Below are 72089 nucleotides of genomic sequence, written 5' to 3'. Positions count from 1 at the left end.
AAAAATAGCCAAATTTACAACTGGTCGTTCAAAAATAACCCAATTTCAAAAGTAATCGAAATTTAGCCACTTTTCATGTAAAGATAAATCTGAGCGAAAACACTGTTCAAAACCCGAAAAATATGTCAGTATATTATACTGGAGTTCCTGCATAAGTATGCTTGAACTCCAGCATATTATACTGGAGTTCCAGGATAGGTATGCTGGAACTCCAGCATAATATGATGGAGTTCCAGCATAAGTACACTAGAACTCCAGCATAATATACTGGTGTTCCAGCAAGTATAATTGTCCAGTATAATATACTGGAGTTTGGAGCACCGGTGCTCCAGTCCCCAGTATATTATACTGGAGTCAGCAAGGTATACCGGTCCAGCATAATATGCAGGAGTTCATACACAGGTGCACCGAACTCCAGTATATTATGCTGGACCGGTCTCTGTTGCAGCAAAATAGTAGCTATTTTCATTGACTTCGTAAATGCTGACTATTTTTGAATGACCAGTCCGAAAACTGACTATATCGTGCTATTTTTACTAAAATTAAACTTTAATAATAGACCATAAAATTATTTTAATGGAAACTTTACTTTTTGGGCCGAACGTAAGGACTTTAATGGCCTCACCCTAGAGCCGGCCCTACTAATAATTAATCGGTTTTTTCAATTGTAATTCATATATATCTCTTATAAGTCGCTTTTTATTAGATTTTCACATACTTCAATTAATTTACTATCCATGATCAATAATCAAGGTGTCAATTAATTATAATTAATTATTTAATAATTAAATCAGTAATGCATATAAAAAATGGACTAAATTAAATTACCTTTGTTTGAGTTCTTTTGTTTTGAAACCAAAACTTGATCTGCTTAGGATCAAGCCCTATTTCCCTACTCAATTGACGTCGCTGGTTCTCATCTGGATGTGGACATTCCTTGAAAAATCTTCATTTTAATATTCAAAACAAATAAAAAAAATAAAAACATTATCAGTATTCAGTGGCGAAGTCAAAAATATTTCTTAAGAGTATTCAAGACTTAGTATACATGTATAAAAGTAATTTTTGACCTATATATACACAGTATAATTTTTCGACTAATGGTGTTCAACTAACCAAGTATTCACCAACTTTTTTCCAATAAACCTAAAAAAAGAAGAAGGAAAAATAACATTGTATAGCCGCTCTCAAAATAATAACCGAAAAAATAGTTGTTGTTGTTGTTGTGTGTGTGTGTGTGTGTATGTATATATATATATATATTGTATGTTATATACAAATTTTATACAATTTTTCAGCTACTGAATATAAATAGTTTCTGGCACTAGCTAAAAGTGAAAAAAGCCCGTTGCATGAGAATTTTCTAATGTAACGAGAAGAGATCAGAAGAAAATCACACCCTTATGTAAAAGTTAATGTATAAACCAAGAACAACCTGTTTTTCATGTATAAAAGAGGATTTATATGGTAGATCATCATCCAAATAAACTCTTTTTGAACCATTTTAGCAAGTAAATCAAAATATTAAATACAAAAATCAATTTTATTGATCTTTTTACTAAATTTTAATGGGCTTATAAGGAAAAAAGGACCAAAAAAGACATGAAATGAATAAGAAATAATATAAATGCACAAAAAAAAACATATAGAAAAAGAAAGTATTTAATTTTATAGTTAATCACTTTTGTTTTAACACTCATTTCTATCTACTACATTTTCCTTATACCAATTTATTTTTTTTGTAAATAAAAAAAATTGGCCATATATGAAGGTGCAATTTTTTTTATTTTTTTTTAAAAAAAAATCTTTCAAATAATTAAAATCTTACGTTTCAAGCTGCTGAATTTGTTCCACAGAATGTCTGTTGCACAGCTTCTGCCTCCTTGATCTTTTTCTAGAGCTTGAGGATTCTCCAATTTGTTCATTCCCAGAATCATCCATTTTCCTTTGCTTTTCTATTCAAAACAAAATTTAAAAAATTAAAAGAAAAAAACACAAAAAAAGTGTTTGTTTAATTTATTTTTAACACAATCCACTTATATATGAAATAATAATAATAATTGAACAAAGAGAAAAGAGATAAAAGAGATTTCTACATACCTGTGATATGTTAAAAGGATTGAGACTAAAAGAAAGAAATATTATATATGGTCTATTTTATAGTAGAAAACAAGTTGACTACACATGTAATAGACATAGAATCTGATATAGCAAAATATTCGGGGGTTAAGATTTTATAATGTGTAAACACAAGATAAGAATTGTGATAAGCTTCTCTGTTTATTTCACCAAATTTTGGTTTGAGATTAGTAGAAATTGTATGGTATTTATATATTGTATGTATAATTAGGCGAGAGTGAGATACGTATAAATACAAGATAAAAATTATGATACGCTTCTTTGTTTTTTTCACCAAATTTTGGTTTGAGATTAGTAGAAATTGTATGGTATTTATATATTGTATGTATAATTAGGCGAGAGTGAGATACGTATAAACACAAGATAAAAATTACGATACGCTTCTTTGTTTTTTTCACCAAATTTTAGTTTGAGATTAGTAGAAATTGTTTGCTATTTATATATTGTATGTATAATTAAGCAGGAGTGAGATACGTATAAATACAAAATAAGAATTGTGATACGTCTCTATGTTTCACTAAATTTTGGTTGATTAGTATAAATAGTCTACTATTTATGCATTGTATGCATGTATAAACAGTCGGGAGTAAAATTTTACGTGTACACACAACATAAGAATTATAATACGATTCTCTATTTCTTCACTAAAATTTTGGTTTAAGAATATATTAGTATAAACGATATGGTTTTCTTTACAGTATCTAAGCAAAATGCACGTGCATTATTATTGTTGTCATGTACGTGTCATGATAAAATAAAAAGTCGAGAGTGAGATTTTATGTACGCTGTGTAAACGAGATACGAATTGTGTCCAAATATATTAGCAAATATATATACTCCATATGTTATGATAAAATGAGAAGTTGGGATGAGTTATTAGAATGCATAAGCAAAAGATAATAATTGTTTTATGCTTCTTGATTTCTTTGCGACAATTTGGTCGGAAATTTGCATAAATAGGTTGTTATTTGTGTATTATTTATGAAAATAGTCGAGACTCGAAAGTGAAATTTTACATGTAAATCAAGATACGAATCGCGATATGCTTCATTATTTCTTGACCAAATTTGGGTATGAAAATATTAGCATAAAGGCCCGCTTCTTATACATTATCTATATAAATTACACGCGCATTATCATGATTATATACAAGTCATGATAAAATGAGAAGTTGGGATTAGTTCTTAGAATGCATAAGCAAAAGCTAATAATTGTTTTATGCTTCTTAATTTCTTTGCTACAATTTGGTCGGGAATTTGCATCAGTAGTCTGTTATCTGTGTGTTATTTATGAAAATAGTTGAGACTCGAGAGTGAGATTTTACATATAAACCAAGATACGGATTGCGATATGCTTCGTTGTTTCTTGACCAAATTTGGGTATGAGAATATTAGTATAAACGATCTGCTTCTTATGCATTATCTACGTAAATTACACACGCATTATCATGATTATATGCATGTCATGATAAAATGAGAAGTTTGAGATGAGTTCTTAAAATGCATAAGCAAAAGATAATAATTGTTATATGCTTCTTGATTTCTTTGCTACAATTTGGTCGGAAATTCGCATAAGTAGTCTGTTAACTGTGTATTATTTATGAAAATAGTCGAGATTCGAGAGTTAGATTTTACATGTAAACCAAGATGCGAATCGCGATATGCTTCGTTGTTTCTTGACCAAAATTTGGTATGAGAATATTAGCATAAACGGCATGCTTCTTATACATTATCTATTAAATTACACGCGCATTATCATGGTTATATACAAGTCATGATAAAATGAGAAGTTGGGATGAGTTCTTAGAATGCATAAGCAAAAGCTAATAATTGTTTTATGCTTCTTAATTTCTTTGCTACAATTTGGTCGGAAATTTGCATCAGTAGTCTGTTATCTGTGTGTTATTTATGAAAATAGTTGAGACTCGAGAGTGAGATTTTACATATAAACCAAGATACGGATTGCGATATGCTTCGTTGTTTCTTGACCAAATTTGGGTATGAGAATATTAGTATAAACGATCTGCTTCTTATGCATTATCTACGTAAATTACACGCGCATTATCATGATTATATGCATGTCATGATAAAATGAGAAGTTTGAGATGAGTTCTTAAAATGCATAAGCAAAAGATAATAATTGTTATATGCTTCTTGATTTCTTTGCTACAATTTGGTCGGAAATTCGCATAAGTAGTCTGTTAACTGTGTATTATTTATGAAAATAGTCGAGATTCGAGAGTTAGATTTTACATGTAAACCAAGATGCGGATCGCGATATGCTTCATTGTTTCTTGACCAAAATTTGGTATGAGAATATTAGCATAAACGGCCTGCTTCTTATACATTATCTATAAAATTACACGCGCATTATCATGGTTATATACAAGTCATGATAAAATGAGAAGTTGGGATGAGTTCTTAGAATGCATAAGCAAAAGCTAATAATTGTTTTATGCTTCTTGATTTCTTTTTGCTACAATTTGGTCGGAAATTTGCATAAATAGTCTGTTATCTGTGTATTATTTATGAAAATATATAGCCGAGACTCGAGAGTGAGATTTTACATATAAACCAAGATACGGACCGCAATATCCTTCGTTGTTTTTTGACCATAGTTGGGTATGAGAATATTAGCATAAACAATCTGCTTCTTATACATTATCTACGTAAATTACACGCGCATTATCATGGCTATATACATGTCATGATAAAATAAAAGGCCGAGAGTAATATTTTACATACAATGTATAAACACAAGATACGAATTATGATTTACTATTTACAAAATATATGCGTAAATAGTTTGGAGTTAGATTCTATTACATATAACAGAAGATAAGAATTATGGTATGCTTCTATTTCTTCACCAAAAAAATTTTGGTTTAAGAATATTAGCATATTAAGTAGTCTGCTCTTTATACGTTTACGTAAATTGCACGCGCGTAATTATTATGATGTCATATATATGTCATGATAAAATAAATCGAAGGAAATGAGATTTTATAATGTATACACACAATAAATTTTGTACAACTATGTGAGTCAGTCAATTCGCCAATAATAATTCAACTATCAATCAACCATCAATAAATGAAAACGCCTCCAATTTTTATTTTTATTTTTATGTATATATATATATATATATATATATATATATATATATATATATATATATATATATATATATATATTTGCATACAAGCTTACAAACTATTAAACAATCTTTTGTTTAATCAGATAGAGATATTGGGATATTAATAATTGGATTACAGGACATGGCCCCTATAACAAAATAAATCATCTCCTTATCTAAAAGAGCAAATAATTAAAATAACGTCGGATTTACGACAATTTGACTTCGAATTATATTCTAAACATCTACCTTCTTTTGCTATGGATATAAATTTTAATGATCTTATAGGGTCGAAGTACACTAGACGTATCACAATTAATATTAAGGAGTAATATTTAGTGTGTAAAAGACTCCGTTACGAAAAAAATAGAGATATTTCGTTAAAAAGAATATATTATGATTATTAGAGATAAAGATATTCAATAAATGGTTATAGTTGTTACAATTGTAATATTACTAGGATTAAGTAAATTTCAAATTATATTTTGAAATACGTAACAAAATTGATGAGAACACGTCAGCCTATAGCATCTGAAAAATTAGAATTAATTTCTTCTTGATTATAGTAATATAATTATATCTAATATTGATTTTGGCAAATTTAGTAAGTAAAGTTCTTCATAGGAAAAGAATTCAATAGTTTCTTTTAAAGTTTTATTAGCTAATGCACTTGATTTTCTTTCTTTTCTATTTGCTTCTAAATACGTAGTATTAACAAATAAAGTTAGTTCGTTGATATTTTATATTTTGATAAATTTTGAAGCGTTACTTAAGTAGGGATGATAAATGAGACGAGACAAAGCAGGGAGGGGCATGTAAAATTTTTGCCCGCCAAAATTTTGACTTGCCCCGCCCCGCCCTGCTTATTTAATTTATTTAAAAATTATAATGCAATGTTTTTATGCACTAAATTGTGATAGGTTTATTGCTTTATACTTGACAAAGTTGGTCTAATGAGTCTACTCGTTGACGGAAGTAACCATAACTAGTTCAACTCATTCTGTTCTTATATTGACCAAATTAGTTGAGTTTTGACTAACATATATTTTTTTCGATCAATCAATTACATAATGTAATTTTACATCATTTACATATATATATAATAGTCGTTTTAATTATTTTTCTTATATTTAAGAATAATTAGTTAATTATTTTCCTAATATTTAAGACTTCAAAATTAACTAAATTTTATGTATTAACGTTTTCTTATTTAAATTGTATAAAATATTTATAATTCAATCAATCGTTAATATCTGGGATTACTATTCCCAATAAGCCAAACCATATTAACTTGCATACAACTAACACAAATACTACTTTTATAATTATAACTTAAAGAGGCTTAATCTCCGGAACCAAAATAGGAAATATATTATAGAGGCGGATTCAGAATTTAAAGATTATGAGTTTATACTGCAATCACAAGTTAAACAATATACTTGGATTCACAATCAAATATTTATAAACATTTCGTGAATTTCTTAATACAAATATATAGTCGACGCAAAAAGGTTCATGTGAATCCATAAACTATACTCTCTATTTTATAACTCAAACATGACTATCAATATAATATTAACTCCCTCTGATCCACAATAAGTGATTTTTTACTGTTTTCACACAGAATAAAAAATTCACCTTTTAAAAAACTTTATTAAAAAAACCGTATTCATTGAGATGGCCACACGCGCAATGCGCATACCAAAGGATTAGTAATTTAAAAAATGTATATCTATCACGTGTGACACGTTCAATATTCTTTGGGTTGATTTAGTAAGAGGAATTTTACGAAAAGCAATTTTTTTGTAGTTTTTTAAAATTTTTAAAAAATTTAAAATTTATTTTTAAGTAAAGATTAAAAATTTATGGCCAAATACTAATTTCGAAAAAAAATAAAAAAAGTTAAAAAATTCTTATATCCCTCTAGTATTGCATTCTGAGTAAGGGTGTTAAGACCAATAATTGAATATTCATTGTGCCGTAGCTACAAAAATGTCCTCTTTTTTTGTTTTTATGTCAATTTCGCACTTACCTTCAAAACTTCGACCTTTCCAAAGTACACTGTCTACTCAAATTCCTAACTACAATTCAAACTTTTTTGGCCGACGAAGCTTTCTTTACCAAATTCCATTACACTTTATACCCCTTTATTTCCATACTTATCATATATCACCAGAATTTCCAGTTCTTAATCTCAATTCTTTACAAGAAATGGCTTTTCAAAAGATTAAAGTGGTTAATCCCATAGTTGAAATGGACGGTTAGATCTTTATGCTTCTTTTTATTTGATTATCTGATCTTCTCTTTGTATGTTACTTTATTAAAATTGCTTGAAATTTATTTGTACGAAGGGTATTTGACGTAATTGGTAAAGTTGTTTAGGTCACGTGTTCAAACCGTAGAAACATACTCTAATAGACCTTGTGCTCTAGCCCTTTCCGGACCTGCGCATAGCGTGAGGGTAGTGAACGGGATGCCCTTAAATTTATGTGTACAAAAAGCTGCTTCAGTCTCATTAAGCTGTGATATTCTAATTATGTACTGATTTTAGTTCAAGACTTGATTTTTATGCTGTTTCTTGTTTCTAGATATCTTAATTATGTACTAATTTTAGTTCAAGAATTGATTTTTATGCTGTTTCTTGTTTCTAAATATCTTAATTATGTATTAATTTTAGTTCAAGACTTGATTTTTATGCTGTTTCTTGTTTCTAGATATCTTAATTATGTACTAATTTTAGTTCAAGAATTGATTTTTGTGCTGTTTCTTGTTTCTAGATATCTTAATTATGTACTAATTTTAGTTCAAGACTTGATTTTTATGCTGTTTCTTGTTTTTAAATATCTTAATTATGTACTAATTTTAGTTCAAGAATTGATTTTTATGCTGTTTCTTGTTTCTAAATATCTTAATTATGTACTAATTTTAGTTCAAGAATTAATTTTTATGCTGTTTCTTATTTCTGAGGTAAATGGTTTCTTCTTAAGTACTAGAAAAGAATATCTCAGGAATCCTTTTTGCATTTTTATTCGCTATACTCATTAATTTTTAGAGGTTGTGATTTTATAATATTATGTACTGGTTCTTGTTCAAGAATTGATTTTTGTGTTATTTCTTGTCTGGGTGGAACGGGTGTAACAATTCAGTCCACTAGTGAGATTGTCTGTTTTGAGCGCAAAGTCTGAACGGCTTTAAAATACGTCAATAGGGGTAGAAGCTACTTGACTAAGAGTAAGGAAATTCAATTGGCTGGAGAAGTAATACTATAATACAACTGAATGCAAAAATAATGAAGAAAGGTAGAAGGGGATGGGAATACAAAGGAAGATGAGGAAGTAAATATCTCACCAAATGTATGTCTGTCGCACTACTCCTAGCCACTGTTTCTTTACTAACCATCATCTACAAATCGAATCACGCCTCCCAGGCTCCTGATCGCCATCCCATTTGTAATCAGCAAACTTTGTAGAGGGTTGTTGGATACACACGCTTGTTCTAACTGCTCGAGATTGACATTCATTTAGCTTCCATCATGTCCTTCGTCGTGGCACTGGTCCCTTTAGTTTACATCACTAGGGTCTAAGACTTGTTTCTTTATATATCAACATCTCTCTGTGTTTTGTTAATGTGGGATTGGCCCAAGGGGTTACATACACCTCGCGTTAGGCTCTCGCTGAGGTTTACCCCACCACTGCTTAAGGTTGCATGCGGAGTCCTTCTGATACCATATGTGATAGTCTAGTTCACTATATTGCCTATTTTGGGCCTATGCCCACACAACTATTAAACGCGTCACTAGGGTCTAAGGCTTGCTTCTGTATATACCAGTATCTCTGTTTTATCAATGTGGTATTTGCTTAGGGTGTAACAGAGGGTCTCTATATTAAGTTTTGGAAAAAATATATCAGGAATCTTTCTGCATTTTTATACACTATTCCGCTATTATCTGGTGGGGATTTTCGACCTTGTTGTTGCTCATGTGCATACTGATTGTCTAGAAGAATACAAGTGCTCTAATTCCTTATGAAAAAATGTTTAACTTCTGAACGCTTGTTAGTAATAATCCATCAAATCTGGTTTCTCATGGTAAATTTTGTAAGTGAAAACTTACAAAAGTGTGAATTCTTAAGTTAGAAAACTTTAAGTTCATCTCCAATGGGGCTGAAAATTTTGAGTATTGTCGTAGTAAAGGAGCATGGTTGAAATGATGATCTACTACCTACAAAGTATGATGAAAGTAGGAAAAAAAAATAAGAGTTCACATTGCGTTATATCTGATAAATTAGTTTGGTCCACCACATTACTCATTGGTTCTTCTTAACTCTCAAGAAATGTATATTTTCATTTTCTTATGTTTCTCCTCCTGGCTATGTGATGCAGGAGATGAAATGACCCGTGTCATTTGGAAATTAATTAAGGATAAGGTAACAAGTGGTTCTGGCTTATGTATATGTCCGAACAATATTCGTGTCTATCCCGTCGTGTTCATTTCACAGTTGCTGATGTATGAATTCTCTTTTATGCTTTAGCTCATCTTTCCCTTTGTGGAGTTGGATATAAAATACTTCGATCTTGGTCTTCCTCACCGGGATGCCACAGATGATAAGGTTACAGTTGAAAGTGCTGAGGCTACTTTGAAGTATGTATTCATTTCGTTCTTTCTTTTAATTTCTACTTAATGAAAGAATGTCCGTTTTAAGAGCAAACTCATATACTGACTTTTCCTAATCTTTCCATGGATTACTGAATGTTTACTCTTTATATATCCAGCCTTATTATTTTTTAACTAATAAAAATTGCAGGTATAATGTGGCAATTAAGTGTGCGACCATCACTCCAGGTGCTTACTTTTTGCCTGTGGTTTATTTCATGTTACAAATGGTATTCGGAGTACAAGGGTTAAACCATCTATTACAGTGTGATATCAGACATCTATTCTTTAATCTTTAAACTAAATTTTACGTGTTTGAGAAAATCATAGTTCACTTGATACTGTCTGAGGGCATATAAAAGTTTGAGAAAATCATTTGTTCTTTGCAGACGAGGGCCGAATGAAGGAGTTTAACTTGAAGCATATGTGGAAGAGCCCAAACGGGACAATTAGGAACATTCTGAATGGTAAATCTCCAACTTCACTTGCCAATTTTTGTAGGTGATATCATTGTATGTTAGAATTGAAGGTGGCGATGCTTATTGGTTTTTGTTGCAGGTACCGTGTTCAGGGAACCAATCCTTTGCAAAAACGTTCCCCGACTTGTCCCAGGTATATTATACTTCCTGCAGTCATATATTTGTTATTTGTTCACTTGATACTGTCTTCGACTTACATAGACTAAGCTGACATCAGGTTGGTCAAAACCAATATGCATTGGCAGACATGCTTTTGGTGATCAATATCGAGCTACTGATACAGTAATTCAAGGACCTGGAAAACTAAAACTAGTATTTGGTAAAGTTTTTGCTCATCTCTGTAGTTGCATAAACCTGTATGATTTCGGAGATTTGCTAGATATTTGTTTGTTCTACTCTAGTTTGGCTACGAGTAAATTGGTTCAAGTTCGTTTACAACTTTCGGTGATTCTGTTAGAAAATGTTGCTGAGATATTGTACTGAACCTGATTGTAGTACCAGAAGGGAAGGATGAAAAGACCGAGTTCGAGGTTTACAACTTCACTGGTGCTGGTGGAGTAGCTATGTCCATGTACAACACAGATGAGGTTTGTTTTTAGCGAAACTTTTGAGTGTACCTAAAATAGATAAGTAGATTATGCTGGAGTTACTCATCTTGTGCTGCTTTTTCTTTATGTGAAGTCTATTCGCTCTTTTGCTGAAGCTTCTATGAACATGGCGTACCAAAAGAAATGGCCGCTCTATCTTAGCACAAAGAATACCATCCTTAAGAAATATGATGGAAGGTACGGTTAGCCGTTTCTCTGATTCTATTTATTTGTACATTCACCATTTAAATAGATCCTTGCAGTCCGGCCCTTTCCCGGACCCCGCGCATAATGGGAGCTTAGTGCATCGGACTGCCTTTTGAAGGAGAGCCTTGGTGTAACTGGTAAAGTTGCTGCTATGTGACCTGGAGGTCACAGGTTCGAGCCGTGGAAACAGCCTCTTGCAGAAATGCAGGGTAAGGCTGCGTACGACAGATCCTTATGGTCCGGCCCTTCCCGGACCCTACGCATAGCGGGAGCTTAGTGCACTGGGCTGCCCGTATTTACCATTTAAATAGGATTTTTCTTTCCCCATCCCTCCCTTTTTATTTTGGTTTCTCTTCTTAATTTATGATCTTTTCTGAAGATTCAAGGACATATTCCAGGAAGTTTATGAGTCAAATTGGAAATTAAAGTTTGAGGAAGCTGGAATCTGGTAAGCACCCAACTTTTCATTTCCAACAACTGGTTCTTGTTAATGGTTGTAAATGACAGAGATGGTTAAATGCTTGAATTCGTAAAAATAGGTATGAACATCGCCTCATCGATGATATGGTTGCTTATGCTTTAAAAAGTGATGGTGGTTATGTATGGGCGTGCAAAAACTATGACGGGGATGTACAGAGTGATTTCTTAGCACAAGGTATGCTTGGCCAGCTTGCTAAAGGTTTATCTATCTAGTACGCATTTGGAGTTTCAATATGGAAACGGCGTGGGAAAAAATACTTTTTTAATTTTCCCTTTTGCTTCCTACTTTTGTGCTCGTATGAGCTTGTAATTATTCTTAAATTGTTTATTACTTGAACAGGATTCGGATCCCTTGGATTGATGACATCGATTCTGGTATGTTCTCTATCTGCTTCCACTTTTCCCTTCAGCCAGTTCCTTTGATTTTTAATGCTTTTTTACCTGTCGTCACTGCTAATGTGCGACCTTATTTTGGATTCTAATTTGGTTGGAATATTTGATTCAGATATGTCCAGACGGAAAGACCATAGAATCAGAAGCAGCCCACGGAACTGTGACACGACACTACAGGGTTCATCAAAAAGGAGGTGAAACCAGCACGAACAGCATTGCCTCGATTTTTGCTTGGACTCGTGGACTTGCACATAGGTAGGGACATGAGGTGGACTGGTGATTAATCTGCTCCACTGAGATTTGTAATGATAGCAACAACAACAATTACGCATCAACTCAAAACAAGTTGTGGCCAGCTATATGAATCCTCACTAACCATGTCGCTTCATTTAAGCTCATCTCATGGCAATATTATACAAAAATAAAAAATGAAGTACCAGAAATTCTCTATTATATAAATCTTTGACAGGACTAAAAGACTTCTAGAAAGCATAGGACCTAAAATCAAACATAGTATGATGACAAGAATATACTCAACTAATTAGTATTAGTACACTGAACAAATGGTCATGTATTTCGAACAGGGCAAAGTTGGACAACAATGCTGCACTCTTGGATTTCACCAAGAAACTAGAAGCAGCTTGCATCGGTGCAGTGGAGAACGGGAAAATGACCAAAGATCTAGCACTTATCGTCCACGGATCCAAGTGAGCTCATTTACTCTTTCTTATTCATAGTATTTTTCTGATCCGAAGTAACCCTTTTTGCTGTCATTGCTATAATTTTCTCTATTGAAACCGTATAGAGTTGCTAGACATCAATATGTGAACACTGAAGAGTTCATCGACGCTGTGGCTGATGAGCTGAAAGCTAGACTTCTGAAAGCAAAGATTTAAGTGTATGTTTTTCTGATCTTAAAACTTATCTTTTCTCTTACAGTGATTTAGTCGCGACTCCGTTGGATATAATCTAAGATGTTTTTCTTGAAGAACTAATTTCTTAAGTTTTTTTGTCTTGAATTGTTAAAAATACCCTATAGCACCAAAAATCCTTCTTGGCACCACTTCTTCTCACCGATCTTCACTCTTTACTAAGAAAAAGGGCAGCCCGGTGCACTAAGCTCCCACTATGCGCGGGATCGAGGGAAGGGTCTTACCACAAAGGTCTATCATACATAGCCTTACACTGCATTTCTGCAAGACACTGTTTCCATGGCTCGAACCGGTCACATGGCAACAACTTTACCAGTTACGCCAAGGCTCCACTTCGATCTTCACTCTTTACTACTCATGATTATTACCATATCTCATGCTCGCACCCCAACGTTTTGGAACCTGACTTCACCCCCCTTGCCTTTGGTCTGTATCCCCCTACAACCATCTAATTATCCCCTTCAATTATTAAAGTTTTTATATCGATATGTTGCTTTTGTAATCGTCATTGTTCTTTCTTTTACTCTTCTTTTGTTTTCCTGATAGTTCTGCATGTAGACGAGGAAATTGCGCCAGAACTTTGTGGATTGATAAATAAGATGCCATTCCATTGGCAGAGTTATACCATTTTACCTGTGAAATTTACTCAGGAACCGGATTAGGAGGACTATAACTATTTTATCCTCTCTTTTATTCGATTTTTTCTGCCTGGAATTTAACTCCGGCTGCCAGTAGAAAATATAAAGAACGACTAGTTCTTTTTTGTTATTATTGATTGTTATTAACTTATGTAATATTACACTGGTGGCGATTCAATAGCTGATCGTAACTTGCTTGGGATTAAGGCATAATTGTTGTTGTTTTACTTAGTCCATGACTGATTCTATATTCAGTTGATTCTAAAAATCTTTTAAAATCTATACATACGAAAATTAGGATAATGTTTCACATTTCCATTTTATCTTACCTGTTTTCTAAGTCACTGAATTTTCTTGAACTCTGTTGAACTCGACATAACTTACGCGGGGGTTTAATTAGTATCTCAAGTCTTAAGAAAAATCATTATTGCTGATCCAACATCATACATGTAACATATTAATAAAAAGACATATTAATAAAAAGAATTGCTATTTATTTGCGGAATAGACGGGTAGATTATCATGACTATGCTTAACAAAAAAAACACTGTGAAAAGTCCATATGGCGCAAACTTTTTATTATTATTGGAAAAAGAATAAGTCCTTGAAAATCAAAATAATTTTATTTTTATTGTTATTTTACAAATAATTTTTGTGAAAATTGTATATCAAGGCTTGACTAATATGAATGTGCATTCGCCCCCGTTACAATATTATTGTTTCATTATTAGTTGTTGTGGCGACTAAGTTTGCCACATAAATAATAAAATGCGCCACCAAAATAATTTTAGATACATATAGTATGATTTTGATTAATTTGTAAAATAAATAAAACAAATAATTAAATAATGCTAAAAGTTATGGTTAACAAATTTAGACAATGAACTAAGCTTATATATTGATTTGTTTTTCGTAAGTATTAATTATTATAAACTGTCGAGATGTCAAATATGCTAGAATTCTCTCATGTAACTCCTATAATGGAGTATCATTTTACAACAAGCTGTATCTTGAAATTGTTCAAAAAACTTGTATATTCATGATTACATTTATCAGTGATTAGTCGCCACAGAAATGTATCTATAGTCGTCATTCCTCATGACATATATAGCAGTAACTTTTGTATAAATTGTCACGAAAGTCGTCACTAAACACTTTGGTCGCCACTACATAAGGACGATATATTAGCTGTGCTTTTACTGGCGACAAAAGTCGCCAAAAATGGTCGTCACTAAAACTTTGGTCGCCACTATAAAGGGCGCCAAAAATAGTCGTCACTAAATCTTTGGTCGCCACGACAAAGGGTGACATATATAGCAGTACTTTTGTTGGCGACAAAACGGTCACCAAAAATAGTCGTCACTAAAACTTTTGTCGCCACTACAAGGGGCGACATGTGGTGGCGACCAAAGAGTCGTCCCTAAAACTTTGCTCGCCTTTATAGGGGTGACATATATAGCAGTTTTTTTGGTGGCGACTAATGTGTCGCGATAAGAAACCGTCACTAAAACTGTGGTTGCAATTACAAAAAATGCGTCATATGTAGTAATACATTTGCTGGCGACTGTAGTGGTCGCCACCAAAAGTCGTCCCTAAACTTTATTAGATCGCTAACTAGCATGACCTTTAGTGGCGACTATTAGCAATCGCTACGGAAAACTTTATTCACATAGTGCTTTAACAACAACAAATATGAAAGTGAGTGTTATGAGCTATACCTCTAGGAGTATTAGTCTAAGGGCATATTAGTCTTTTCACTATAACAAGTATCTGATAGTTGGTTATAGTTGTTGAAGTCGTTATGACTCAACTTGTTAATCAGTTAACACTCGTTAGAGAAGGGGATAAAAGGTTAAATACAGGAAGTGGGCATTGAATGTAATTACCTCTGGGAAATTGTGTATTCTATCAATAAATCATATTCTTCTTCTTCAATTCTTATTCCTCAGTTCGATTGTGCACATCTGTTCAAGGATTGTTCATTATCCCAATCCTTTAGGACTTCACTAATTGTGTTCTTCAGTGAGAACGTAACATTGGTATCAGAGCGAGACGATTCTTGGCCGGAAACCATGCTAGAAGCTAACACCAGAAAAGTAGAGGTGAGGCGCTTGATGGAGGAGTTACGCAAATAAGTGCGTATTCAATATGATGCGTTTGGGGAAATTAAACAGATATTAATTGCTATGACAACTAACAACGGAGTTCCGACAGTCCAAGCAGCTCCAAAAGTAGCTGAAAATGGGGAAAATCACGTTCGAGGTCAAAACCCTAATCCCGCGGGTCGATATCAAAGGTTCGATTTTCCCAAACTTAATGGGGAAGATATTAATGATTGGTTGTATAAGGAAGAGCAATTTTTTGATTATGAGCATATTTTGGAGGAAAATAAGGTTCAAATGTTTCTATTAACATGGAAGGCAATGCCTTTTAATAGCACAATATGTATATGAAGCCCAGAATGAGGAGATTCCCAAATTGGGAAGATTATGTTAGGGCAGTGTATTTGAGATTTGGTTGAACATGCAGATCCTATGGCTGACTTGGTGGCCTTCAAACAGAATGGGAGCGTTCAAGAATTTCTTGACAAATTCGATGAATTACTGAACCAAGTAAAACTACGGAAGAGCACTCCATCAGCATCTTTTTAGCCAATTTAAAACCTGAGATCGAGGTCCACGTAAGGATGTTGAGACCAAGAACATTAATGAAAGCTTATAGCCAAGCAAGATTGGCAGAATAATCTTTAAAATTACAACATGGTCACATCCAAGCATTGGTGAGAAATTCGAGATCAATACTGACTACACCTAGCAGTACGTGGGGGTCAAGTTCTAGAAGGCCCAATTTTAATCAAAGGCGTGAAGGCAACATGACTTCAGGGCCTAGAAAATTCAATAAGATTGACAGTAAACCAGTATTTCAAGGATCAAGGAGGTTGTCGACTAAGGAGATGGATGATAAGAGAGCAAATGGCCTTTGTTACTGGTGCGATGAAAAGTATACACCAGAGCACAAGTGTAGTCGAAGGAAGCAATTGTTTATCTTAGAATTGGGTGAGGAAATAGAGGAGTCTCTTTGGGAAGATGAGTTAGAGGATAATGAGAACTCTGAGAAATCAACCTTAAATCCTCAAGTTTCTGTTCATGCCCGTGACGGAACTAGTGAGTACAGGACAATGAGAGTAAAGGGGGCTGTTAAAAGGAAAATGGTTCATGTTCTAATCGATTCAGGGTCCACGCATAATTTCATGGACCTAGCAGTAGCCAATAAGTTGTGTTGTAGGCTCCAACCCTTCCCTCCTTCTCTATATCTATAGCAGATGGCAGCAAGGTTCACAGTTTTGTGATGACTGCAAGGGTCATTTGGAAGATGCAATGAGTGAATTTCAAAGCTGATATGTTGGTTATTCCCTTGGGAGGAGCTGATGTGGTATTATCTCATCACTTTAGAAGATATAAGGTAGAACTTCAAGCAGTTGAAAATGGAGTTCCAGATTAGAGGAAGGAAAGTTCCTTGAGAGGTAGTCAACCTGGGGTTTTCAAAGTAGTAGCTGATGTTCGAATGTCAAAAGTACTTAACAAGCCTAATCAAATTCACATGATGTCGATGGTGTTTATTCAACCCTCTCAAGAAGTAAATTCAGTGCAAGAAACAAAGGTAACATCAAATTCTCAAGAAGTGCAGTTCTCAGAGGATCTGCAGAAGCTACTCCAATAGTATGCACCCCTTTTTGGGACCCCAATAGTCCTACCACCCCATCTATCTCATGACCGCAATATTATTTTGAAGGAAGGAGTCTCACTCACCAATGTGAGGCCATACAGATACCCTGCCAGTCAAAAGGATCAAACTGAGAAGATGATTGCTGAGATGCTGGAATCTGGTGTCATCAGACCTAGTGTAAGCACATTCTTTTCTCATATTATCATAGTTAAAAAGAAAGATAGTACATGGAGGCTTTGAATTGATTATAGAAAGCTAAATGGCTGTATAGTGAAAGATATGTTCCCTATTCCAGTGATAGAAAAACTGCTAGATGAATTAGGGGGACCAAAATATTTTTCAAAATTGAATCTTAGATTAGGCTATCATGAAATTAGGATGGATGATAGGGATATTGAGAAGACAGCTTTTAGATCCCATAATGGCTATTATGAGTTTGTAGTAATGCCATTTGGCCTCACTAATGCTCCCTCAACCTTTCAAAGCCTCATGAATAAGATTTTTTAGCCCTATCTAAGGAAGTTCATCTTAGTATTCTTTGATGATGTTCTCATTTATAGTCCCTCATGGTCTGAACACTTAGTTCATCTACAAAAAGCCTTTGATGTCCTACAAGAACACAACCTATTTGTGAAGCTCAGTAAGTGTTCTTTTGGAAAACCTGAGGTGGAGTATTTGGGTCACATTAATAGCAGGGAGTGACTATTGATCCTGACAAGGTACAAGTAACGAGGGACTGTCCTACTCCACAAAACCTTAAGGAACTCAGGGGTTCTTAGGGCTAACTGGTTATTATAGGAGGTTTGTCAAGAGCGATGGAATATTGGCCAGGCCTAAAGAAAGATAAGTTTGGTTGGTCAGAAGAAGTTGCTAAAGCTTTCTAGAAATTAAAACAAGCTATGAGCAATGCCCTTGTACTAGCATTGCCAGATTTCTCTCTTGAGTTTGCGATTGAGACTGATGCATGTGGGGTGGGTATTGGGGCAGTGTTAACGCAGGCTAAACATCCCTTGGCTTACATGGGCAAAGCTTTGAGTCCAAAACATCAACAATTATCAGTTTATGAAAATGAGATGCTGGCCATTGTAACTGCCATTGACAAATAGAGGACTTACCTAATTGGGAGGCATTTTGTCATCAAGACAGACCATCAGAGCCTCAAATACTTATTAGAACAAAGGATTTCAACTCCTAGCCAACATAAATGATTGGCCAAGCTAATGCAGTATGACTACACTATACTTTATAAAAAGGAGAAGGACAACATAACAAATGATGCCTTATCAAGGTGCCCTGCTGCACAAGTCCATCTACAGATTCTAACTACTATTTTCACGACCCATTTTCTGAATAAGCCGGGACCGGCACTCGATCACTAAACATGACCGAGCGAACCATCTTTACTTATCCAATCTATTATAACTCCAAACTTTATATGCACAAGGTAATACTCTAACCAAATACTTTTGATTAATTTAAATATTTAAACAAATCAACTCCAAAACTTTATTCGTAGTAACTACTGAATTATTGCTAAGTTATTATCAAAAACATCTGAATCTTAACCAAACGACTATGTCTATGAAGTCTCTACTGATAAACTGACGCACTGTTCAGGACATGAGATTTTCTGGCCAGTTCTCTAAGTAAACAAAGAAATAACTAAATAAAGATGACTCAAATGAACACTCCACGAACAAAAGCGGAGCTCACCAATAACACTGGAAGAGAAGGAAGTCCTAACCCGTAGCCTGCTCGCCTGCAAAACCGGTTCCTACGTTGTACCACAGACCAACGTAGGTTCCCAAAAGAGAACGTCAGTACCATCCATTATACTCAGTGAATCTCAACAACAGGGGGCGAAACTTTAATAACATTTACATTACACTCAAAGGTTCTAAATGCATGTAAAACATAAAACTTATAAGAATAATTCTAAAATAATTGCAAAATAGCAGTTTATGAATATTATAAAAGAAATTCTTTTCTTTTTCTTTCTTATAAAAAAAATACTTCACTTTATACTTTGGGAGTTCCAACTATCCTGACTTAATTCTGTCTCAGTCACCGTTCGATCCCAACTTGATCGAATAGGCCCAATCCACGAGGTGCCACTCGCTTCATGGTTCTCAGCGCACATGTATCATACCTTAGCATGGCTAAGTAAATGCTCAGCAACGAGACCCTCGGCTCATGCGCTCCCTACTTTGGCACAAGTAGTTTCAGGAAGTCAACGCCTTGGTCAGGACCCTCGGCCTGGACGATGACCCCTTCTCAGAATAAAGGATACTCCCAAAAATCTTTTCTTTGTACAACTTCTTCTTGTGACTTTTCAAGTCTAAATCTTTTCTTTATAGAACCTCATGTACATGCTCATGCTGGTATCTTTAAATGTAAAGCATAACATAAGAATGAAATAAACATGTAAAAGTATTTCTAAGATTCTTGCTTCTTCATAAATTTTCAATTTGAAAATAGCATATAAGAATCACACAAAGATCTGAAAATTTATGCACATATATCATAATAAATCATCTAAACTTTTGCTAGAACAATTCTAAGTTAATAGGTACTCACTACTCCAATTAAGTATATATTAACTCTTTTATGCAATTCATCAAACACCTTCTTTGCGTGCTTTTGTGAGTTAAACCACTTTAGTAAAGGGTTATATCAACTCACCTCAATACTCCTTGAGCTAATACGTAGAACCCAGTCCAATTTATACCCGTCAAACAATTGATTCTACAAACCAGTGCATTTTAATTAATTTCAAAGTTTTACACCTAAACATGAAATTTATTGCTGATATAGAGGAATAAGGGAATTAACTATTCAATTCTTACCTATTACTACTGTAGGGTAATTGACCATAGGGAATTTTTACATACATGAGTTCAAGAATTAGTGATTTGTAAAGAACCTTAGAACTTTGGGTGCAATTTCGTGGCTGCCTCTGCGTTAGTAATAGAACGTGAAGTGTTCTGTTTTGAGAATCTACTTTTGTTTAAACCTTTTCACAGCCCTTGTCTTTTGGCTAAGGCTTTCACGCCTTTACTGCCAAGAGCCCTTTATGGGCTTAAGGCTCACGTTTTTTTTTACAATTATTTATTTTCCCTTTTTTTTTTGACTTAACTAGTATTTAATGATACCCACTTTTAATAATTAACAATATTAAAACTATTAATATTTTCCTAATTTTATATCCAATTATATATATATTTCACTCTAGGCAAGATAAAAATAATAAAATAGTAATAATTTAGTTCTATAGTTAGCGTGTCTCGAAACTTTTATAAATTTGAGGAGTGTTACAATATTTCCCCCTTAAAAACATCCGTCCTCGAATGTTGCTAGGGCCTTATTCTTAAGCTAACAATCATCACTTAGGTCCTTGAACTTCTTAAATTTTCTTAGCACTACTCATTCTTCCAAGGGACTCAAAATTTTGGCTAACTCCCTAAATTTTCAAAAATTTCGGCAGAGTTTCCCTTGTAAATTGGACTATCCAAAAAATATCCCTGTCACAAATACTACAACTACATCAACAACAACCAAATATACCATAACAGACCATTCATAGGCACCATACGCAGCTCATAAATTAATTACTCACACTCCGGCAAGGAGGTACCACAATAATTAACAAGAATCTAAAGAACAACAACTTTAGCACAAGTAAATAACTTCAATGAATTAAATATACTACGGCATAAACTAAATTACTACAAACTAAGTATAATCTAGGAAGGACAGAAACACTTGCTAACTTGTATTTAATAAATGAAGTATAAATGTCAACCCAAACTAAGGTTCACATACCTTTTTCCTCAAATAAATATGGATATTTCTTTCTCATATCTTCCTCGACCTCCCACGTAGCTTCTTTTGAATCATGATTACTCCACAAAACTTTTACCTATGCTATATCTTTTGTTCTCAACTTTCTTACTTGTCTATCGAGAATTTCTATAGGTACCTCTTCATAAGTCAAACCTTCTTTAATTTATGTGGTATCAGCAGGTATTATATGCGACTCATCATGAATGTACTTTCTAAGCATAGACACATGAAAGACAGGATGAACAGAGGACAACTCAACGGGCAGCGCTAGCTTATAAACCACGTTTCCTTTCTTTTCTAGAATTTCATAAGGTCCGATAAATTTAGGGCTAAGTTTCCCTTTCTTACCAAACCTCATAACTCCTTTCATTGGTGAAACTTTCAAAAACACCTTATCATCAACCATGAACTCTAACTCACGATGCCTCTTGTCAAAATAAGACTTTTGACAACTTTGAGCCGTTTTAAGTCTTTCTCTAATTAGCTGAACTTTTTCCAAGGCCTCACAAATAAACTCTGGACCAATCAACGACACCTCTGCTGGTTCAAACCAACCCACTGGAGACCTACATCTCCGCCCATACAACGCTTCATAAGGAACCATACCAATGTTGGCATGATAGCTGTTGTTGTAAGCAAATTCTATAAGTGGCAAGGGATCATCCCAATTACCTCCAAAATCTATAACACACACACACAACATATCTTCGAGAGTCTGAATGGTCCTTTCTGCCTGGCCATCGATCTGTGGATGAAAAGCGGTGCTTAAATTGACCTTGGTACCTAATCTTTTCTGAAATGCCTGCCAAAAATGCGTCGTGAACTGAGGGCCTCTGTCAGCTATGATTGAAATTGGAGTACCATGCAATCGGACTATTTCTTTATGGTACAACTGTGCATACTACTCTGCGGAATCTGTCGTCTTTACTAGTAGGAAATGCGCAGACTTTGTCAGTCGGTCTACAATAACCTAAATTGAATCATGTTTACGGTACATGCGAGGTAGACCTACTATGAAATTCATATTAATAATCTCCCACTTCCATTGTGGTATCTCTATATCTTGAGCTAGGCCACCAGACCTCCGATGCTCGGCTTTGACTTTCTGGCAATTTAAACATTTAGCCATATGATCTGCTACTTGTTTCTTCATGCCTTTCCACCAATATAACTCTTTCAAATCTAGGTACATTTTGGTAGCACCTGGGTGGATAGAGTACCTCGAACTGTGAGCTTCATCCATTATGGCCTTCCTAAGACCATCTACATCAGGCACACATAACCGATCATTCAACTTCAAAACTCTGTCACTTCCTAGAGTGAAAACAGTGATTTCTTTGCTTCTGACTCCTTTTAATTTCACTAAGTATGGATCTTCGTCTTGTTTAGCCTTAACATGTGCAACAAGGGAGGATTGCTCTAAGGCGTAAGATCCTTCTTCGGTCTCATCCAATCTAATTCCATCATTTGCTAGTTTTTGAATTTTTTGACCCAAAGATCGCCTTTGTACTGCAAGATGGGCCAAGACACCCATTGACTTCCTACTAAGTGCATCTGCTACCACATTAGTTTTGCCCGGATGATAAAGGATATTGATGTCATAATCTTTCTATAGCTCGAGCCACCTTCTCTTTCTCAAATTTAGTTCTTTTTGCTTGAAAATGTACTGGAGACTTTTGTGATCGGTAAACACTTCAGAATGCTCGCCATAAAGGTAGTGTCTTTTTAATGCAAACACCACTGTTGCATGCTCCAAGTCGTGTGTGGGGTAGTTCTTTTCATGATTCTTTAACTGCCTGGAAGCATAAGCAATAACTTTTCCATTTTGCATAAGAACACAACCAAGGCCCACTCTGGAGGCATCACAATACACTGTGAACCCACCCGAATCTATCGTCAAGGTTAACACATGTGCAGTGGTCCTCTTCTTTAACTCTTGAAAACTCTGCTCACAAGTGTCTGACCACTAGAACTTAACTGCTTTCCGAGTCAACTTAGTTAATGGATTTGCAAGTGAGGAAAACCCCTCTACAAACCTTCTATTGTAGCCAGCTAACCCCAAGAAACTCCTGATTTCGGTTGGGGTTGTCGGCCTAAGCCAGTTTTTGACTGCTTCTATCTTCTGAGGGTCTACTTTTATTCCTTCGATAGATACCACGTGACATAAGAATGCCACTGACTATAACCAGAACTCACATTTTGAAAACTTGGCATAAAGCTCATTCTCCTTCAAGGTCTGCAAGGCTATCCTGAGGTGCTCTACATGATCTTCCTTGCTCTTAGAATACACCAAAATATTGTCTATAAACACAATAATAAAGGTATCCAGGAATCGCTTGAAAACTTTGTTCATGAGGTCCATGAATGCAGCTAGAGCATTTGTCAACCCAAAGGACATCACTAGAAATTCATAGTGCCCGTAGCGAGTTCTAAAGCCTGTTTTAGATATATCCTCTTTTCTGATTCTCAAATGATGGTACACAGACCTCAAGTCTATTTTTAAAAAGTACTTTGCACCCTGAAGTTGATCAAATAAATCATCAATTCTTGACAGTGGATACTTGTTCTTAATGGTAACTTTATTCAACTGCCGATAGTTGACACACATTCTGAGAGACCCATCTTTCTTCTTGACAAACAGGACTGGGGCACCCCAGGGTGAAACACTCGGTCTAATGAAGCCCTTGTCAAGAAGGTCTTTCAATTGTTCTCTCAACTCATTAAGTTCTGCTGGAGCCATCCTATAAGGAGGTATAGATATGGGCTGAGTGTCTGGCATGAGATCAATGCCAAAGTTTATGATTCTTTCGGGAGGAAGTCCGGGAAGGTTATCTGGGAAAACTTATGGAAATTCTCTAACAATTGGAACTGACTAAAGAGCTGGTGGTTCTGATTCTGGATTAATGATATGAGCCAAATAGGCGAGACACCCCTTACCGATCATTCGTTGTGACTTAAGGTAAGAAATAAACTTACCTACAAGCAATGTTGAACTACCCTTCCACTCTAAGACTTCTTCATTTGGAAATTGGAACCTGACTATCTTGGCATGATAATCTAACATGGCATAGCAGGAAGACAACCAATCCATACCCATGATCACATCAAAATCCACCATTTCTAACTCTATGAGATCGGTTTTGGTGTTGCGACCTTGGACTGAAACTATACAACCTCCATAGACTCTGGTGACTTTCACTAACTCGCCAACTGGAGTAGATACTAGGAATGACTCACTAAGTTGTTCAGGTTCTAGTTCGAGGTTAATTACAAAGTATGGATTCACATATGAAAACGTTGAACCTGGATCCATTATGGCATAAGCATTATGTGAGCAGACTAAAAGTATACCTGTAATAACTTCTGCAGATGCATCTGCACTCTGACGATCAAGTGTAGCAAACAAACGGGGTTGTCCCCCTCCCTGAGTAACTCGGTCTGCACCTCTGTATATTCCATGCCCGGTCTGATTATGAGAACCATAAGCCTGAGGTGGTGCAACCGCAGTAGCTGAGGAACTAGAAGGACGAGTTGATCCACCACTGAAATTACGTTGCAACTTTGGGCAGTTAGCCTTTATATGACCAATGTCTCCACAATGATAGCAACCATAAAACCCGAGCTTGCACTGACCTGAATGTTGCCACTTATATGTTCCACAAAGACCTTGTTGGTGTGAATGTTGCTCAGCATGACACTGGCTATGTGAGGATGATGTCCTAAAATTCTGATTCTGGTGAGGCTGATTTTTGTAACTCTGAGTACATCTGAAGAAAGACACACCACATGACTGATGACTGGGCTGAGCTGGTGCTAATGACTCCTTATTAGAGGAATCCCTTCCACCTCCGCTGGATGTACCATTAAACCTACCCACTATCCGGGCTTTCTTGTTATGCTCTTTTTCTTCTCTCCTTTGTTGTTTGTCTTTTTCTAAGTGCTTGGCAAATCCCACAACAGAGGAGAAGGCTGACATTCCTACTGCTGCAGTTGATGTCGTATCCTTAATGTGGTAAGCTAAACCGCCAACAAACCTGTGAATCTTTGCTTTTTCTGTCTTAACCATGTGAGGACCATGCTTAGCTAACCTTATGAATTCCATGTAGTACTCTTGCACCCTTTTATTCCCTTGCTTGAGCTGTTCGAACTCTATAGCCTTAGCTTCCCTATCCTCTTCTGGGATAAAGTTAGCCATGAAGGCCTCTTCAAATTCTTCCCAAGTAGGTGGACCATCATCTTCATCTTTTTCCTTTTCCCACATCTCAAACCAAGCGCCGACCACATCTCTAAGCTGGTAAGCAGCTAGCTCCACAGCTCCATCATCAAATGTTTTCATCACTCGGAGGGCTTTCTTGACACCCCTCTAGCCACAACATCGGATCTTTATCAACTATAGAACCATGGAACACTGGAGGACTCAACTTCAAAAATTCATTCACTCTTGAGGACTCAAAATTGTTCTGTCTATTTGATTGAGGTGGAATCTCATCTCTTCTCTCATTCTGGTTGGCCATAAAGGCTTTAAACATCTCCATAGCACTGTTGACAACATTAAACATCTGACCTACCTCGGGAGATATAGTTGCCTGAGCCGGAGCTGCTGTTGGGGGAGGTATTGGATCCTAAGGTACTGGATCATCATGCTCCACCCCTTTTTCTTGTTCAACCCCGGGTACTTGGACTCCCTTTGTGGATTTTTCCCTCCTTTTTTGAGTCAAAGCCTTCTTAGTTCTACCTTGAGCCACAATAGTAGTGATAGTTTCTTGAGCAGCATCTTGAGTGTCGGTGTCAGAGTTGCGAGTACGAGCCATTTCTGCAAGTTTTGGAGAAACGAATAAATTAGATAATTTCTTAGAGGTAGACTTTACTGCACGATCTAAAGTATGAAAAAAAAAAGACTTTTCCTAAATGCTTGTAGCCTCATATTTAAAAGTATGGCGCACTTCATACACATAAACAAGACTCTACTAACACGGCTTCATAGACCCCTAGGACTCCATAAACCTGAGGCTCTGATACCAAGTTTGTCACGACCCATTTTCTGAACAAGCCGGGACTGACACTCGATCACTAAACATGACCGAGCGAACCATCTTTGCTTATCCAATCTATTATAACTCCAAACTTTATATACACAAGGCAATACTCTAACCAAATACTTTTGATTAATTTAAATATTAAACAAATCAACTCCAAAACTTTATTTGTAGTAACTATTGAATTACTACTAAATTATTATCAAAAACATCTGAATCTTAACCAAACAACTATGTCTATGAAGCATCTACTGATAAACTGACGCACTGCTCAAGACATGAGATTTACTGGCCAGTTCTCTAAGTAAACAAAGAAATAACTAAATAAAGATGACTCAAATGAATACTCCACGAACAAAAGCGGAGCTCACCAACAACACTAGAAGAGAAGGAGTCCTAACTCGTAGCCTGCTTGCCTGCAAAATTGGTTCCTAAGTTGTACCGCAGACTAACGTATGTTCCCTAAAGAGAACGTCAGTACCATCCATTGTACTTAGTGAATCTCAACAATAGGGGCGAAACTTTAATAACATTTACATTACGCGCAAAGGTTCTAAATGCATGTAAAACATAAAGCTTATAAGAATAATTCTAAATTAATTGCATAATAGCAGTTTATGAATATTCTAAAATTTCTTTTTCTTTATTATAAAAAAAATACTTCACTTTATACTTTGGGAGTTCCAACTATCCTGACTTAATTCTATCTCAATCACTGTGTGATCGGCACGGGTTCGATCCCAACCTGATCGAATATGCCCAATCCACGAGGTGCCACTCGCTTCATGGTTCTCAGCGCTCATGTATCATACCTTAGCATGGCTAAGTAAATGCTCAGCAATGAGACCCTCGGCTCATGCGCTCCCTATTTTGGCACAAGTAGTTTCAGGAAGTCAACGCCTTTGTCAGGACCATTGGCCTGAATAATGGCCCTTCTCAGAATAAAGGATACTCCCAAAAATCTTTTCTTTCTACAACTTCTTCTTGTGACTTTTCAAGTATAAATCTTTTCTTTATAGAACCTCATGTACATGCTCATGATGGTATCTTTAAATGTAAAGCATGGCATAAGAATGAAATAAACATGTAAAAGTATTTCTAAGATTCTTGCTTCTTTAAAAAAATTCAACTCGAATATAGCATATAAGAATCACACAAAGATCTGAAAATTTATGCACATATATCATAATAAATCATCTAAACTTTTGCTGGAACAATTCTAAATTAATAGGTACTCACTACTCCAACTAAGTATATATTAACTCTTTTATGCAATTCATCAAACACCTTCTGTGCGTGCTTTTGTGAGTTAAACTACTTTAGTAAAGGGTTATATCAACTCACCTCAATACTCCTTGAGCCAATACGTAGACCCCAGACCAATTTATACCCGTCAAATAATTGATTCTACAAACCAGTGCATTTTAATTAATTTCAAAGTTTTACACCTAAACATGAAATTTTTTGTTGATATATAGGAATAATGGAATTAACTATTCTATTCTTACCTATTACTACTATAGGGTAATTGACCATATGGAATTTTTACATACCTGACTTCAAGAATTAGTGATTTGTAAAGAACCTTAGAACTTGGGTACAATTTCGTGGCTGCCTCTGCGTTAGTAACAGAACGTGAAGTGTTCTGTTTTGAGAATCTCCTTTTGTTTAAACCTTTTCACAGCCTTTGTCTTTTGGCTAAGGCTTTCACGCCTTTACTGCCAAGAGCCCTTTATGGGCTTAAGTCTCACGTTTTTTTTACAATTATTTGTTTTGCCTTTTTTTTTTACTTAACTAGTATTTAATGATACCCACTTTTAATAATTAACAATATTAAAACTATTAATATTTTTCTAATTGTATATCCAATTATATATATATATATATAAAATAAAAATAATAAAATAGTAATAATTTAGTTCTATAGTTAGCGTGTCTCGAAACTTTTATAAATTTGAGGAGTATTACAACTATCACATCTGATTTTCTCCTAAAAGTCCAACAATCATATACAGGGGATTTCCATATATAGAAGCTGCTAACTCAACTACAAGCAGAGCCTTGTATAATCCAATGTACCTATTACATGCTGAGACCTTGTACAGGAAAGGAAGAATATTCATTGGTCCTAACCCTATTCTCAAGGAAGAGGTCCTACAATATTTACATAATTCAGTTGTTGGGGATCATTCAGGTATAGCTGCCACTATCTTCAAGGTTAGGCAACCATACTATTGGAAGGAGATGAAACAAGACATTTATAATCACATGAAGAGATGTGAAACTTGTCAAAAATACAAAGGGGAGAATGTCAAATACCCAGGCCTACTACAACCACTCTCTATTCCTGAGAAAATTTGGCAAGATGTTATTTTGGATTTTATAGAAGGTCTTCCCAAGGCACACAACAAATCTGTGATCTTGGTAATAGTGGACAGGTTGAGCAAATATGCTCATTTTATTACATTGGTACACCCCTATACAACTCCTATAGTGGCTCAAGCTTACTTAGGCAATGTCTATAAACTCCATGTACTACCTCAAACTATAGTCAGTGATCGAGATGTTATATTCCTAAGCAAATTTTGGCAAGCTTTATTTGAAGAACAAGGAGTTCAGCTGCATCATTCCATTGCCTACCACCATTAATCAGATGGGCAAACAGAAGTTGTGAACAAATTCCTAGAAGGTTATCTCAGGTGCATGTGCAGTGAAAGGTCAAAAGAGTGGGTACAATGGATATCTCTTGCGGAATGGCGGTATAACAACAACTATCATACTGCTATCAAAATGACTCCATTTGAAGTAGTGTATGAGAAAACCCCCCACTTCACTTACCCTATGTAGCTCATCATTCCATGGTAGATCAAGCGGATAAGAGTTTGCAAGCTAGAGAATCGACTATCTGGCTGCTCAAGCATCACCTGCAACTAGCACAATGTTGGATAAAAGCCCGGGTTGACAAGAAGAGAACTCCCAGATGCTTTGAGGTAGGGGATTTGGTCTTTGTCAATCTACATCCTTACAGGAAAATGTCCTTAAAAGGGAACTCTTATCACAAGCTCAAATTCTAAATATTTTGGACCATTTAAAGTTCTGCAGAGAGTGGACACAGTTTCCTATAGATTGGAACTTCCACCCCAGGCCAAAATCCACCACACTTTCCATGTGTCACAGCTAAAGAAATACATTGGGAATGTGGTTGTTGTTCAAGACTTGCCAGTATCATTGTCAACTCATGGACACATTATCTTAGAGCCTGAAGCTATTTTAGGCATGCAATCAGTCCAATCTAGAGGGAAGCAGGTTGACCAAGTATTGATCAAATGGTTCAACTGCCTAGAGGAAGACAACACTTGGATAAATACTCATTCACTCTCTCAGCAGTTTCCTCATTTCAGTCCTTGATGACAAAGACTCTTTTAGTGGGGAAAATTTGTTATGAGCTATAGCTGTAGGGGTATTAGCCTAAGAGAATATTAATCTTTTTACTATAACAAGTAGTTGATAGTCGGTTATAGTTGCTGAAGTCGTTAGGAGTTAGCTTGTTAATCAGTTAGTATAGACATGTGATTTTTGACCCTCCCCAAGATATTACATATTTTAGTATTTAAATATTTAGTTTAGGCCTAATATCGCTATTTCAATTAGTTGTGACTCTTTTACTTCATTTGTCACAAAATAAAAATTACAAAAAAAGATATATTTTCTTTATTTAGGTAATTGATATTTTATCTTGTTATTTTCAATTTATTTACCTTTCATAAAATTTAAAAATACAAAAATAATTTTATTTGTTACCTCAATGTGTAATTTTAGTATTTTTAGCATTATAATTATTTACTTAACTAGCATGAATTAGTAATAGTTATATTTTTAATTTGTTCTTTAGAAAAGAATAAAAAAACTAAATTAATTTTAAGATGGACATGGTTTTGGTTTTAAAATCAAAAGAAGGTCCAAGAGAAGGTCATTCTTAGACAAAAGTTGGCCCAAAAATTTGGCCAAGCCCAATTTCTTTCTTCTCTAACCCATAAGTCCATACCCCCAACTAAAGACCCCTTGATCTCACATTTAAAAAAAAACTAAAAAAAATCCCTACCTAAAAAAAGAAGACACCAGCCACAGAACTCAGAGGACACCCATGGCTGCCTTCTTCTTTTTCTTCATCTAGACACTACAACAAAAAAACCTAGAACTCCATTTTCCAGCCATCACCACACTCTCTCCTCTCCTCTCAAAATCCGCCGCTCCCTCACTTCATAAACACCAACGAGAAGAGAGAAATCCCAACGAACGACCCTGCTCTCCATCTCCATATTCAACTGAACCCCTCCTTTACCCAAGAAAACCGCCGGATATCAGCCTCACTCCATCATTCTCGCCGCCGGTCACTCTTCAACCAACGACCCCTGATCTCCATCTCCTCCACGCCCAGCAACAGAACCAAATCAGCCGAGACCTCACCTTCTTCACCTTTCAAAATCGCCAGCGAACACCCTCAACGGACCAACAGCTCCTCCTAGTTCCCTCATCTCTCATTAACACACACACGCACATTATCGAAAAAACAGAGGCATGGATCGGAAAAACGGGATAGAATCTGGGAACGAGAAAAAATGAAAATAGTTTGAAATTAGTTCTGGGTTTTCAAGTTTCTTTTGAGTTTAAAATCAAGGTTGTTGCTGGAATTTCAGCTCTTTTTTGATGTTTCTGTTGCTGATTTTTCGTTTATTTGGAAGCCGAACTTCATTATTCTTCTTCTTCAGGCCCTTGTTTGGTGGTCGTTACTCTGCTGTTTGTTGGTTTTAGTTTAATCCGAGGTTGGTTTGAGGTCGTCATTGTCCGTCGAGGTTTTGAATTGCGGTTCGTGGTTTCAAATCGAGTTTGACTACCATTTCGAGTTTGGTCGTAGCAGTTGGGTTCATTTGCTTGTGTAACTGCTAAAATTTCTTATCGATATAAACTCCAATTTGCAGGTCCATCTCGTCCCCTCCTATTTGTTATGCGTGTTGTTAATTTTCATGCGTTATGATTGAATTACATGATAACGCCCTAATATTTCTGGTTGGACATTGAAATTGCTTGAATACATATGGGTTAACATGAATTGGGGGACAGGGAAAAATCGAGCTCATTAGTATTTAATTCACGCCATTCTTCATAATTAGAAATTAAACGAAGAAGCACGTGTTGAATTGTTCTTCTTAGTTTTACTTTATTTATTTTATCACTTACCCGCTAGGAGCATGTTTAGGCCGACCACTTGGGTAGGCAAACTTTAGGATTTTTGTTAATTTTGAGGCGAGAGGTTGTTCCCTTAGTTAAATTTATTCAGGGAATGCCCCGAAGGATTTGTATATATTTTATTCCGAGGTATGCCCCGAAGTGAATGTAAATGGAGGCCAAAAGTAGAAACTTGTAGTATTTTTATTTTATTTTCATTTTTCTTTTTCTTTTATTACGTGGGGACGACCTCGAGCTTCGTGTGTGTTTATTTTGCTTTTCCGTGATTTTACCTTAAACTTGAACATTTTAAACGCCGACTAGATCAAGTATGCAACCGTGACTTTCACGGGACTTGGGGAGTGCCTAACACCTTCTCCCCGAGTCAAATAAACCCCCTTACATCAATCTCTGGTGCAGACTTAGTTTTGGAGTCCCAAGTGTTTTAAAAGGAAAAAAATTATTTTTAGAAAAAACGGTGACCTGACATACCGAAATCAAATGTCAGGTGGCAACTCTGAGTTAATCCTTTTGAACACAATTTTGTCACTTTCAAAATTGAAAAACCCTTTCGAGCTTTGCGAAATCTTTTTATTTATTTAAGAGGATTTAGTGAGGTTGTGAAAAAAGGGGTGTGACATCTCTGGCGACTCTGCTGGGGACTTGCAGGTTCGAGCTGATACTTGATTTTGTTGGCTTTTTAGAATATTCGGTTGAGGTTTTTTATGTTTTCTTTATTTGCTTTATTTGATTTATTTTTGTTTATGTCACTTTATTTGCTAGTTGTTTATGTGTTTACAGTTTTCTTTTATGTGTTTACTGCTTTATAATTGTCATCATATGCATTACCCAGTCAATTCTTTCGGCAACAAGTCTCAGAGTACGCGTTGCGTGCACGAACTCTTTGTTGAGTCACCCTTATTTTAGGAGGGGGGCCGTCATACGTATAGAGTGGGTGGAAAGCTTGAGCAGCCACCATCGACCATACGCTCCCCCGAATTGCCTTGTTAGTGAACCCCAAATTTAGGTCAACCTTTAGGTCATTCTTATTTGCATTATGTCATTTGGACCTAGTAGGACTCGGTCCCAGGCGCCGTGTCCCTTTGTAGGAAGTCTATCCAAATTTTGTTAAAGATGGGTCTGTAGCCCAAAAAGACATTCAATCATCCCTATATGATACATATTGTATCTTTGAGGGTAAAAAAGGTCATTCGGCGGACCGATGTTTGGGAAAGAAGGATGAAAAATGAAGCAAGTATGGCCTAGTTATGTTTTTCTTTCCCATCATTTTCCAAAAAAAAAAAGGAAAAAGAAAATCCAAAAAGATTTTACATGTTTCATCATTTTTTTTTATAAAAAAAAAAGACAAAAATATGTTTTCTTTAAATCATTGTATTTTTAATTCTATCCTGTATCCAATCTTCTCGAACTACGCGAACCTGATTCTCGTCTTTCAGGGCGGGATACATAGTCAGACTACATAGGGTCTGGTCTTCCTAGTGAGTTTTAGGTTTTTGGCTTCGGGGGTCGTAGCCAAATCTTTCATGTTTAGCCACATTTGGCCACATCGGCCATTTTTGCAAATAGGGTCATTTTCGCAAAAGTGGCTCAGTTACCCATGTATTAGGATCTTTAGCCCACAACTAGGTGTCATATTACCTTAAGGTTTGTTCTTTTTGAGTTTGCATCTTTAGCCGTTTTTGGCCATATCGACCATTTTTGCCAGAATGAGTCATTTGTGCAAATTAATTGTGGGCCATGATTATTGGGAGTTTGAAGCCATATAAGCCTAAGTGATGCATTTTTCATGCCTTAGAGGTCAATCTTGTTGAGTTTACACTTTTAGCCACCCTTGGCCACGTATGCATTTTACAAAAATAGCTCAATCATGTCTTGCATGTGTCCAATAGGAGGTGTTGTGGTCTCACATAGTGTCTCGAGTCACTATTCTATTTGGTCTTATTTTTCTCATTCAGGTATGGATTCATTTACCACAGCTCGAGCATGATTGATACCCCAGGACCACTGCATTCAGGAGCTGCTTAAGGAGCCTTTTTATATTTTGAGTCTTTCATGTTTCTCTTACTTGTCTTGTCTAGTATTTTTGAGTCTTTTAGGTGGTGTAAGAGTTTGACGAATCTTTTGTCATCGTACTTCCTATTATGTATTTGAAAACCAAAAAAATTATAAATGAAAAATTCAAAAAGATTTTTGTTTCTTAGTTTATTTTGTCCATTACTTTTTCTAGAACTACGCTTGATCTGATTCATGAGGGACAAGATATGTAGGCAACCTACATAGGTTTCGATCCAATCATCATAAAAAATAAGAAAAAAAGAAAAGAAAAATAGAACGAACTTGTGAGACGTGAGAAATGAAAGGAAAGAAAAGAGCGATAATCAGAAAGAAAAGAGGGGGAAAGAAAAGAACAGCCAAGCGGTGTTAGAAAGGAAAATGAAGAAGGAAATTGGGCAAGAAAAGTGAAATTGGGATGATGCTAAATGAACTTGTGACCCTCAAATCCATTCTAGAACCGTTAATTATTGCTAGGGGCATTACACGCATTGTGATATTTCTATCTGATAAATGCCCTAACGCTAGTATATTGGCTTTGTTTTGCTCCTCTTTGTTACTTTCATTGTTATTATAACAGAGGGTGGTTAGTTTGTGGCACTTTGGCGAGTCATCTATACAACACAAGGTCAAAAGAGTAAGGTAAACATGGCTAGTAAAGACTTGGACACTGGAGTGGTAGACCTTCCAAGGGAGATTGTAGAATCAGAATCGAAACTGAAAGAGGAGGTCAGAAGGTTGAGACGTCAGATAGCGAAAATGTATCAGGCCTGGATTAGGGGACACCCTCCACCCTCATTCCCTACCAACTATACAGAAAACCCTATTTCCAATCCACCACTCTCTCAATCCCAGATGCCCAATACCGTTGATCTCTCCCCACAACACACACCAGGCTTCACCCCTTACCACAATTACTCTGGCACTTCAGCCCAAATTTTCCATGCTCCACCAGCCAAAATAATATCATACCCTGCTTCAACATCTGCTCCTATTTTTGTACCCCCTCTACAAGCTACCCTTCACCAACCCTCTAATGAGCCCGCATTCTAAGCTCCAGATACCCAATACTATGCCCCGGAACCCACCTTCAAAGTCCCAGATCCTTACTCCTACACTCCCCACTTTGAGCCTCATGTTGAAACTGAGAAACCACCCAAGAACACGGAGCAAGAGGAGATGTTTAAGAAAGTAAAGAGCCTGGATCAATCATTGAGAAATATGCAACGGTTAGGAAGCCAGGTGAGTGTGGTTTATAAGGATTTGTATTTGTTCCCTGATGTCCAATTGCCTATCGGGTTCAAGATGCCCAAGTTTGGCTTATATGATGGACATGGGGATCCTGTAGCCCATCTGAGAGGTTATTGTAGAAAGATGAGAGGTGCCGGGGGAAAAGACGAATTACTGATGGCGTACTTCAGCCAGAGTCTGAGTGGGGTAGCTCTAGAATGGTACACCCGCCAGGACGCTAGCAGATGGTACACATGGGACGATATGGCTCAGGCCTTTGCCCGGCATTTTCAGTACAACATAGACATTGTCCCGGATCGCCTGTCCCTAACCAAGGTAGAAAAGAAGCCTAGTTAAAGCTTTAGAGAATATGGGTTCCGATGGAAGGAGCAAGTTGCACGGGTCAATCCTCCGATGGAAGAAGATGAGATGGTTGAATACTTTCTTCAAGCCCTAGAGCCTACTTACTTCGACCATTTGATCTCAGCCATTGGTAATCCTTTCAATGATATGGTAAAGATTGGAGAAATGGTGGAAGGGGGATTGAAGTCAAGCAAGATCATGAGATATCCTGCCTTAAAAGCCACAATACAGGCAATTCAGCATGACACAGGAAGCTTGTTGGGTCAGAAGGAACATGATGATGTTGCCATAGTTGTCTCAGGATCACGACATAGCCCAACGGGTCCGCCTCACCAATATGCTCAGCCTCGACCCCGACCCCAACTCCAAACCTATCCTCGAGCTCCACATAATCCACCTCAGTATTATCCTCTGAATAACGTCTAGTCATTTGTTCAACTACTAGGTCACTCCTTATGGCGAGCATCAGCACTGCATAATACTCTTTCACCTTCACAATATTTTTGAGCACCCAACAACCATAGGAAACATGGGCATAGAGGGGAACAAAGGCAAATAAATAGTTTCACGCCAATCGGAGAATCCTACACAAGTTTGTTTGAAAAGTTAAAACAATTTGGCCTAATTGAGCCGCTCCTCGGCTATACCCTGGACCCATATGCAAAAGGTTTTGATCCTACTGTACGGTGCATGTACCACTCTAATGTCCAAGGGCATAGCATTGAAGATTGTCGTGCTTTGAAAATGGAGATAGAAAGAATGATTCAAGAAGGGATAATTGTGGTCCATGACAGTGACACCCAGAACATTGCACAGAATCCTTTACCTTCACATGATGATGTACACTTTGTGGGAAAGATGCGTGATGACAGGGAGTATAAGAATCCTCTTGGGTACTTGCTGACTAAAGTTAATGATATTGGAATTGGTGAAGGTCCCAGTAATTTTGATGTGCAACCTAGTGGCTAAGATGTCGAACTTGGTAATTGGAAAAACGCTCCTTTCTTGGCTAGCCAGGGAGGAGTTTTGGTGGTTTATTTTGTTGTCATTTCTGTTTGTCCGAGTTATTTCAGGGTTATAATCTGGATATTGTCTTGTGGCCCAAACTCTTCTTCTTCTCATTTTGTCTAGTTCGTTTAGTTGTAGTAACTCATCTAGTGTTATTTAGGATTGTTCCAGGGTTGTAACCCACGTCTATTTTGCTTGTCCTGTTCAAACCCTTTTCATCATCTGTCTAATGCAATCTCCTATTTTCTGTTAGTTCTAGTCAGTTTTTGTTTAGGTCATTTTCCTTTTATAGTTCTTTTCATGCCGATTCTAGTGACATGACATGCATGCATAATTCTTAGCCTGATCTTGAAAGTTAGTCCAATCATGAAGCAATGGCACAGTTTTGAATATGATAAAAGGATGCGTTTGAGGAAACAATTAAAGATTCACACATTCTAAAATGACCTGAACTTTGAATTGAGTGAAATTGAGGCAATAACTCTGGGAAATCAAAAGGTTGATAAGAACATACAACAAGGAAAAATCTCTCAAGCAGTTTGAGGTAAATCAGTCAGTGCTGAAATGCATTCTTCCACATCAAGATAAGGTTGAGTCAAGTCTGTTTCGAACTGGCAAGGGTCATTCATTGGGACAAAGGTATTGCACATTGACACTTATTGTTTGTGTTGATGCCATCAATAGATACTATGTGTGATTTGTTTGCTTATCTTCAATTGCATGTTTGTACTTGGCAATTTTGAGTTTGGTATGACAAAGGCATTTTATTCTGCTACCCAAACACTTTTATCCTTTGCTATCCATTTTGAGCCCTAATTTTTTGTTTCATACCCCTCTTTTGGAATCAGAAATAGAGTTAGGAACTAGAAAAGAGAAAAAGAAAAAAAACAAAAAAGGAGAAAAGAAAAAAAAAGAAAAAAAAAACAACGTTGTCGTTTGAACTACGTTCAACCTGTTTCTTGATACCTCAAGATACGTAGGCAGCCTTACGGTTCGGTCGCACCAATTAAAATATTTCATAATCCCACAAAGTCAAGAGTGGGGCAGTCTTTCTTAGAAATTTTCATCAAAGCAAAAATCCCATAAAAAAATCCCCAGACTCCAGAAACTGTGGCAGAAGTTTTAATTTTTGCTAAAAGATCTGATTCCAAAAGTTGTAAATTTGAACCCTTTCATCTTAAATTATTTTGAGCCTTCATGCCACCCTTTCTTTCCAACCCTGTCCAAAAGACTACATTACGGTCCAAAGAAAGACCTTCCGACCAATCTTTGAGGATGCCAAATCAAGTGTGTGGTAAAAGTATGATCTTCTTATATCATGGGTAATACCTTGTTCTCATCGCAAAGAAAGAAAATGATAAATGAGAGAATCTTATCGGTGAAAACCCTCATGGGCACCTTAAGGCGACGGTGAGTTGAGAAAAAGAGCAAAATGAGAGAGGCTTGATGGTGAAAACCCTTCAGGGCACTACAAGTCGACTGAGGATTGTGGATCAAATGGGACAATTGGAGTGCCGAACCCCAGTTTCACAGCTTAGAGGCACAACAAGAATTGAACATTAGACTTGCTTAATAGATCAGGCCGCTTAATCCAGAATGCATGCCATGGTCAGTGGAGATGACCTTCAAATTAGGTTAGTTTTTCTTTGTTCTTTTTCCTGAGTAAAAATATTTTCTTGTTAGATACCATCTCTTCTCGTTTTTCCCTTATTTTGTTCCTCTTGTTTTATTTGAGTCCCTTTTGAGCCTGTTTTTGTTGAAACAAGTGAGAAATGACTTTAAAATTTGCTACCAGATTTTTAATCACAAAGCCGAGTCTGGCAAGCACATCAAAGAGGCATAAGTCGGGAAAGAACAATATGCGCACTGAGTTGGTAACAATCAACATGCTTTGGGATTCATGTGAAATGAAAAAGTTTGGTAAATCAATTCATGAGCAAAATGCAATAGATAGAGGATATTGGGATCGAATGGAGCAGAGGTGTTTTCTGTGATAAGGGTTGAAAGAAAATGAGTAGTCGGTAACAAGCAAGGTCTTCCAAGTTGAAATTAAAGTTATCTTGGCAAGTGCAGAAGCAGCCACCTTCAAGGTCAAGGCCACAAACTAACTACCGTATTTTAAACTCACAAGTTTTCTTTGTCTGAAACAGGGATGAAGGCTATCTTCATAACAAAGCTTGAATTTTTCAGGTGTAAGGCCCCAATTCTGCTTGCGCAAAGGCTATTGAGAGGATCACACATCACCCCTAGGAGATGCACTTCCTAGTCTGGGTATTTCAAGTTATATTTTTATTTTTAGGAGGCGCACTTCCTAATATTGGTCATTTAAATTCATCCATATGAGGCGCACGTCCTAGTTGGAGTCATTGAAGTTTTACCCATTAGGAGACGCACTTCCTAATAAGGGTCTTTCAGATTATACTTGTTAGGAGACACACTTCCTAGCTTTGGTCATTTAAGTTCATTCCTAGGAGACACACTTCCTAGTTTGAGCCATTGAAGTTTTACCCCTAGGAGACGCACTTCCTAAATTGAGATTTTACCCCTAAGAGACGCATTTCCTAGTTTAGGTCATTTAAGTTTATTCCTAGGAGACGCACTTCCTAGTCTGGGTCTTTCAGGTTATATTTTTGTTTTAGGAGACGCACTTCCTAGTTGAGTCGTTTGAGTTCATCCCTAGGAGACGCACTTCCTAGTTTTAGGTCATTGAAGTTTCACCCCTAGGAGACGCACTTCCTAGTTTTGGGTCATTTAAGTTTACCCCTAGGAGACACACTTCCTAGTTTGAGTCATTAAAGTTTTACCCCTAGGAGATGCACTTCCTAGTCTGGGTCTTTCAGTTGATATTTTTGTTTTACGAGACGCACTTCCAAAATTGAGATTTTACCCCTAGGAGATGCACTTCCTAGTTTGAGTCATTCAAGTTTTACCCCTAGGAGACGCACCTCCTAGTTTTGGTTCATTCAAGTTTTATCCCTAGGAGACGCACTTTCTATTTTCAGTCATTCGAGTTTTATCCTAGGAGACGCACTTCCTAGTTTGGTTCATTCAAGTTTCACCCCTAGGATACACACTTCCTAGTTTGAGTTATTCAAGTTTTACCCCTAGGAGACGCACTTTCTAGTTTTGGTTCATTCAAGTTTCACCCCTAGGAGACGCACTTCCTAGTTTGGGTCATTCAGGTTTTATTATTAGCAGACGCATTTGCTAGTCAAAGTTTCTTGGTTTTACTCACAGGAGACGCACACCTAGTCAAGTCTTTAGTTTACTCTCATCATTGCATCAATAGCATAGGTGATTTACAGTTTTGCTAACAACTCACAAATCTTCCTAATGCAAACTGGGGCAGAAAATTTTGTTTGTTTTGTTGTTTTGATTGCAGGCGCCCACTTGGATAACAAAGGAATACAGTTCAAGTTTTAGCAATCAGGCGCCCACCTGGAGAACAAGGGAAGTCATTTAAAAGTCCAATTCAAGTTAGAAGTAGCAGAAGATCGCAGCAAGAATGCGAGTCAACAGTCCGAGATGATCAACAGAAGTAATCTCAATCCAGAATAAAAAAGAAAACAAGAAATAAAGAAGAAAAAGAAAAGGGAAGTGAATCCAAAATGCAGAAGCTGAGACAAGAGGTGGATTGCTTAAGACATGACTAAAGTCACAAGCATGGTGTGTCCGGTTTTGATCCGAAAAGCTGAAGAAGAATGAACTAGCACCTGCAACTAGCAAGTGTCAAGGTTCAAATCTAAAGTCAGCATGAAGAACCATTCAAGACTCAAGATCAAGCTTCAGAAGACTTATAGATAGGAATCTTGTAACTCATAGTTGACAGACTTAGTTAGTATTTTTAATTTTTTTTATTTTGATGTAATAACAGGACCGCGGACCGGAACCTCGACAGAACGACACCTCAATCGGCTCTCCACCTCGGTATACTCCATCACTATTCCTACTTCTGAACTACACATGACCTGATTCCTTTATAGCCAAGGATATGTAGGCAGCTCAGATACTAGGGCTCGGTCACATTCTCCTTCCTCTTAGTTTTTTGTCTCCCTAAATAAGGGTCGGGTCAAAAAACATGTCTAATCGTTCTTTGTCTGAAAATACTTCGTATTTCCAGTCAAAGAAGGGCAGTTGTAGACATATGATTTATGATCCTCCCCAAGATATTACATATTTTAGTATTTACATATTTAGTTTAGGCCTAATATCGCTATTTCAATTAATTGTGACTCTTTTACTTCATTTGTCACAAAATGAAAATTACAAAAAAAAAGATATATTTTCTTTATTTAGGTAATTGATATTTTATCTTGTTACTTTCAATTTATTTACCTTTCATAAAATTTAAAAATACAAAAATAATTTTATTTGTTACCTCAATGTGTAATTTTAGTATTTTTGCATTATAATTATTTACTTAACTGGCATGAATTAGTAATAGTTGTATTTTTAATTTGTTCTTTAGAAAAGAAGAAAAAAAAAATTAATTTTAAGATGGACATGGTTTTGGTTTTAAAATCAAAAGAAGGTCCAAGAGAGGGTCATTCTTAGACAAAAGTTGGCCCAAAAATTTGGCCAAACCCAATTTCTTTCTTCTCTAACCCATAAGCCCATACCCCCCAACTAAAAACCCCTTGATCTCACATTTAAAAAAAATCCCTACCTAAAAAAAGAAGAGACCAGTCGCAGAACTCAGGGTACACCCATGCTGCCTTCTTCTTCTTCATCTTCATCTAGACACTACAACAAAAAGCCCTAGAACCCCATTTTCCAGCCATCACCCCACTCCCTCCTCTCAAAATCCGCCGCTCCCTCACTTCAAAAACACCAACGAGAAGAGAGCAATCCCAACGAACGACCATGCTCTCCATCTCCATATTCAACCGAACCCCTCCCTTACCCAAGAAAACCGCCGGAAATCAGCCTCACTCCATCATTCTCGCCGTCGGTCACTCTTCAACCAACGACCCCTGATCTCCATCTCCTCCATGCCCAGCAACAAAACCAAATCAGCCAAGACCTCACCTTCTTCACCTTTCAAAATCGCTGGCGAACACCCTCAACGGACCAGCGGCTCCTCTTAGTTCCCTCATCTCTCATTAACACACACACACGCACATTATCGAAAAAACAGAGGCAGGGATCGGGAAAACGGGACAGAATCTAGGAACGAGAAAAAATGAAAATAGTTTGAAATTAGTTCTGGGTTTTCAAGTTTCTTTTGAGTTTAAAATCAAGGTTGTTGCTGGAATTTCAGCTCTTTTTTGATGTTTCTGTTGCTGATTTTTCGTTTATTTGGAAACCGAACTTCATTCTTCTTCTTCTTCAGGCCCTTGTTTGGTGGTCGTTACTCTGCTGTTTGTTGGTTTTAGTTTAATCCGAGGTTGGTTTGAGGTCGTCATTGTCCATCGAGGTTTTGAATTGCGGTTCGTGGTTTCAAATCGAGTCTGACTACCATTTCGAGTTTGGTCGTAGCAGTTGGGTTCATTTGCTCGTGTAACTGCTGAAATTTCTTATCGATATAAACTCCATTTTGCAGGTCCATCTCGTCCCCTCTTATTTGTTATGCGTGTTGTTAATTTTCATGCGTTATGATTGAATTACGTGATAACGGCCTAATATTTCTGGTTGGACATTGAAATTGCTTGAATGCATATGGGTTAACATGAATTGGGGGACAGGGAAAAATCGAGCTCATTAGTATTTAATTCACGCCGTTCTTCATAATTAGAAATTAAATGAAGAAGCATGTGCTGAATTGTTCTTCTTAGTTTTACTTTATTTATTTTATCACTTACCCGCTACGAGCATGGTTAGGCCGACCACTTGGGTAGGCAAACTTTAGGATTTTTGTTAATTTTGAGGCGAGAGGTCATTCCCTTAGTTAAATTTATCCGGGGAATGCCCCGAAGGATTTGTATATATTTTATTCCGGGGTATGCCCCGAAGTGAATGTAAATGGAGGCCAAAAGTAGAAACTTGTAGTATTTTTATTTTATTTTCATTTTTCTTTTTCTTTTATTAGGTGGGGACGACCTCGAGTTTCGTGTGTGTTTATTTTGCTTTTCTGTGATTTTACTCAAACTTGAACATTTTAAAAGCCGACTAGATCAAGTATGCAACCGTGACTTTCACGGGACTTGGGGAGTGCCTAACACCTTCTCCCCGAGTCAAATGAACCCCCTTACCCGAATCTCCGGTGCAGACTTAGTTTTGGAGTCTCAAGTGTTTTGAAAGGAGAAAAATTATTTTTAGAAAAAACGGTGAGCTGACACACCGAAATCAAATGTTAGGCGGCGACTCTGAGTTAATCCTTTTGAACATAATTTTGTCACTTTCAAAATTGAAAAACTCTTTCGAGCTTTGCGAAATCTTTTTATTTATTTAAGCGGATTAAGTGAGGTCGTGAAAAAAGGGGTGTGACAGTTAGCACTCGTTAAAGAAGGGTAGGAGGTTAAATACAAGAAGGGGGCACTGATTGTAATCATCTTTGGGAAATTATGTATTCTATCAATAGATCATATTCTTCTTCTTCAACTCTTATTCCTCAGTTCAATTGTGCACATATGTTCAAGGATTGTTCATCATCCCAATCCTTTAGGACTGCACTAATTATGTTCTTCAGTGAGCACGTAACAGTGAGTTGTTGAAGCCAAATAAATTGTTCTTTAAAATATTTTTTTCAAATAATTCTTATTTTAAAATTTATTTTGCATATAATTTTTCTGTAATTTTTTCCACCAAGCTTGGACCAATATGAATGCGCATTCGCCTATGTTGTATTATCATTGGTATTATCATTAGTTGTTATGACGATCATAATCGGACACAAAATAGACAAATACGCCACAAAATAGATTTTAACACTACTTTTATTGGCGACTATTGAGGTCGTCACAGAAATATAGGCAGCAACTCCAAATGGTGTCATATAACACTACTTTTGGTGGCAACTGTGAAGTCGTAGCGAATGTTACAAGTGAGTGCGCGTAGACTGTTACTATGAAAATATTCCCTACCAAAGTGTTCTCGTTGGGTTGGTTTGATGTCAATTGACTTGAGTCTTGGGGTTTGCTCCCTTTTAAGGTCTCAAGTTCAAAACTCACTAGGTGCAAACCCTTTTTAAGGGCCATCAGATTAGGTAAAACCTGAATTAACCGTGGTGCACTTGCGGGAAACTCCTTGCCGAGGGCATGTGCACCCCCGAAATTAGTCGGGTCTCTTAGAGACTCGGACACCCGGTGCAAATAAAAAAAAGTGTTCTCGTTGTCAATTGTCCCACCATAGCCTTTGATAGTAGGTATGAAACTCATGAATGAAAAATTCAACTTGAAATGCAGCAAAAGTAAATTACAAAAAAGAAAATGAAAGTCACGCAACTCCAAAATAATTTTTTTAAAAGATTTCTATAAATTAAAGAAAAAATTCACATCCAAGAATATACTCCCTCTGTCTAATATAATGTATCGTATTTCTTTTTTATACGTCCGTTAAAAAATATTAATTAAGAAAGGGATTGGACTATTCTATCATTATTTATGTCTTAAAATATAATATCTTTTTATTGAATATTTATTCTATTTATATGTTATTTCCTCGAGAATAATTATTACTAAGATTAAAAAAGAAAAAAAATATTAATTTTATCTTGAACAAATATTTTGAGATAACTTAAAAAATGTTAATCCGCCCCTTTCTTCTTTCTCTTCTTCACATATAAGAGCTTAACTAATTAATTCCTCTAAATCACTTCGGCAGTTCCAATAATGGCGTCGCTTCTCCAATCCAAGTCGCCAGCTCTCTCATTCTCCTCCACAATCTCTTCTCCTTCTTCCCTCCGATCTTCCGCGGCGGCGACGGCGGCGGCATTCCCTCGCCAATACAAACTCCCCGTTGTCCAATCGAAGATCCGTGAGATTTTCATGCCCGCTCTCAGTTCTACCATGACCGAAGGCAAAATTGTCTCCTGGACTAAGTCCGAGGGTGACGTACTCTCCAAAGGAGAATCTGTTGTGGTCGTTGAATCTGATAAAGCTGACATGGATGTAGAGACATTCTACGGTGGCATTCTCGCTGCTATCGTTGTCAATGAGGGCGAAACCGCTCCTGTTGGCGCTCCTATTGGGCTATTAGCTGAGACTGAAGATGAAATTGCCGAAGCCAAGGTTAGAGCCAAAGGCCAATCCGAACTAGAAACCTCTCCTGCTGCTACCACTACCAGTGATGCTGCCGCTGCTGCCCCCAAAGTTGCTCCGCCTCATGGACAGATTAAGATTGTCGCCACGCCTTATGCGAAGAAGTTAGCGAAGCAGCACAAAGTTGATATCAATAAAGTGACTGGGACGGGGGCATTTGGAAGGATTACACCGGAGGATGTTGAGAAGGCTGCGGGATTACTCCTAAAAGCAACCCCGCTGCCACTGCAGTAGCTGCTCCGATCCCAGCTGCGGCTGCTCCTGCAAAAGCGTCTCCAACTAGCTTTCCTGACATTCCAGGGTCGACCGTTGTTCCTTTCACCACAATGCAAATTGCAGTATCAAAGAATATGATGGAGAGCCTCTCTGTTCCCACATTCCGTGTTGGATATCCAGTTAGTACCAACGCCCTTGATGCGCTGTATGAAAAGGTAAGTTCATCTATAGTCAAACCTCTCTATAACAACTTTATTTATACTATAAATTTTTTTGCTGATATAGTGAGTTACTGTTATAAATGACATATTATAATATGGCATAAAAATCGGTTCGGAAAAAACTTACCTTTTATAGTGTGGTTATTATATAGAGATGCTGTTATAGAGAGGTCTGACTGTATTATGTTGATGCATCAAATGCTGTGGTGGGAATTTCATAGAAATGGCAAATGAACTGATACCTATTTGCATTTACATTCTGGGGCTTGACATGCTTTGAAATTCAATTAATAACAGGTTAAGCCAAAAGGTGTTACAATGACTGCACTGTTAGCTAAAGCTGCAGCAATGGCCCTGGCTCAACATCCTGTTGTGAACGCCACTTGTAAAGACGGAAAGAGCTTTACATATAATAGCAGTATAAATATTGCTGTTGCTGTGGCAATTAATGGTGGATTGATCACCCCAGTGCTTCAGGATGCTGACAAGGTAGCGTAATTACATTCTCTATTTCTAAATGAAGCAACATTTTCTTCACATGGGTTGGTTCTATTCACAAGTGAGCTCGAGAAATATGTAAAGTTTAGTGATATAATGCTTATCGTTTTGTTACTTTGATGTAGTTGGATCTTTATCTATTGTCTCAAAAGTGGAAGGAATTGGTAGACAAGGCTAGGGCGAAGCAACTTCAGCCACACGAGTACAATTCAGGTAACAATTTGCTTTATTTGATTTGTTTGTCTTTAAATGTGTAACTCTTTGAGTACTGACATCGAAAAGTTTTGTTTTCAGGGACTTTCACGTTGTCCAACTTAGGCATGTTTGGTGTGGACAGATTTGATGCTATTCTTCCTCCCGGCCAGGTTAGAAATTAGATTAGCATTTTCTTCTCTGTTTACAAGTCATTCAGTTCTTAGGAAGTAGCAAATATTCTGAAACTGGGATAATGTTCAGGGGGCTGTTATGGCTGTTGGAGCATCAAAACCAACTGTTGTCTCTGACTCTGAAGGTTTCTTCTCTGTCAAAAACAAGATGCTGGTATGTCTTGTATCCAGTTCCTGTGTTCAAGCTGTTTGTTTCTTCCTCTCTTTTGTTGGTCGGGTTAGAGAGTGTTTAGTTGGAGGAGATGGAAAATCAAAAACAAGTTTTAGTTATATAAATGCTCCTCTCTTATTTTATATAAGTTTCTTGCATAACTTGCATGACCCATCACAAAAACTAAATTTGTTTAGTTTTGATCTAAATTGTGGTGAAAGCCATTATTATATTTTCCCCTTGAATGATGAAAGATTGAAAACAGAACGTATTACATCCACCATCTGCCTATTGAGATCTAAGAAGCCTTGGCCTTCCTTCAGGTGATTGCAATAGAAAATCCTGTTACTTGTTTTTCTTCAACGTTTGGCAGCTTTGAGAGGATTTTAATAATAACTGCTTTATCCTTGTATTTCTTTCTTCTATTATGGGTCTCATATCTTGTTTCATTATTTAAATTCTTTTTCAATAAACTTCATTCGTTTGTCTTGTATATTGTTTCCACTTGTTAACTTCTAATTAAAATTCTGATTCTCTGAAAATCAAACATTGAGTTTATGAAATACGGAAGTGTTATCAATGAGATATCCTCAAAGATCTATTACCCACATTCATCCAGACATAGCCCTGCTTTTCTTCTACTTCATTAGTTCATTCCTGTTCTTATCTGTTGCATTACATAGTTGTCCTGCATGAGTTTTAAAAGGGCGTTCAGGGAGGTCTATAACGTTCTTGGGCTACTCCACTCATAGTCTAAATGTGTTTAGTAGAGTGCTCAGATTTTTTCACTAATTCCTTTAATTATCTTGTGATCATGGTCCATGGTATTCTCCGCATTTGTGTAAATATATGATCAGTTCCTGTACATGTGAAATCGGTGGCCTTATGATTGCATAATTTATTACAACAACTATGTCTCAGCTCCAAACAAGTTGGGGTCAGCGATATGGATCATCACTTCTTTCTTTAAGCTCAACTCATATCATCGTCATTACAAAAACAAAATAAAAGTGAAAGTGAAAAATAATATATATATATATATATATATATCTATAAATTCAAAATTATATATATATATATATAGGGTTTTGCTAACCTACTACATAGTTGTAGTAGGTTAGCATTGTATGCATATTTTAGTTTTCAAGTTTTAGGAATCTATTATTTGCTCTCACATTTTAGCTCCTTTGAGGAGGTTCTATTTATCCCTTATGTGGTGTCTGAACGCTATTTGCACCTTCTATTTCATGTGGTCATTTCTGATATAATCCAATGTTGTATCATCATGCATCCATCTTAACATTAATTTCTACAATACTCACCTGTAGTAAGTGATGGCCATTAGAGGTGAGAAAGATACTCCCATATAGTATTGGTATGTAGATAATGCCTCTCATTTGGAGAGGTATTTTCATATCGTATGGCATTCCTGTTGCATTTTCTCAATTTTGGTCATACTATTTTCAGTTATATATGTTACCTATTCTTCTATCTTTTGAAATGGCGGAGTCTAGATATTTGAATCGTCATCGATTAGACATCTAGTCCTGTCTAATTACACTTTCGGCTCATCCTGTATATACATAAAGCTAGAAGATGTAGTCTTGTTAGTTCACCGATCTACTTGCATCATCAGACCATTTATTAATTGGTTATTCCTTGTGCTTGTCCTTTCCATGTACATTTCTTGGATGAGTCCTATATCTCGAACGAGCTACAAACTTAGGAATGAGCGTAATGATATTTGGCTCTTTGGTACAGTCCAATTTTATGCTGGCTCCAACCGTTTTCTGTCTATTTCTTTGTGTACCGTGTTGCTTGAAAGAGAGTACAACTACTGATATTGTAAAGTAAAGACATGGCTTTGAAGCTTAACCGATGCCCTGCTAGTATAAAATTGCATGACATAACGTTCTTAACCTAACCTCCTTATTATGTTATACAGGTGAATGTCACGGCAGATCACCGGATTATTTATGGTGCTGACTTGGCAGCCTTCCTTCAAACATTCTCAAAGATTGTTGAGAACCCAGAGAGCTTGACAATGTAGATATAGAGATGGATAAAAAAAGATTAATATAAGGTAAGATTTTAATTCTTATTCTTCTTTTTTTCATCTGATTGATAAAATCATCTGCCGTTTCAATCAATAGCTTCTGACCGTTTTCTGCTATGTTGTACTAAAACTTTCCTGTAGTGCAGAGAGAATAGAAATTTTTTGGAATGAAACAGTAATATTTTTCCCCCCATTTTGCTGATTTTTGGATACTTTTGCTTTTTGCAAATTTGGAATATTAAACATGTTTAGTGACTTAATCAAACCGGTAACAGTAGTGTGGCTAGATTTAACCTCATTCTATTTATCGAGTTGGCAGGTGACTGACGAAAACTGATGTTCATATTTTGAAATTATAAGTATTGACGAAAACTAATAGCATTCGAGGATTGATTTATTCCAGTGAATAGAACAGGCAATGAAGGGTGTTTTTGCTACGAAGGAAAATGTTTTCCATGAAAAATGCTTTCCCAGAAAATGAGTGGTTTTGTCACTTATTTTCCCTTGTTTGGTTGGTGAGTGAAAAAAAAATTCCGGAAAATATTTTCTAGTTAAAATATTTTTAGGAAAAGAATTTTTTATGCTACTCTCCTCAACTCACCTTGCTCCAAAATCCCTATATTTCCTATACTCCTTCCCCCTCCCCCCCTCCCCCCCTCTCCCGACTCTATTTTCTTCAAAAATTTAAATATTCTTTTCAAAATTCACACAAATCTAAAGGAACTAATGTGCTACTTTACTTTTTCACACAAGCATAACGTTGAAATTTGGGCTCGATATCTAAAAAGAAAATATTTTATTTTGGGGTGGGTAGGGTGTAGGGGTAGGGTTTGGGGTGCGTGGGTAGGGTTTGGGGTGCGTGGGTAGGGTGGATTGGTGGGGATGGAGAATAGGGTGGAGAACGTTGAAAGAGTTTTTGAAACTGTTTTCCCTTGGAAAATATTTTAAGCCAACAAACATGGGAAAATTCGAAAATATTTTTCCGGAAAATATTTTCCTTCGTAGCAAACACACCTAAAATGTATTAAAAGAAATTCCCATTCAAGTGATTCTAAGCGGATCATGATAATACTAGGTCAAATGCAAAGATTCCTTAGTTAATCTATCTATATCTATATATAAATATAAAGCTGGGAATTGGCCAGCTGATGTAGCATCTCTATATGGCCAGCTTTCATATTTATCTTCTTTCTGGGTTTTTTAGATTTTTCTAATTTTAATACCCAAAAATCATTTTCTACCTAGAACCACTAACGAAACATATGACACTTATGGATAGGAAGATTTCAGTTATGGAATATAAAGAGAGAGTAACTAATTGTGGCAATTAACATTAACAATATGATATCATATCAGTTGCCTTACCGGTTTGTATTTATTTATTATTTATTGTGCAAATAAAGAAAACAATGAAGAATTGTATTAATGGTAATGAATAGTGATAAGAGAACAGTGAAGAATCACAATATAAAAGGTAATCACTTTACTTTGCTGCCTCCAATAATCCGAAGTATATGCAAACTAGGCCATCAAAGGTACTTATCTTTTCTTTCTTTTTTATTTTCCTTTTTCACCTAAATTATCGTTTACCTAATTTTTAGAAGCCCTAATGTCTCTAAAATTATAACATTCAACTTTTCCCTTCTATAATTATTTATTTACCTCTTTTAATATCCATTTGTTAAAAGAAACAACTGTAACGAGGATTCTCCATAATCAAAATCTCATTTTCTCAATATCTTCTAGGGAGAAAATGGAACCAAAGCTGTCAAGGAGAGTATGTAAGACAATGTTAGATCCTCTAGCTTATCATTTTCGACAAATATTTCTAAGGATTGAATATCTAACATCATTAGGTTCTGTGCTCCTTGACTCTTGTTAAAGATCGATATCATTTTCTATCAATAATATTTATTAGTCATATGTAATATTAAAAAAATATATTGCTTCAAATGCAGGGAATTTGTGCTTCTCAAGCTGAAGGTAAAAATATTGACGGGCGCAAATATGGAAACCACAAATAGAAAGTCACGGCCAATTAGAACTTTTCCATAAATTAGTCCACATACACAATGCAAAAGAAATTCAAAGGACCATTTAGGAGGAGAAATGGTTAATATTGTATGCAAACATATGAACTTGTATATGTGAATATTTTTAATGTATTTGTCGTGATGATCAATTTTGATACCCGTTTGATATACTTGTATGTAAATTCAAACAAAGACTTGAATAAATAATTTTTTGGGGTTTATTATGATGAATTTACTTGATACTTATTTAGTAGTATTAATTTACCTTTAGCATAGTATGGATTGTAGATTTGAATGATATATACACAGAAAGAGGAATCTTAATTAAAGATGATTTCACTTGGAAATATGAAAATTTAAATGGATGATATTTTTCTTTATTTTTTTTTTCTTTTGTTGTGTTTTTGTCATGATGGTGCGTGATATTTTTGCTTGACATTTTATAGAAACTAAATTTTGGCACTTTATGGACCCCGAAAGTTTATTTTATGTGTCTTACTATTAGGCATTGAAATCAGTAAATGAGATAGTAGAAATTTATCCTTAATCAAACTGTTTCCCGATTTTATCAATACCAATACTAATATTGTCTTGCTTCATCAGCCTTTAGAAGGCCTCTGGCAAGACGCAACAATAGTACTGACTGAAAAATAGCGTATCATTAATGTGTTACATAGCTTTTTAAAGAAGATTTCATATAATAATTTAAATGAGTTATTATGTCAATAAGATTCAATTGTATTTTTTTTTTTAATTTTTGTTAATAACCGCACGCGAAGCGCGGACCATTACACTAGTATAGATATAAAGTAGGGAATGAAAAAGCTTATGTGACACCTCACTTTAGCCTTCACTCACATTTATCTTTTTTCCTGTTTTTTTTCACCTCATTTTAATATAATATTTAAATACTACACAATGAATTACAGCCTTCTTGATAGCTTCAATAATTTCTATCATAATAAATGAAATAACGAGAGGGAATGAGATGAGGATGCTGAGGTGGATGTGCGGGCATACAAGGATGGACAAGATTAGGAATGAAGATATTCGAGAGAAGGTGGGCGTGGCCCCCTTGGAGGACAAGATGCGGGAAGCAAGACTCAGATGGTTCGGGCACATTCAGAGGAGGAGCACTGATGCACCAGCGAGGAGGTGTGAGCGACTGGCGGCGGTGGGCACGAGGAGAGGTAGAGGGAGGCCTAAGAAGTATTGGGGGAGGTGATCAGGCAGGACATGACACGACTTAGGATTTCTGAGGACATGACCCTTGGCAGGGAATTGTGGAGGTCGAGCATTAAGGTTGTAGGTTAGAGGGTAGTTTGTGAATATTAATACAGCGCACTAGAGTGAGACTAACCATTTAGGAGTTAGTCTTAGGATGCTACTGATCAGCTACTGATGCAGCGCTATATCTATTGGATATTAGTATACCTTACATCCTTTTCTCCATCATTTTCGTATTTCCTATATTTCTTATATTGTTGTTATTTTTATTTTATGTTATGTATTATATGTTTTATTATGAGCCTATTGATAGTACTAATATATTGTCTCTTGTTGCTCTCTTGAGCCGAGGGTCTCCTGGAAACAGCCTCTTTGCCCCTCGGGGTAGGGGTAAGGTCTGCGTACATATTACCCTCCCCAGATCCCACTTGTGGGATTATACTGGGATGTTGTTGTTGTTGTTGAGAGGGAATGAGATCTTTTCGTTACGTTTTTCCCACTTTATTCTTATCATTCACTTCAAAATATATCTGGATAAGAGTATAACAATTTCAATTATTTCAGCACCCTCTTTGACGGTAGGTATGAAACTCATCAATGAAAAACTCAGCTTGAAATGCAGCAAAAGTAAATTACAAGGAAGAAAATGAAAGTCACGCAACTCCAAAATAATTTTTTTAAAAGATTTCTATAAATTAAAGAAAAAATTTACATCTAAGAATATAGTTGAAATTAGGCAAAATACATAAGTTACCCCCGATTTGTGGACCAAATCCCTGTTACATTTTTTACGGACAAGAATTACCTTGCACACTTAACCTTTCTAAAGTGTACAAAAGACACACCGCTTTTTTCTTGACCAGTTTTTAAAAATACGTGTAATGTCACGCACCAATAAGATCGTGATACGTGTCCTAACTCAAAGTAAAAAGAGAAAAATACTAAATTTATACCCCATTGATAATATTTAAAAGGAAAAAGAAAAAGAAGCAAACGTCCCCGTCCCCTGGTGTTCCCCCCTCCCCCTTCCCCTCATTAACTTCCTTCTCTAAACTCCAACAGCCATGACAAATTTACATACCAGAAAAAAATATTCAAATTAATCAACCACCTTCGTATTCATTCAATTGAAGCGCCCAAACTTATCAACATTTGAAATTTCTATTTACCAAAAGCAAAATAAAAATAAAAATCTTCAACTTTAGAATCTATTTCAAGTTGAAAATACAAAAAAAAAAAAAAAAAAAAAAAAAATGAGCACCCTTTCACGAGATCAAGAAACGATTTTTTTATTCGGCCTGGTGCTTCGGAAAAGGAAATGAGGGAAAAGTAAAAAATGATGGTGCTTTAAGTGTTGACCATGGCAGGAGGAATTTCCTCAGTATTCACTGTTTTTTTATTTACAGCTCCGACCTCACAAGAGGAATTGTCTCGGTATCGGGTCCAAATCCCTCAATATACAGGCTTGTAATGTTGCGTTCACTTCCAATTCGGTTAATGACAAAAACGATTTAGCTCTGCAACTTTCTTGGTTTAACCAGGGGCGAAGCTATTTTGGTTGAAGGGTGGTCACTGACCACCCTTCGCAGAAAAATTATACTACGTATAAGGTAAAATATTATTTGTTATTGATTAGAAACAAATTTTGAATACCCTTGCATAACCTACTGACAAAAGGTATTCATATTCTGAACACCCTTATTGAATTTCCTGGCTTCGCCCCTGAATTTAACCATAGTGGAAGGTGGAGAGCTTTAGATGGATCGGTGGTGGGCAGGTGGGTGGGCTACTTTAGAAAAATGAAACAATAAATAAATTGAAAAAGGGAAAAAATCATTTTTAACCGTTGGATAAATTTTATTGGATATGGACAGTCCATATAAAACACCAAATATCCAGGTTTTTATTGTTCAAATGCCTCTCTTTTTTTGTAAATCACGCGCTGTCCACGTAGATAAATAGGTGTCTTAGCTACATTTTAGAAAGGTTAAGTGTATAAGATTGGAATAATTGTATTTTGCCATGAAATTACTGAAATGTAATGTCCAAACAAAAAAGGAAAGAGCCATCAAAATCCATCTCTGTCGTACAGGGTGTTTTCATTGCTGTCGCACTCTATTTCCTTCTCTTTTTCTCCCCTTTCACATTTCCAATTGACTCAAAAAGAAAATTTTAGATATTTTTATAACAAAATTTGAAGCTCTGGAACTTTCTAATGGAACAAATTAAGATCAAAAAAGTAGTTATTAACGGTTTTCATACACTTTCTTTCCCCAAATCAGCGGCCGAGCTGAAGTTCTAATGCTAAGTTCTATAAATTAAATCGTAATAATTTTGACCAAAATTTTGTATTTGTATTAAAAAATCCGTTCAACACAATCAGACATCTCTATAACATCTTTATATAACAGCAATTCACTATAAAATTCAAGTTTTTCTTGAAATTGATTTTTATGTTATGTTATAATCTATTGTCCTTTGTAACAACACTTTATTATAACAGCCAAAAAATATCGGAACAAACGAGGGTGCTATAGAGAAGTTTGACTGTATGTGTAAATAATTTATTCACTCATTAAAGTGCCTTTTTTCATAAAAATTCAAAATTATAAATTCGCTTCTACCCCAACATAACTAAAAAACGCATCAATAATACAATACTCTTTGAATCCGCCTCTGAATGATTATGACTTCTAACTAATCTGATTGTATAAATATTTTTTATATTATCAGCACATAAAACTTAAACTCTTGAAAATATCATAAGAATTTAAGACGAACAACATGGCAATTGAAGGTCTTTTTCCAAGTACAATTAGTGATTTGACTGTTCAAAGTATCTCTTCAATGAGCAGTCGGCAACGTAGAAATGTCTAAGATTAACTTGACTTTCAATATAAAAATTATTGCTTTTTATAATTGTCTGGTATCCCAGAATCATTAATACGATAATTCAGATTCAAGTCACGTATAGGTGTGCGTCTCATGTCAACATTTATTTTTCATTACTACACTCAATCCTACTCTTATGGTTAAGGATAGCTAGAGGGGTTCATCCCATAGGCGAAGCCACAATGTCGATTACGGGTTCGATCGAACCTAGTAATTTTGGTTCAAATCATGTATTATCGTAAAATTTTCACTAAATATATGTAAATTATTTGTTTGAAACCCGGTAATTTAAAAGGGTTAGAATCCCGAACCTATAAGTTTGAAATTCTGGTTTCGCCTCTGGTTCATCCATCCACTGTACTTTCGACAGGTAAGCAATTTCAAATTTATTAGCAGAGCGGAGATAAAAGTCAAGCTACGGGTTCAGGCGAAATTAGTATCTTTTGCTTAAACAATATATTTGTGTTAAGAGATTTATTAAATATGTGTACATTTAAATTTAGAACTCACTACTTACAAATCATCATTCTAGAATCCAGAACCCATTCGACTTTATTTTTTTTACTTAATAGTATGGTTCCCTTTATTGAATTCCTTTAATATTCTAGTCAATCATGATTCATGTGTGCATGTACACATACGCGTAAAGGTGTAAATTAATGACAGAAACAAGACAAAAAAAAAAATACTATGAAAAAAAAAAAAAATCAAAAGTCAAACATCCCTTTAATTGAACTTTAAATATGGATTTTTCTCTCAATATTATGCTAAAATACAACAATATAATAAGTTTACTATACTTGATTAGATGCAATATTAGAACACAATGTCAATAGAAGTATTTTTGTAAGACACAAAAATACGCATATCCTATTTGGCAAGAATTGAATGAAATATTCCAGAACCTTGTTTCTTTTTTTCAATTTTATAACCATTAACAATCAATTCACATAAAAAGAAAAAAGAAGAAATTTATAAAGGATATTAATAATCAGCCAATGCAACGGGGGAATTGAAAATATCCATACCGATATTTCTTACCTAATAATCTTTAATAAGAACCGAGTATTCTATCCATCTAAACTCAAGCGAATTACAAGAACGAAAAAATGATACTCTATAGCCGCTTTTAAAATAATAGTTTAAAAAAAATATTTTTTGTATATGTATATATACATTATGTATGTTACATATAAAAATTATACAAATTTTATGCACTTTTTCGACTATTGACTGTAAATAGTTTCTAGAGCGAGGTAAAAGTAATAATACCCCTTATAAGAAATCACTTCATATGTAGTGGAATGACACCAGATAGTCACTTTTAAGTATATTGTTTAAAATATATCCACATTTTACAATGTATTTAAAGATTAGTCAATTTCGCTCAAACTTGACGGCGTCTTATTAAACCTCGAACTTCAAACTTTAGGACATCGTGTCCTAAAGTTCGAAAATTGTGTCCGAAAGCTCGAATCTTATATCTAGAATTTTAAATTAGTAGTTCAGAAATTCAGAAAACTTAGTCCTGATTTACGAATTAGCCGCTCAAAAATTCAGGACACTAATCCGGGTATGCCATAATAATTACATATTTTTCCTTTAGTGACTTGGCACTAGTCTCCTTCAATCAAGGCGTCAAGCCAGCCAAGTGGTGTCTTGTGTAAAGTGACTTCTTTAATTAAATTAAATGATAGTTTTTTTTTTTTTAATTTTTATATTGATAGGTTAGTATAAGGTTTGGATCATGTTCCTTAGCACTCCACCCCAGACCATAGTACATACAAATTTATTTTGAAAATTATTCCAATTATCCTTCATGTACGATCTTGTTACAATGGTCAAGGTAAATAATCCCAAATTGATTGAACTTGTTCTATCAATTAAATCCTTCATATTACTTGTGTTAGTATTATCAATTGAATTTGATAATATACAGCAGAAAGATATAATCGATGATATCTTTTTATCCATCTACTTTTCTTATAACATGGGCAACGAATTTTTTTTATAAAAAAATAGTTTGCCTTTTACTTTTTGATTTTTTATTATTGCATTTTTAAGATAATATATTTATTTAAAAATAAAACAAAGAAAAGAAGTATGCAATAAAATATGATTGGTAGTTGAGGATATTATTTAATAATTAAAATGAGTTAGGTGGAGGAGCAAATTTAATTATTTAATGGTCCTTGTGGCATTCGTTCAAAATAAAATATTTTTGTATAGTATGTTCTTTAATTTATTTAGTATCCACTTTTCTTTTATTAAATTGAAAAGGGAGATTTGAAAAATCAAAATAAACACATATGAAGGTGCCAGGAAGCTAACCTATCACCGACGTTTCCCTTTGCCCAAGGCAGTCACAATTCGTTTGATTATTTTTTTTAAAAAAAAAAATTTAATATTTATATTGAGACCCGATTAATTTGAATTCACTCTGTGCAGGGAAAATTCTCTAAGATTTTTTTTTTCGTTCTTACAGCTTAAATCTGAATTTTTTTCGTTAAATGTAGAAAATATTATTTTCTATTCCCCCATAATCCTTAGTGGTATTTCATTTGATTAACTACTTCTTGAAATATCAATATGAAAATGGGGGAAAATGTGCATATATTGGAATTGGACTTGTTATTCTTTTACTTTTATTTCAAATTTAATACGAAGTTTTTGTAACATTAAATATTCATGTATGACTTCATCCAATATTCTAGATTAGCGTTCAGACATATCTCTTTATCACGAAACATGGTCTTAAGTCAGTTTGGATTAATATAATTTAATTATCAAATTACTTTTAAGATATTAAATTCTTCAGAAATAAAAACTACATAGTTCAAGTATTCCAATTTTATTTATTTTTTATAAGTGATTAGCATATACTTTGGAGAAGAACATGTCCAGTTCACATTTATTTCTTCTTTAATAGGTATAACTAATAAAAAGAAAAAAAAAATCATGAGTTGGACCAAAAAAAGAGTGGACAATTAACCAATTTATGCTGAGAATAAACATCAGAAAAATCTATGGAATAAAAACAGGTGTCATTTTGGGGAGGGCGAATTTGATGATTTAAAAATTTATTATAAAGTATTGCATCAATTTTATGCATAAAAAATTCCTCCAAAAAAACTTCATTACGTGTAAATTCCCTGCTATAAAAAATAACAAGTTGTTCTAACAAATGAGTAATAAGTTGGAAGTACATAAGCAAGTATATAATAATAATATATAAAATAAAAGTGATAAGTTAAAAAAATTGAAACTATACTAAACTTCTATTTTTGCAGCATCATTACAACTATTACAACTAATAAAGTTAAAGTCTTATCTGTTAAACTTTCCTTTAATAAATATAAAATTCTCATAATAAGTACTCCACTATCTTTATTCTGTTTTAATTTATCTAATCACTTTTTGAATGAGACTAACTCCTATATAATGACTTAGAAAAATCCAAATCCTCCAGCTTAACTAAGTTTCAACAAAAATTACAAGTCGGATCCAGGATTTAAATTCTATAGGTTCAACTATTAAAGATTTTAGCATTGACCCCATTATATTTTTAGATTTATGAGTTGATCATATCTACTATAGTTGTTATTTTAAGAATTTTTACATATAAATTTTTACTGCGCGTCAAAAATTATGGGTTCAATTGAACGCATAGGTAATGACATCCGCCCCTGATTACAAAAGGTTGTAGGTGAGTGGTAAATAGTTATTTATCTTTAACCAAATATTTCAAATTCGAGATTTTGCTACGGTCTCAATTTTGGTAAAGAGTATTCTATTTCGAAAGTGGACTTTCTGGCATGAAACTGAATTAGTCGGGCTCCAAAAAGAATATGGGGCACCTTGTAAAAAAAGGTAAAAATAGCACGGTATAGCCAATTTTCGGACTGGTCATTCAGAAATAGTCAGTGTTTACGAAGTCAATGAAAAATAGCCACTATTTTGCTGCAACAGAGACCGGTCCAGCATAATATACTGGAGTTGGGTGCACCTGTGTATGAACTCCAGCATATTATGTTGGACCAATATACTTTGCTAACTCCAGTATAATATACTGGAGACTGGAACACCGGTGCTCCAAACTCCAGTATATTATACTAGATAATTATATTTGCTGGAACTCCAATATATTATGCTGGAGTTCTAGTGTACTTATGCTGGAACTCCATCATATTATGATCGAGTTCCAGCATACTTATCTTAGAACTCCGGTATAATATGCTGGAGTTCAAGCATACTTATGCTGGAACTCCAGTATAATATACTGGCGTATTTTCCGGGTTTTGAATAGTGTTTTCGTTCAAATTTATCTTTCCATGAAAGATGGCTAAATTTCGATTACTTTTGAAATTGTGTTATTTTTTAACACCATTTCTAAATCTGGCTATTTTTGAATTTCTCCCTAAAAAAAAGAGTGTAATTCAATAAAGTCGTGCCAGCTCTTCCACATAATAATTCCAAGTTTCATTATATTTATATATAGTGACTCTTCTTCTATATTTCTTCTTCAAGAAAGGAAGGAAAATATCTCCTTATTTCCATTTTCTCTCTTGTTTTAGTCTCTGATCTTCTCCGTCGTACTACCACCACTACGCCGCCATGGTTCTGTCCAAGACAGCGTCGGAAAGTGACGTCTCCATCCACTCCACTTTCGCTTCCCGATATGTTCGAACTTCTCTTCCCAGGTACATATAATATGTCTCAATCTTAAATAAGTTAGAGTTAATTTACGTCGTAAATTCTTTTATTCCTTTCTGCTTAAAGAATTTATATATTTTTCAAAAAAAATTTGATATTTTTTGTTGTTTGATTGTCAGAAAAAGATTATTTGAGGAATATAGGGAAAAGTCATTTTTCTTACTTTTAACTTCAGATCATTGTGTTGATCAACATTTAGACGTTACTATCAATATTTAATACTCATAATTTCACCAGAATGCTATTAATTTGCTTATATTATTATTAACCATTGATCTTTCACCCAATCAAACACTAATTTTTTTTCTTTCAGAAAATAAGTCCATTTTCCGAGAAACATTTTCTGAAAAATAACTTTCGTCGTACTAAACACACCCATCATCGCTGTTGTTACTATGCTTCTTTTCATTTTTTATTGAGCTGAGGATCTTTGGAAATGGCCTCTCTACCTTTACGAGGTAGGAGTAAGATCTGCGTACACACTATCCTCCTCACACCCCACTTGTGGAATTTAACTACATATGTTGTTGTCGTAAACTAAACACACCCATCATCGCTGTTGTTACTGTGCTTCTTTTCATTTTTCATTGAGCCGAGAGTCTTCGAAAACAGTCTCTCTACCTTCACGAGGTACCCTCGTCAGATCCCACCTGTGAGATTTTACTGGATATTGACTAAACTCACCCATCATCACTTGCGCTTTCTTTTCCTAAGATTTTCTTTTGTATAATCTTGAAAATGGAGTTTCTTTTTGAACTTTTTTCTTTTGATTTTTTGGATTTTTAGGTTTAAGATGCCAGAGAATTCTATACCAAAAGAAGCAGCATATCAAATCATAAATGATGAGCTTATGTTAGATGGAAATCCAAGGCTAAATTTAGCATCTTTTGTGACAACATGGATGGAACCAGAGTGTAATAAGTTAATGATGGATTCCATTAACAAGAACTACGTTGACATGGATGAATACCCTGTAACCACTGAGCTTCAGGCAAGTCTCTCTCTCTTTTCTGGATCGTTGTGACGAGACAGAATTTCTGCTAAAGGGGTAAAAAAAATATAAAAAAAATTAAAAGAAATTGTGACCAGTAGGATGTATCAAGGGGATTTAAAATATAAACTATAATCGGATTCTATTTTGTATTATACAGTGCAATTTTTTTGGTGAAGAGGGTTCGAGTTCCGCCCCCTAAATTCGTCCTTGGCTGATCGTGTTAAAAATATTATACACGGTCAAGTAACTTATAATAGAATTTAACTTATATACATCAATAGTGTAAAAAATATATTTACAATTAAACTTTGAGATCAGTGATCTTGAAAATAAAATAAGTTTATTACAAAAGATAAAGGTGATGTGACAGTGTGTGAAGAATTTTTAGTGTTTGTATATATTAGTTTAGCTCAAAATTATAAATAAATATATATAAAAGTAATAATTTGATAAAAATGATACTCCTTAATTTACTGATTTGTAAAAGATCTTTTATACTGTCGTCAATGTGTATTCTTCTTTCTCGTATTCTTTGGTAATAATAACTGATAAAATGGTAATTAAAACTTCTAAGCTAAATTACACAAATTTGTAAAAGATATTTTACACCGAAAATATATACTAGTATAACTTGAATCTTCATTTTCGTTTTCTTTGGTAATAATAGTAGAATGCCTTGTTGTGACTTTTGCGTCACAAAAAGAAGAAAAATAGTACTGTTAGGTTTATTCTGGAATTTATTCATCTCTCAATGAAACTTTTCTCAAATTCAACAAAGTGTGTGGAACAGTAAAATGTCCCCAAAAATATCTAACTTTTTTTCTACTTTTAAGTGTAGCGTAGGAGAATAAACAATGGGCAAATAACAAATTTAAGTGGTACTCAAGCATCATAGGCCCACGTCTTTTTTTTTTTTTTGTTCCAATACATGCAATAATGCAAATCATGTCCTTGATATAAGTACTATAAATAAAATATCTTGGGACTCCCATAAACTTGACACAGGGGCGAAGTCGGAATTTTAAGTTTATGGATTTAAAATTTCAATCCTTTTAAGTTACTGCGTTCTAGTTAATAATTTATAAATATTCAATCGATTTTTTAAGTCAAACAAAAATTTTGGACCAAAACTACTGAAATCGATGCATACGCTCTTATTCCAAACACCCATCCAAAAAAAAAAGAAAGACAAAAAAGAAACATGCCATATATATAAGTTATTAGTACTTCCTCCGTCCAAGTTTTCTTGTCCACTATAAAAAATAGATATCAATTGTTATTTATCCAGTTCAAAAAATCAATGGATAATTTACTATTTTATACCTATTTTACCCTTGTTATTAAGTATTAGTACTTATTTCCAATTCATTTTCAATATATAATAAATAGGAGTAATATAGTAAAATTATTATGTTATTTATTATTTTTTAAGACGTGTGTCGAGTCAATAATAGACAAGTAAAATTGGACGGATAGAATAATAAACATCTATTGCATTTTGCTCATCCCCTACCACCTGTCTTTGTTCTACTTTAGTAAAAGATCTTTCACTTTACTATAGCATGAACCTTGCTAATCTTTTTCACGGTTGATAGTGTAAAACAATAAAAGTTACACCTTTCCCTCCCACCAAAAATATAAAATAAACATTGATTAAAAACTAAGGGTCCAACAAAAAATATAAAATAAACACTGATTAAAACTAAAGGAAAAACAAACATAAATGTAGATCCCTAAATCTTGGAAAGCTTTAACTAAATGCTCCATAATCTTCGATCTCGATACTTTTTAATGAGTTTTAATAAATCTTTCCGCGTCTAGTAGCAGCTCCTACACATTTTCCAAATATTAAAAACAAAAAGGGTTAGGTTTAGAAAGAGGAAAAAGAAAGATATGGACCACCTGAGTAGAAACTGATTCGGAATTTAAATTTAATCGATTCAATTTTTGAAATTATTAACACTAAACTTATTATACTTTAAATAATGTGTTCAAATTTAATATTTATTGAATATTAATGGTTTTCACATCTCAATTTAAATTTTGTGACAAAAATAATAAATTCAGTTGCACTCGTTGCTAAAATAATAATAAAAATGACAAAGATGGTTGGACTTGTTCCTCCTTTTTTTTTTTTTGGGGCACCATAGAGAGAGTTGTACTTATTTTTCTCCATTTTGAGATTTTTTTTTTAATTATTATCTCAATATTTCAGATAGGGACATCCTTTAAAATGGACAAATTGTGGGGTAATGGAAAAATAATGTTGTTTCCTTTAATTTGTTTTTTTCCTTATGGTTTACTTTACCGACATATACGATGGCTTTTGCCATTCTTCTTTGGGTGGTAATATTAGTTTTTTAAAAGCGAGTTTAAATTAAATATTAATAGTTATTTTTGTAGGCGATTGCAAGTAGTTTAATTTTAATTTTAATTTTATGGTACTTAAAAAGACCTTAAAAAAGAAAGTTGAAGTTTAGGATTTCCATTTTTCCTTTAAAAAGGAATATTCTAGAAGCATTACAGTCGACGTAAAAAAATATTACTCCCTTCGGTCCACAATAAGTGATTTTTTGGCTTTTATTATGGTCCAAAATAAGTGATTTTTCCAGATTTCAAGAATGAATTAATTATTTGTTTCCTACATTGCCGTTGGAGTCAATAGTGTTGGAGTATGGTATGAGTGTTTATGTGAAGAGATAGTAAATGTTAATATGATCAATTTTATTGCTAATTAATATTAAAAGGTGAATTTCTTAATCAGTGCGAAAACAGTCGAAAAATCCCTTATTATGGACCGGAGAGAGTATTAATAAGCAACTGTTTTGTCTAATTTGGCAGTTGATTTGTTTAAACTAGACTATGATTTTGTGAAGTTTAAAGTCGTTTTCGATCTGTTTGAATTTGTTTCTCAACCTAGCTAGACGAACTAGTCTAACAAATGTCCCATAATTATATTTAAAAAAAAAATTCCAGAAAGTCTGATTTTTTGTTATTAAAGAAAAGTCAATTAGTGACTCCTGGCCCCACCACGCAAAGAGTTCAAATTTCTGAAAATTTGATTAGTTTAGTTAATGCATAAATTAATTAATGCATAAATTTTGACGGGGGATTTAAACTAAAGTGAATGAATGACCATATGCCACAATTTTTTAAGCAGATATTTTTTCCTATTACCATTTTATCCTTCACTCTGTGCTATTACTCCCTCTATCTCATATTATGTGTCGTGTTTTTTTATTACACGCCTCTTAAGAAATATTAATTAGGAAAGGGATTGGACTATTCTACCCTTATTTATGTCTTAAGATATAATTTATCTTCATTGAATATTTATTCTATTTATATTTTATCTTCATCTTCAAGAACAATTATTACTAAGGGTAAAAAAGGAAAAAAATATCAATTTTGTCTTGAACTTCTAAAATGATAAATAATTTGAGACAATTATTTTTAGTAACCATGACTGTTAATATGAGACGAAGGGTGTATAGCATAGGACTTTCTACCACCTGTGATCTTATATCCCCTTTACATATTATGTAAACTCATAAATTGTTTAATAACATTATTATTTTAATTTAAGTTATAGCCCCTTTACATATTATTTTATTATGCATTTTTATGGTACTAATATATCGGCTCCTGTTGCTTTTTTTGAGCCGAAGGTCTCCTGGAAACAGCCTCTCTACCCTTCGGGGTAGGGGTAAGGTCTGCGTACATATTACCCTCCTCATACCCCACCTGTGAGATTATACCGGGTTGTTGTTGTTGTTGTTATATATACATCAATACTGAACAAAAATTTTACACCTTCAGGCCAGATTTATCTATTGTAGCAAGTATATTGACTTATTTTTATATTGCAAATTTCACACTAAAAGGAAGCTTACCTACAAATATTCTTTGGGAGTATGAGTGACGTGATAATGAAAAATTTTCACAGACGATGTATATAACTTAAAATCAAAAATTATATCGACAAACTAAGAATACGTTTAATTTGTCAGAATTAAATAATTTTAAATCTTTTTATTTTTTTATTTTATTTTGCAGAATCGATGTGTAAATATGATAGCTCATTTGTTTAACGCACCACTTGGAGATGGAGAGACTGCAGTTGGAGTTGGAACTGTTGGATCCTCTGAGGCTATTATGCTTGCTGGATTAGCCTTCAAGAGAAAATGGCAAAATAAAATGAAAGCCCAAGGGAAGCCCTGTGACAAGCCCAATATTGTCACTGGTGCCAATGTCCAGGTAAGATAAATCTATATTTTTAGCCGCTCCTAAAAATTAATAACCGACGAAATATATATTTGTTGGTATGCATGTATTATATACATATCTAGTAAATGCAATTAGTTTCAGCCGATCGGTTAATTTTGTATTTTGGCCAATGTTAGCCTATCATGGATCTTTACACAAATAGCCGATTGAATTCATTATTTAATTTTGAAATTTTTACACAAATAAGCGGATATATTAACTATTTACTTTTTCTATGTATATATACATTGATTATATATAATTATACACATATAATGTTGTTCCTTCTGTATCCTCTACTTGTAAATAATGATTTTGGAAATTAGAACGTTAGCTTATAAACGTAAATATAAATAAAACAGAAATTAATTCGAGCCCACTGAATTCACAGTGTTTCCTTAAGGAATTTAGTCCCCTCCTAGTACCCAAGGTTATGGATTATTTCCTCCCAGGATAGAACGAATTACACACTGGTGTAGCGGTACTTCAAACCCCAGTGTTTCAGCGAACACAAAGTTCCGCAGCAAATCACACTTATGGATGCTTTGTTTGTAGTTAAAAATAATGCAGAACAACTCAGAAGTCGAATGGAAATTCTGAGAGGAAGGAATGCAAAGTATAGCCAATGTTGAATTCTTACTGAAGAGAATATCAGATTGCAATTCGTTTTTCCAGTGTATACGCAGTGTATACAGAGTGTATATCCAGTATATACAGAGTGTATATTTAGTGTATACAGAGTGTTTTGAGTGTTTTTTCCGATGTGTTCTTCTTTCTCTCCAACTTATGCTCTATTTATAGCAGTTATTTGAGAGAAATCCGCCCCTCCATGGTGCAAAGGTGTTTGGCAAAGGTGCAAGTTCCTAAACCCAAAAGGGTAAAAATAGGACCGAAAACAGTTGATTGTGTTTTCATAGGATATGCGACTAATAGTAAAGCATATCGATTTCTGGTTCATAAATCAGAAAATCCCGACATTCATAATAATACGGTTATAGAATCAGATAATGCTGAGTTCTTTGAAAATATATATCCGTATAAAAAGGAATGCGAGTCGATTGGTGAAGTATCTAAACGACCTCGGGAAGAAACAAAAGAAAGTACATTTAATCTTTGATTTGCACTACAGTAAATATCCTGCGGTGATTGAAGGATATTGTGATGCAAATTGGATCACCGGTTCAACTGATTCGAAGTCCACAAGTGGATATGTATTCACTATTGGTGGAGGAGCGGTATCTTGGAAGTCGTCCAAACAAACATGTATTGCCCGCTCTACAATGGAGGCTGAGTTCATAGCCTTAGATAAAGCCGGTGAAGAAGCTGAATGGCTCCGGAATTTCTTGGAAGATATTCCATTTTGGCCCAAACCGTTGGCACCAATATGCATACACTGTGATAGCCAAGCGGCAATTGGAAGGGCTGGGAGCGTTATGTATAACGGTAAATCTCGTCATATACGGCGAAGACATAAAACCGTTAGGCAACTTTTCTCTAGAGGAATTATCACAATTGACTATGTAAAGTCAAGTGATAATGTGTCGGATCCACTTACAAAAGGCCTAACTAGAGAGGTAGTTGAGAAATCATCGAGGGAATGAGACTATGGCCGAGAACAAGTCATTGTGGCGGTAACTCTACCTAGAAGACTGGAGATCCCAAGATCTAGGTTCAAGGAGATCAAACAAAGTCATTAATGACGGTTCAACATTGTCAACAAATATTTTTAGTCCATTCTCGTGATGAGACAATGTTCAGTACCAAGGATAAAACATTAAGGCTTTTTAATGATTTCTAAATTTAATACAAGGTATATCAAATAGTGTATCTAAGGGATGACACGTTTAGGAATCACCTATGTAAGTGTGAAGTGTTAGCCGCTTCAAGGAGAATTTTGCAAGGCCAATTCTCTACGCACTTATGAAACCAGGCAGTGTTCATGGCTGAAACGAACACAACAATGAGAACCAAAGACGGTTAAGGGATTGATTGTGTGACTTATGGTTGTCTAGGTATACACTAAAGTTCGACGGTTCAAAGATATCAAATCTACCGATTGACCGAGTATATCCGACATAAGTTCACTACGGAAAGTTCAAAGGGAAACCTACTTATCCAGATGCAATTAATCCTTGCTTGCAAATCACACAAGTTTTTCATGCATACTTCCGTGATATAGCCATTCCCCATTCATGTGGGGGATTGTTGAGTTTTTGTTTAAGATGAAATAGTCTTGAAATAGTCTTAAAATTAGAGTGAATGGGAAATGGGATTTGGATTCGGATTTGGTCAAATGATCGATCGATTGATTAATTTTTTGGACCAAATTTATTTGTTAATAGTGAATATTAACGTGATATAATCCGTGTTTGTAACGGATGTTTTCCAATCCGTGTATTGTGTTGCAACACTAAGCAACAATGCAGCCTAGTGCACCTCCCACAATGGTGCAAGTGTTCCTCCCACCAAGCAAGTGTATATACCACCATGTAAGTGCTTTCTCCATGATCTAGTGCTTGTTGCACCATGGAAGGGGCGGATTTCTCTCAAATAACTGCTATAAATAGAGCATAAGTTGGAGAGAAAGAAGAACACATCGGAAAAAACACTTGAAACACTCTGTATACACTTAATATACACTCTGTATACACTGGATATACACTCTGCATATACTGGATATACACTCTGTATACACTGCGTATACACTGGAAAAACGAATTGCAATTTGATATTCTTTTTAGTAAGAATTCAACATTGGCTATACTTTGCATTCCTTTCTCTCAGAATTTTCATTAAATTCCTTAAGCTTGTTGTTCCTTCTGTATCCTGTACTTGTAAATAATGATTCTGGAAATTAGAACGTTAGCTTATAAACGTAAATATAAATAAAACACAAATTAATTCGAGCCCACTGAATTCATAGTGTTTCCTTAAGGAATTTAATCCCCTCCTAGTACCCAAGGTTATGGATTATTTCCTCCCGAATTACACACTGGTGTAGCGGTACTTCAAACCCCAGTGTTTCAGCGAACACAAAGTTCCGCAGCAAATCACACTTATGGATGCTTTGTTTGTAGTTAAAAACAATGCAGAATAAGGAGGACAACTCAGAAGTCGAATGGAAATTCTGAGAGGAAGGAATACAAAGTATAGCCAATGTTGAATTCTTACTGAAGAGAATATCAGATTGCAATTCGTTTTTCCAGTGTATACGCAGTGTATATGAAGTGTATATCCAGTATATACAGAGTGTATATCCAGTGTATATAGAGTGTATATTAAGTGTATACAGAGTGTTTCGAGTGTTTTTTCCAATGTGTTCTTCTTTCTCTCCAACTTATGTTCTATTTATAGCAGTTATTTGAGAGAAATACGCCCCCTCCATGGTGAAACAAGCACTAGGCTATCATGGAGGAAGCACTTACATGGTGGAATGTACACTTGCTTGGTGGGAGGAGCACTTGCACCATTGTGGGAGGTGCACTAGGCTGCTTATTGCTTAGTGTTGCAGCACAATACACGGATTGGAAAACATCCGTTACAAACACGGATTATATCACGTTAATATTCACTATTAACAAATAAATTTGGTCCAAAAAATTATCAATCGATCGATCATTTGACAAAATCCAAATCCAAATTCCATTTCTCATTCACTCTAATTTTAAAACTATTTCATCTTAAACAAAAACTCAACATAATAATACATAAATTATGCATGTATTATCTATTCAGCGGTTATTGTTAATTTAAATGGTAGGGTGGTCGGCTATTTGGGCTAATTCTTCTTTACTTTTCTTAGCTGATATACATAGATTATACATTAATTATACAAATTTTTACATCCGATGCAATCAGTTTAAACGGCTAGGTGGATGGCTATTTAGATTAAAACTCCTCTAATTTTATTAAATATAAATCATTTTTGTTACCATAAGTGTATTTAATATGTTGTGATAGATAATATATCTTACTTTCTAGGCTACTAATTCAATTTTTTATGGACTGTCACCTGTATTTATCTTTTATAGCCTGTTTGGCCAAGTTTCTTTTTGGCCAAAAGTTTTTTTTTTTTTTTTGCCAAAAGCACTTTTAGCCAAAAATTGAGGTGTTTGGCCAAGCTTTTAGAAGGAAAAAAGTGTTTTTGAGGAGAAGCATAAGCAGTTTTGGAGAAGCAGAAAAAAGTATCTTCTCTCCAAAAGCACTTTTTTGAGAAGCACTTTGGAGAAAAATACATTTAGAAGCAGTTTTTTAAAGCTGGGTCAAACACTAATTGCTGCTCAAAAGTGCTTTTCAAACTAATTAGCCAAACACAAACTGCTTCTCACCAAAATTACGTTTGAGAAAAGCACTTTTGAAAAAAACACTTCTCAAAATAAGCTGATTTTTGCAGTTTGGCCAAACGTTTAAATTTTTTTGCACTATCGTGTAGAGAAGTTAAACTCTATAAAACACATGGATTTGTTTCCAAAATTTAGGAATTGAGAGTGCTAATTTTGTAATTTTAACAGGTGTGTTGGGAGAAATTTGCAAGGTATTTTGAAGTGGAGTTGAAAGAAGTAAAATTGAGTGATGGATACTATGTGATGGACCCTGAGAAAGCTGTGGAAATGGTGGATGAGAATACAATTTGTGTAGCTGCTATCTTGGGTTCCACTCTCAATGGTGAATTTGAAGATGTTAAGCGCTTGAATGACCTCTTGATTGAGAAGAACAAAGAAACCGGGTAAGTCACGATTTCGTAGAGCTTTTTGGTTGTTAAGTTATAGTGTCGACCGAATAATATCCAATAATTCCGACCTTTCTGGTCAATGGTGAATACGTGTTTGTTCAAATATCTTTTTTTTTTTCCTTCTCTTTGTATGAATATCACAATAGAAGGGGAGTCTTGGAGCAACAGTAAAGTTATCTCCGTGTGATCTACAGATCACGGGTTCGAGCTATGAAAACAACCACTAATGTCTGTATTAGGATAGGTTGTCTACATCACACCCTTTGTGGTGCGATTCTTCCCCGAACCCTGCGTGAATACGGAATACTTTATGCACCGAGCTGCTTTTTTATATATGTAAATATCATAATATATAGTTGATAATTTGTAACAGGTGGGACACTCCAATTCATGTGGATGCAGCAAGTGGTGGATTCATTGCACCATTCCTTTATCCTGAGCTTGAATGGGATTTTAGATTACCATTGGTGAAGAGTATTAATGTGAGTGGTCACAAATATGGTCTTGTCTATGCTGGTATTGGTTGGGCCATTTGGAGGAATAAGGAAGACTTGCCTGATGAACTTATTTTCCACATTAATTATCTTGGTGCTGATCAACCTACTTTCACTCTCAACTTCTCTAAAGGTATAATTCCTTCATTACAAGTCCTTAAATATGTGCTTAATCCAAGGCGAACTAGGATTTGAGGTTAATGAGTTATGGACTTGTCATCAAATCCATAACTCGTCAAAATCGAGTTCGGATGATGCCATTCTCTTTTTCTGAAGGGGAACTTTAGAGCAACGATAAAGTTGTCTCTATGTGACTTATAGGTCACGGGTTTGGGCCATGTAAGATGCCGCTAATGCTTGCATTAAGGTCAGTTGTTTATATTACATTCCTTGGGGTATGGTCCTTCCGCAAACCCTATGTGAATGCATGATGCTTTATGCACCAAGCTGCCTTTTACTATCATAAAACATATGATGCTCTAATTAGCTAGATATATATATTTCTAAGGCTAAACATTGAAAAGTACCACTAGAGTCATATCACTAGCCTTACAAATCTAATCATTTTTGCTATTGTAATGCAGGTTCTAGCCAAGTAATTGCTCAATATTACCAACTTATTCGCTTGGGTTTTGAGGTAAGTTAAGATTAATTTTGTTATTTTCAATGGAGCTATGGGCAGGCAATTGCTATCATTACTTCTAAGTTCTATTAGTACAATTTAATCAACTATCAATTGCATAAAAATACGAGTTTAAATTATATACATCATCATTCTAACTAATTTTTACACTATCATATTACTTTTATGTGTTATATCAAGTAACCAGTCTTAATTTAAAGATTACAAATCTCGCATTTTATGGTGTCTAGCCTATGGATATCTTTTGAATGACCTGATGTAAGAAACTTGAACTCTAAAAATAATATCTTTTTCACAAACAACACACTTTAAATATACTCTTTACAATCTGAAATTTCCGAAAGTGAAGCCTCGGCGTAACTGGTAATGTTGCTACAATGTGACCAGAAGGTCACGGGTTCGATCCGTAAAAACAGACTCTTGTAGAAATACAGGGTAAGGCTGCCTACAATAGGCTCTTGTGGTCCGGCCCTTTCCCCGACCCCACGCATATCGAGAGCTTAGTACATTAGATTTTTTTTTCTTCACAATCTGAAACTTCTATGTTAAAACAGGGTTACAAGAATGTTATGGAGAATTGTCAAGAAAATGCAAGGGTACTAAGAGAAGGACTTGAAAAAAGTGGAAGATTCAATATAATCTCCAAAGAAATTGGAGTTCCATTAGTAGCTTTCTCTCTTAAAGACAACAGTCAACACAATGAGTTCGAAATTTCTGAAACTCTTAGAAGATTTGGATGGATTATTCCTGCATATACTATGCCACCAAATGCTCAACATGTCACAGTTCTCAGAGTTGTTATTAGAGAAGATTTCTCCCGTACACTCGCGGAGCGACTGGTAAGTATCGTTACGCCTCAGTTCCAAATAAGTTGAAATTAGACTATATAAATCGTTACTTCTTCATTTAAACGAAAAGTTGTGTCTTACAATGAAAGGACATTTCAACCCATGCAAAAGTTTTAAAAAAAAAGATATTCTTGTCTTGGCATCTATTATCAAAATATCTTTTTTCTTTTCCTCCAAAAAACACTTCTTTTCTTTCCAAATTATGTACTTAAAAAAAAACTTGAAATATGTCATGCTTTACTAACCAAAACTCTCCACTATTTCATTAGCACAGAAATTTGAAAGACTTGTCACTTGTTATATTTACTAGAAGAATTAACCCTAATAGCAGCTCAGTCGACCACTTAAATAAAAAATAATCAGTAGATGAATAATATATGCATAATTAATATACAAAGGCTATTTGCATTCAATCCCTTTGTGTTTTTTTAATCGTACTTTAAATTTTAGTGGGCGTTTGGTCTTAAGAATTGTAAAATTCCATTAAAAAAAAGTGAACTTTTTTTGAAGTGAAAATGATTTTTAAAAATTAGAGTTGTGTTTAGATATTAATATAATTTCGGTTGTTTTTGAATTTTTTGTGAGTGATCCGAGTAAAAAATTTTAAAAACAGCCTGTTGGAGTTTTTCAAATTTTCGAAAAATTCTAAAATTTATTTTTCCGATTCAACAGGTGATAGACATTGAAAAAGTCCTCCACGAGCTAGACACACTTCCGGCGAGGGTCAACGCTAAGCTCGCCGTGGCCGAGGCGAATGGCAGCGGCGTGCATAAGAAAACAGATAGAGAAGTGCAGCTGGAGATTACTGCTGCATGGAAGAAATTTGTTGCTGATAAGAAGAAGAAGACTAATGGAGTTTGTTAATTTAATTTAACAAAATATGTTTATAATATGATGATTTATGACTACTAGCAATATTGGTATTGCTTGTTTTTATATTTGAATTGTTGGGTCTTTTGAGTAGTACTTGAGGAGCTAGCTATTTATTGCTAGTGCAAAACTGGTTGATTTTGGACTATATTATTGTATTATTAATCCCAATTTTCTTGTGTTCTTAATATGTTTTTTTTTTGTCAAGCAACAGCAAGCTCTTCTTTTTTTGCGAAGCATTGTTTATCATGCATTTGATTTAGAAAAAAGTTCTAGAGGTTTTTCGTTGTATCGCTTGCGAGGCCGAGACCTATGCCAAGGGTGATGTGCCAATACAATGCCGCAAGTAGAGGTTTTTCGTTGTGTCGCTTGCGAGGCCGAGGCCTATAGCCATTTGTCGTTCTTGCAACATTTCAAAAATAACATGAAGACTAACTTCCTGCTCTACCCGAGCCAGGGTGTTTTGAGCTTCATGTTGGTCCACACGTTGTATGCTATCATTCGT

At 35.1% G+C, this 72089-nt stretch overlaps 5 protein-coding genes across 7 annotated transcripts in view; 3 read left to right on the top strand and 2 right to left on the bottom strand.

The window, feature by feature from the left end:
• LOC104222279 (homeobox-leucine zipper protein ROC8-like) overlaps positions 1-1941 on the bottom strand; it is an 11544-nt gene extending 9603 nt beyond the window's left edge. The window contains exons 1-2 of the mRNA XM_009773499.2: positions 1829-1941; positions 829-946 (exon numbers count right to left, since the gene is read on the bottom strand). Of these exons, the coding sequence (XP_009771801.1) occupies positions 829-946; positions 1829-1941 (231 nt within the window). The remainder of the gene's footprint in view (positions 1-828; positions 947-1828) is intronic.
• A 5349-nt stretch (positions 1942-7290) lies between these two features.
• Positions 7291-13854, top strand: LOC104229811 (isocitrate dehydrogenase [NADP]-like). 3 transcript variants are annotated; one of them, XM_009782517.2, is made up of 16 exons: positions 7291-7534; positions 9655-9698; positions 9804-9913; positions 10077-10114; positions 10315-10392; positions 10484-10537; positions 10622-10723; positions 10900-10991; positions 11086-11189; positions 11578-11646; positions 11738-11853; positions 12019-12053; positions 12184-12326; positions 12656-12778; positions 12877-12969; positions 13550-13854. In XM_009782517.2, exons 1-15 carry the CDS (start codon positions 7486-7488, stop codon positions 12965-12967), a joined length of 1248 nt encoding a protein of 415 aa, XP_009780819.2. In that variant the 5' UTR covers positions 7291-7485; the 3' UTR covers positions 12968-12969; positions 13550-13854. The 3 variants fall into 3 exon arrangements, with proteins under 3 accessions (XP_009780819.2, XP_009780822.1, XP_070001823.1); XM_009782520.2 differs by lacking the exon at positions 7291-7534 and adding an exon at positions 7624-7812; XM_070145722.1 differs by lacking the exon at positions 7291-7534 and adding an exon at positions 8607-8627.
• Positions 13855-23389: 9535 nt separating this feature from the next.
• On the bottom strand, positions 23390-26021 carry LOC138869740 (uncharacterized). The gene is made up of 4 exons (XM_070147395.1): positions 25842-26021; positions 24187-25573; positions 23813-24042; positions 23390-23728 (listed from the first exon to the last, which is right to left on the bottom strand). Exons 1-4 carry the CDS (start codon positions 26019-26021, stop codon positions 23390-23392), a joined length of 2136 nt encoding a protein of 711 aa, XP_070003496.1.
• A 17856-nt stretch (positions 26022-43877) lies between these two features.
• Positions 43878-50129, top strand: LOC104229812 (dihydrolipoyllysine-residue acetyltransferase component 4 of pyruvate dehydrogenase complex, chloroplastic-like). Its single transcript, XM_009782521.2, is given in 8 exon segments — positions 43878-44543; positions 44546-44775; positions 45079-45270; positions 45405-45492; positions 45574-45644; positions 45736-45819; positions 47762-47899; positions 49831-50129. Coding segments are annotated over 7 exon segments (1398 nt in total). The 5' UTR covers positions 43878-43915; the 3' UTR covers positions 47867-47899; positions 49831-50129.
• An 8226-nt stretch (positions 50130-58355) lies between these two features.
• On the top strand, positions 58356-71772 carry LOC104229813 (glutamate decarboxylase). The gene is made up of 8 exons (XM_009782522.2): positions 58356-58724; positions 59524-59728; positions 63788-63988; positions 68509-68723; positions 69103-69356; positions 69808-69860; positions 70421-70705; positions 71387-71772. Exons 1-8 carry the CDS (start codon positions 58639-58641, stop codon positions 71576-71578), a joined length of 1491 nt encoding a protein of 496 aa, XP_009780824.1. The 5' UTR covers positions 58356-58638; the 3' UTR covers positions 71579-71772.
• Positions 71773-72089: the final 317 nt, after the last annotated feature.

The sequence above is a fragment of the Nicotiana sylvestris genome, chromosome 5, assembly GCF_000393655.2.
Source record: "Nicotiana sylvestris chromosome 5, ASM39365v2, whole genome shotgun sequence".
NCBI classification, from domain to species: domain Eukaryota; kingdom Viridiplantae; phylum Streptophyta; class Magnoliopsida; order Solanales; family Solanaceae; genus Nicotiana; species Nicotiana sylvestris.
This window is presented reverse-complemented; position numbering and strand designations above follow the sequence as displayed.

Bases quoted from the DNA above. Each gene is read 5' to 3' on its own strand.
- LOC104229811 (XM_009782517.2), top strand. From the start codon at position 7,486: ATGGCTTTTCAAAAGATTAAAGTGGTTAATCCCATAGTTGAAATGGAC. The intron at 11,647-11,737 runs GTAAGCACCCAA...TCGTAAAAATAG, and splicing joins TTTGAGGAAGCTGGAATCTG to GTATGAACATCGCCTCATCG. The intron at 12,779-12,876 runs GTGAGCTCATTT...GAAACCGTATAG, and splicing joins CTTATCGTCCACGGATCCAA to AGTTGCTAGACATCAATATG.
- LOC138869740 (XM_070147395.1), bottom strand. From the start codon at position 26,021: ATGGCTCGTACTCGCAACTCTGACACCGACACTCAAGATGCTGCTCAA. The intron at 25,574-25,841 runs GTACCTTAGGAT...TGTTGTGGCTAG, and splicing joins GGGTGGAGCATGATGATCCA to AGGGGTGTCAAGAAAGCCCT. The intron at 23,729-23,812 runs GTCAACTATCGG...GATCAACTTCAG, and splicing joins ATGGGTCTCTCAGAATGTGT to GGTGCAAAGTACTTTTTAAA.
- LOC104229813 (XM_009782522.2), top strand. From the start codon at position 58,639: ATGGTTCTGTCCAAGACAGCGTCGGAAAGTGACGTCTCCATCCACTCC. The intron at 59,729-63,787 runs GCAAGTCTCTCT...TTTATTTTGCAG, and splicing joins CTGTAACCACTGAGCTTCAG to AATCGATGTGTAAATATGAT. The intron at 68,724-69,102 runs GTAAGTCACGAT...AATTTGTAACAG, and splicing joins GAGAAGAACAAAGAAACCGG to GTGGGACACTCCAATTCATG.